Below are 61441 nucleotides of genomic sequence, written 5' to 3'. Positions count from 1 at the left end.
GCACTTAACTGAACAAGAATGCATTCTGCCTGCTGAATCCCCCATGTGTGCAGTTAACCGTGTGTGTGAGACACGCGTGTACGTCTGAGATGTGTGCACGGGGGTGTGTGTCGATGAGGCCGGAAGGATAATGTACCGAATTGCAGCTGAGCTGCTTGCAGCTCATGAATATGGAGGAACGCTCAAGTGTAAACTCCAGCAGGCTTTAATTATTACCAGTGGGGAAGTTCCTCTCTTTGGACTGCAGGAACCTCCTCCAGGAAACAGGGCGTCCCAGGGGGTGCAGGCGGGCTGGGTCGGGTCCTCTGCGGCGGTTGCTAGCAAACAGCGCCCAGGTTGCTGCCCTCCGGGCTGTGGGAAGCCGAATTCCTCCTGGCCACTCAGGGACAGATCAGTGTTTGCTCAATAACACAGAGTTGGTAAGGAAAAAAAATTTTTTTTTCCTTCTCCAGCTTACCCTGGAGGGCTTCCAAACAAGGAGAGTCCTGCATGAGAACAATCAACAGAATAAGGAATGGAAAGTCAGCTTTCAAGACAGATGGGGGGGAGGGGGGTGGAGCCAAGAAAGTGAAGCAAGGCACCTTTATGCATTAAAGGGATTTCAGATACTAGACCGAAGACTCAAAACAGCCGCATTCCCCTGCCAGGGTGGGGCACTCAGGTCACTTCATTGCACCTTCTTTCTTCCTCCAAGGTCACTAAGCCCTGAGAGCCAGTGTAGGCTGACCCCCGATGCAGAGCGGGGGTGATTGCCCCTCCTGGACCCAGCTCCCACCGCCACGGTGAGCTCCTCCCCACAGACAAAGAAGAAAAGACAAACTTCAAATACCGTTACCTTTTTTATTCTCCTTCATCATTCCAGTGTGTTCAGAACATTATAATAGGCATGAAGGGAAAAATAACCACATTCTTTTAAAACTCAATCTGTCCAAAGTCTAGGATAACAAATGAAACCATGTCATTATCTCTTAGGGCAATGAAAGCATTCAGAAATTATTTTGGTACTAAGAGTAAAGATTAAGACCAAGTTCAGGTAAGCCATGTGTGAGGTTTAAGGGCGTGTAGGTGTTTTCATTCCAGCGATTCTACAGAAATGCAGGAGTCATGTGTACACCTGGAAATATTCAAATTCTTGAAGGCTTCTGCACTAGCATTTAAATAAAAACGAACGTGTTGGCGTAGTTTCAGTGGCTTTCAATTTCCTGTTTGATCTCAGAAATGTATGGATGATCTTTGCCGTGAGCCACTTCCATGATGGCGATAGCCTAGGAGAGAAAGAGACAAGTGAAGAGTTGAGAGCCTGGAGGCAGTCCCCTTCGACCGCACCCCGGGCCAACGTAACCTCAGCCAAGACTGCTCCGCTTCAAGGCACAGGACAAATTAGAGCCCCGTTCTCCTCCAGAGCCTAGCTTTTTTTCTTTTTAAGTAGACAAGATTATCTGCTAACCAACTAGTCATCCAGTCTGTACCACTGAATAAAACATTATTCTACTCTAGCTGAAGAAATGATAGAGAAATTGATTTCATGACATCCCAGAGACTGCAGTAAGAAATGCTTTAGGGATAGAATTATTTGGCTGTGCTCAACCAAGTAAACAGGTGGTGCTGGAACAGAGAACTTCACACCAAACCTATTCTGATTTTAGTTCACACCACTAATCCGTAAGACATGATGAAACCGTCCTTCCCCCTCAAAAAGCACGTGTTTTCCTTGTAATGCATATTCTTAAAAAAAAAACTTAAAAGTAGTTGCAGGTTTCCTGTTAGAAGCTGGAGAGAAGATATTTATAATAAGGCTTCTTCACAACTGGGCAATATAAAGTGGAAGAGTTGCCACGGCTCCATCATTTCCTCACTGTGTGACCTTGGGCAACTTGCTTAACTATTCTGTGCCTCATTTTCCTCATCTGCAAAACAGGAATGAGGCCTACCTCTCAGAGTTGTTAGTACACAAAGTGTTTAGAATAGGGTCCGACATATAGGAAGCATATCCCAAATGTTACCTGCACGTTTATTTTTGCTTTTTTGTATTCAACTATATTACTTACAGATAGAAAAATTATTTCCACTCTCCAAACAGGGAAGTTTTGATGGCCTGTGACTCTGATGGACAATCCTTTCATTTATACCATTCACTTCATAGATCTCAAACCAACAGGCGGCAGGCCAAAGAACAGTGTGAGCCTTCAGGAACGTCCTGTTTCAAATGCCTCCCCTGCTCCGGCCCCTCTATGTACATCACTCCCGCTCCTTGCTCAGATCTCCTGTGTCCTTCGCTGATCACATTGTACCTCATTACCTACCAGCACCTTGCAGCTGTGACCCAACTGGTCAGTTTTCCCTCAATTCAGCAAAAGAGTAAATCTGTTGTCTGAGGAGGTAAATTCTATGGTTTAAAAACAGAAAAGTTTATACTGAGGTCACACTTGTGGCCTAGTCGGGCCCGGACCCTTCCATTTGGGATGTGGGACCTTATACCGTCTTCCCGAGTAGTCTACTAGGAAGAGACAGGGAATCTGGCCCTAACTTTCACAGACATTCTCTTATAGGACTCAAGAGACTGTCTCAAAGATTACATTTCATCAACTGCTAACTTCTACATAAAGAACAACGAGAACCAATATTCAGGATGGTGATTCTGAGCTCTGATCAGGTACCAGGTCAGGGCCCTGCGCCATCGCCCACACAGGGCAGCTGTGGACACCGAGGGAGGCCAACACTGCCCAGTGGCCTGGTCTGCCCCGGGTGTGGGCCACAGCCTGGGCAAGTGGAACGGACGCTTTCAACTCAGAAAGACCTCAGTCTGAAGGAAGGCCTCAGCCTGTAGGAATCTCAATTTTTCCATCAGGAAAATCTATCTCATTTTTGTAAGAAATTAAAAGAAAAAACACACATGAAGGTCCTGGCATGTAACTGGTACTGGATGAACAGTGAAGATGGTTGTTAAGTACATTTTAGAAACTCCAACTGCATAATTATAATCCGAAGGACAGACAAATGGAAGATTCCCTCACCACGGTCTTCTGACCCACCCCGTGGCCTCTGTCCACTTCCAGGGCTTCACGTGGGATGGGGGCGGTACCCCCTTTTCCCCAGTCATGGGCTGTGCCCAGAAGGGCAGCCAGCCCCTCTCGATGGGCGCACCCCTTCCTGTGGGAGGGCCTGGGTGCAGACAAGGCAAAGGCTCAATCACTTGCCCTACTCTGACCTGCCCAGTCTGCCCCCTCCCACCTCTCTGACCAGAGGTGGCTCAAGAGCCGGTCAAGTCTCTAGGACTTCAGTCACTCGGTGCTATCAGGTGGGAAGGCAGGGGATGAAGGAAAAAGGAGCCATGGGGCGCCGGGTCCCCCAGCCCCACACTGCAGACATACCTTCTTCAGGGCTTTCTCTCCAGCAGCTTTGTCTTCCAGGCCCATGTACAGCCTCCCCAGCTTCAGCCACATGGAGGCCACGTTGAGGGAGTACAGAGGGTAGTGCTTGCTGCAGCAAGAGAGAAGGTAACAGGCCACTTGACAAAAGCTCCCACGCAGCCTGCAGACCAGGCACAGCGAGCCCATGGCTACTGAGCCCATGGCCCACTCCCCACCGCAGCCAGACTCCTCCGAGCCCTAGCAGGTGCGGGGGGGCAAGTGTGGATGGCTCAACCCTAAGCATCCCAGAGGCTCTTCCTTTCACGCAGTTTGTGTTTCTGAAAAGCTACAGAAAAACTGCAGGGGAAATCCTACACAAAAACATCGATAAACACGACATCCAATCCCAGTCCCAGATTCTTGTTTTGGTGTACCCAGAGCAGAGCACTGGGAAAACATCTTTTAAAATGAAGCCCCTATTTATGAAAACACCAGGCTTATCCCCTCATATTAAAAAGACAGTACATCTAAACATCCACACACCCGTGTGTCTCAAGACCCCAGCTTTCTGTCACACTCTATGGTATCAGTTGGTTTAGCAAAGCTGCCAGCTCTCTGAAGTCAGGAGAACACCTTCTCCTTAGGCAAGCTTTCTGTTGTCCAGGAGAGGGCTTTATATACAGCAGGTGTTCTCTCTCCGGTTTTCACAAGGCTGATGGCTAGGGCCTGCCAGGGAAAGAGACCAGGAGACAGCTCACGGGTGAGAGCGGATGTGGGGAGAGAGAATGCGTGTGTGGGTAGGTGTTGATTTACAGACTGGTTTGTACTGCTCTACCCTCAAAAACCATCTAGAAGAGGCACATTCTAGCTGTATTCCTGGGCAGGCGGCATCATGCTGCTTAGAAGAAGCCATGGCCCCAGGGGCCCCACAGAAGGCCAGAGCTGGCCTCCAGGAGAGCTCAGCAAGCTAAGGAAGGGTCCAGGAGAGCAAGGTCCTGCTGGGAGAGGGACCACAAAGCTAAGATGATCTCATTCTTTCTGTCTCTCTCATCCCTTCCCTCCAGATCTCACAGAGGGCAGTCTGCATAAGACCAGAGGCTTTTCTCACCCACCCCAGGAAGAAGACGGGCTTTGAGAGCCTCTGATGTAGCAAATTATTTCCAAGAGCAGATTTTAGGAGTTGGCTTCCCTTGAGCGCCCCCTGATGGCTAATCCGGGCAAGGCAGGGTAAGTGGAAGGCCTGGAAATCCAGAAGGGACACAAACTTTACAGTCCCCAACCTTAGAACAGGAGGGAGTACTGAGGGCTTCTCAAATCCATGAGAGACACCTGGGGTGTTTCTGGGGGCACAGGGATCTCAGGTCTAATGCCCAGAGATTCTGGGCCACTTGGGTCTTAGGGAGACCCTGTAAATGTACAATGTGAATGTGTTTAACAAGGGCCCCACTGATAAGATCTAGGTCATCCCAGCTCTGAAATGGCTAATCAGAGCCGGAGGACACTGCCACAGCCTCCATCTGTCACACACTTTAAGGTTTAAAAACCCTCTCGACAGGAAACTTCCCCGGGGCTGATATCCATTATTACCGTAAGTTAAAATCCAACTTGCTTTATTCAGAGCTAGGGGTGGGAGGTGGGGGATAATGGATAACCAGAGCCAACACAATGGTCCTAGCATGTCCCCATTTGCAAATTGGGCTGCAATTTCCAAAAGCACAAAAAGGGGATGGTGTGACTAACGATGGAAAAGCAGGGATGTGAGACCACCACTTACCAATGAGTAAGTGTATTTAACTTGGAAGGCATGGGACAGAAAACAAACATGATGGTGGCTTCTTAATACTGATGGGAATTAACCACTTTGGCTACAGCACCCTGGACAGGTCCTGGCAGGGCTCTTGCCCCGCACCCCCTTCATAACCTCAGCCTGCCTCCACAGGTGTCTCTTCCAAACGGCAGAGGGAACAGCAGCCTGCACCTGTGCCTCCAGGTGTGGCTGCAGAATGGGAAAGCTGTTCTAGGCATGTTCCAACACAGGACAGTCAGAAAACAAAAACAGCATTCCAAATCACCAAATTCCAGTCCCTGCTAAGATCATGAGAACAGCCATTGCAATCACCTGTAGGGCTTAATGATTTTTTGTCCGTATCGGAGGGCTCCTTCCCAGTCCTGCATGTACAGGCAGACGCCCATGGCCTGGTACATCATGTGCAGCATGTACACGTTGCTGTCCTCAAACACGGAGCCCATCTTCTCCTGGCTGAGCTCGCAGATCTCCAGCAGCTCACTAGGGGGTGCTCTGGAGTCAAGGGAACCACAGGCTCTGGTGACTTGGGAGACTGCCCAGGGTTGGGTTCAAGGAATTATTCCATCCACTCTGCCCCTACCGTCACCCTCTGAAAAAGTAAATTACAGAAAGCCAAGCAAAAGTGAAAGGAAAATATTTTTTCTTCAAGAATATTTTTCTTAAAGAAACAAACTACGGGAAAAACTGAAGACCTCAACTACTGAACAATTGAAAAATTTTAGCCACAGGGAACAGACCCTCGGTTCAGCTGTAAACAATATTTAGGATCACAAATCTTCAACCTCATTCACCCAAGCTCAGCACTTCAGTTGAAGCATTTTTAAGGAAGAAGTCCCCACTATGGGAAAGTTCTTTAAATTTTAGACTGAGGGGGAAAAAAATTGTGCCTCTCTCAATTTCCTCTGCTGCTTTTAGTTCTTCCCCCAGTGTAAATGTGATGCCTTTTCAACCTAAGAAAATACTGTAATGTAGTGGTTAAGAATATGGATTATGGTAGTCAGCAGACCTGGGGCAAAAATCCTGGTGAGCTCTGTCCCTTGGGTACATTGCTTGCTATCTAAGCGTCTGTTCCCATCTGTTACACGGGGATGGCAATAATAGGCAAAGCCCTCAGTACTGTGCTTGCCTAGAGTCCAACACCCAAGCAATGCGGGCCTTCAAGGAACTCTCCTTCATGGCTTTTGACCATAAAACTCTTCTACCACATCCAGCTCCTGACCACACTAGTGAAACAAGAAGTCAGATGAAATCAACACTACACAACTTGGATGCGGCTGACACAAAGTCACGGGCAGTCAGTTACTCTGTCCACATCTGCCAGGAGACATTCCTCCTTTCACGTTCAGAATCCTAGGCCCACCCTTCTTCCACTCCCTCCTCCCAGCTCTCTGGCACTTCCTGCAGGTGAGGGGCAGTAAGCTTCTGGACAGTTGTAAAGGATATATTTGTAGTGCTTGGCCTTCCGGAACTCCTCGATGACGTTGCGTGCATATCTGACCATGTCACGGATAGTTTCTGCCTTTGGGGGATCACTGAGCTTCCGGATTTCCACCTTGGCCTTATCCTGAGGGAGATGTCCACAGGTGCAAGGTGTTACCTCCCACGGAAACTACACTGAGGGGGGAAACCTCTCAAATAGTCTACTTTCCCATGCAAAGATAGGGGCTTGCCCATTCTAAAGTTGCAAAAGAATGCAAGGAAATCAGGCACTGGATCTAAGAAATTCAGTACTCCAATACCTTTTTACAACAAACAAAGTATGAATTTTCTAGACAATCCTTATCTAGGCAGGACACTTAGAATATGTTTTCTATGGGCAGATCTGTGGGTTCACACATCTATGAATCAAGAGAACAGAATGAGAAGGGGGAGCATGGCCAAAAGAACATGGGTAATACCAGAGAAAATTTTCCATATTCTGATGAACAGGCTGGAAAGCCTGAAAATTACTTTCATGTGCTTTTCCCCTCCGCTCTTTTCTGAGCAGCCATTTCTTTCCAAGAAACAGCAATTTGGCAAATCCTTCTCTTAACTGTATGGTGTAATGCAAATGTTTTCATCAGCTGTGAGGATCTGGGTTTGAACAGAGACCTGGTGTAACTTGATTTCCCTCTAGCTGTCTTAGTAAAATGGGTTTAAAGGGTAGGAGGAGACGCCCCAGGCAGACAGGGCACTCGACTGGTACCAAGGTCCTGAGGTGCAGGGTACAGTCAGCACCTTTACCCGATCGGGGGCCTACCTTGTCTTTGGTGGTGCACTCCTGGCACTGGCAGGTAAAGAAGTAAGAATCTCTTAGCCGGTCGTTCCTGTCTTCTGTGGGGTACAGGAGGTCAATGTAGCTGGTGAATACCTAAGGGGGTCCAAAGAGTGGACAATGCTGTCTGCCTCAGGTACGTTGGCTCCTTCTCCTTCCTGGGGGGCTCTGCAAACACTCACAGGGATGGGCCCCGAGGAGGGCCACAGCTGGGGAGATGGCTCTTCCCTTTAAAACCCCGAATTCTTGGGGTGCCTGGGTGGCTCAGTCATTAAGTGTCTGCCTTGGGCTCAGGTCATGATCCCAGGGTGCTGGGATTGAGTCCCGCATTGGGCTCCCTGCTCAGCGGGAAGCCTGCTTCTCCCTCTCTCACTCCCCCTGCTTGTGTTCCCTCTCTCGCTGTCTCTCTCTCTGTCAAATAAATAAAATCTTAAAAAAAATAAAACAAAACCCCGAATTCTTTTAAGTCAGCAATCCCCTAGTTTTGTCCCCCTCCTTGTGCTGGAGAGAAAGGGTCTCTCTTCCCGCCTTCTAGAGAATCAAGGAGTCCCAAGAACAGTAAATGGGGAGGCCTGAAAGCATGCCCAGCAAGGGCATGGCCCCGTCACATGGAGATGCACAGACCCGACTCATCCTTGAGACTGGCCGGGGTCTGTGTCTGCGCAGCCCTCCTTCAGCCTCGTTTCTTTCACAGCTTGGGCCGGCTTGAACGCCTTGCTGGGTGGAGGGGAGGCAGGGACACATCTGCACTCAGCTGGCAAGGGAGCAAGAAGTTGGGCCGGGCAGGCTGGGCACGTCCGCAGAGGGAAGACACAGCCTCTAGGACACCAGCATGCTGCTGCCTTACCCAGCTGGGCCAGAGAACTTGGAAAAGTCTTGCCTTTGGGCTCGCTGGGTCCTCCCGTCCTTGGTTTTTTCTAACAGGGTCTATAACCGGGACTTAGAGCATATGGAGGAGCCCGGCATTTAACTGCCCATTATCTACTCACTGGGACGGCACTTGCTGCTCATCCCACACCATCAGGCAAATGTCTGAACGAACAGATGGATGTCACAAAGCCGTTAGCGTGCCAGTAACCTCGGGCACGGGCAGGCAGGCAGGGGGGACTTGCACAGGGCTGGGTGCTTGCAGGCGCCACCAAGCCAAGCTCCCAACCCAAAGGGCAGTAGTGTAGACCTCGCGGCTCATCTGACACCCTCTTTGAAGGGCAAGTCTCCCCCAAAGCACTGACTGGCCTGACGTGAGGTTACCGCATTTCCGATCTGTCAGCGGAGGGCAAACCAACAGGAGCAAGCTCCACACGGCCTCCCTCCTCATTTCTTTGACAGGACGGATGGACACATCACGCAACAAACACAAGGGCCCAGAAGATGGCGACAGAGGCCGCTCAGTGTTGCTGCGCAAGCCGAGGCTGAGCCTCTCTCAGTGACAGACTGCGGAGTCCCCACCCGGCCCCACGGGAGCCTGGAGCCTGGTGACTTACATTCTGACCCACTGAGACTGTGTATTTTAACAAAAGGGGCATCAGCGTAGTCGCAAGGTATCTGGAAACCAAGATGCCCCAACCGAAAACAAGGTACTCTCGTCGTGATGAATTAAGCGAAGGGCAGAAAGTCTCATCTGTGCCCCGGCCTTCGGGTTCCCATTTGGCTGTGGGTTGGTAAACAGCTTCTGAAGAAGCCAAGGCCTTGATCGTTTAGCACACCAAGCATTGCATTTAAAATTGAAGCTATCCAGACACGGACCTTAAAATAGCACTGAAGATGATTAAATTGAAATTGAATGTGTGATTATGTTCCCTACCAATTCACGTGTCCTTGCTAGGGAGTTTATTATTTAAGAACACACAGCACTCCTCTAGCGATTCGCCAAGCAGCCGTTTGGAGCCTTCTGGAGGCATCTTAGAAGATGGTCACAGAGGCAGGGCCTGGGAAAGGGGAGGGCATCGCTGCGCAGGGGACAGAACAGCTGGCTTTCTCCGCGTCCCTAAGTTAGGAGGGTGCCTCTTGGCCACAGACTGCCTCCCGTACCCTGTCGGTGTGTACGGCCAGCTACCTGAACCGCATTCCTAAAAAATGATCTCTCTAGAGATCAGATGTGGAATTGACAGCATGTGCAAGGCTGATGTGTCCATTTGGAGTTTTAACTCTTTAGCTACTGCCGGGCTGGCTTTTCTCTCTTTCAGATAACAATGGTATTGACCTTCTGGGGGGAGAAAAACAGGCCAAAATTTGCTAATTAAAAAAGAGCTCAAATTCATTGTTTGGTGGTAGAAATACAGAGATGCTCAGGAGCTTCCAAAATTTCACTGTGCCCATTTTGGCAGTGTTTTTTTCTCTGTAAATCTCTATCAATCTTTGTAAGGGACTCAGCTCAAATTTATTCTTTCCTGTTTTTTCTTGGCCACAGACGGAAATGGGGAGCATCGAATGGAAGGCAAAAGCGTGAGGCTCGAAGGCATGGGTCATGAACCTGATCACTAACCTGCAGGGCCCGAGGCCAGAAACAGTCCAGCTGCTGGGCTCAGCCCGTCTTGCCCAGTGCTGCCGCACGGAATCTTCCAGACTGCCCTGTAAAACCGCAGGCGGAAACCCACGGCCCCGGCCACCACCGGCCGCACACTCACCTCTTCTCCTGGGCTGATCTCCTGTACAGCTCTTACTTCTGCCAGGGTCCCCTTGTAGGTCACAATGACATTGGGGCAACAGCTATGATTCATCAATGCAACGCTGTCAATCAGAAGAGAAAACCCAATTTTCTCAAGAAGGCGGACAGACTGATCGGGCAATCCTGGGCTATTTACTTAGTAAGTTGCAGGAATGGGATCTTTGTAGGATGTTTAAAAAACAATCTAATAGTTGGCCATCAGAGTCTAAGAGGTTATCCTGCCTGTATCTATATCATATCTAATGTCTCTAACAATATTGAAAAGCGAAATTCACAATTCAAAATGGTGACATCTCGGCCAAAAAAAAAAAAAACCCACACAACAATAAAAATAGCAGCAACGATGAATCCCACCACCATTCCCTCCTGTGGGATGAAGGACTGAAAGCCCAGCGGCCGTGGCAAACGGCTCCTCCACTGGACACTGCGCAGGGCAGACTCGGTGCTGGTTCCAAGCGGCTTCTTCTGTTCGTGGATTATGTCTAACGTGTTTTCTTCAGCTGTCGGGGAACCACCTCCGTGGGAGAGGCCAGCCTCCTCGGGCAGGGCCTGGGGTGCCCGGAGAGGCCCCGAGGAGCCCAGCTGCCTCTCTCTCTGCACCTGGATTTCCTCATCTGGAAAATTGGGACATTACTGCTCCCGCTGTCACTGTCTGCTTTTCAGGGACAGAGGAGAGGACAGAGAGACTCGCCTATGTGAGGGGCTTGGAGCTTTCTGATTATATCAAGGTCAAAGTTCTGAGAACAGAAATTTCTAAACTACAGGGAAAAAGTGCTTGATCTCTGAAAATGCTGCCTTTGAAATCACAATGCCGATGTGATTTCTGCCCAAAGGGATTTTTTCCCCCGATTAAAACTGCCCGGAAACTGGGGCTCAGGTGGCCACGCACATCCATATGCAACATGGCTCTGGTGGCCAGGGTCATTTGCCTGAGCCCTCAGCAACCAGAATCCTGCCCCTGGTTGCCCCAGTACCAAAGAGCAGAGGGCAGCAGGGCCCGCAGAGGGCAGCAGGGCCCAACGAGGGCGAGCTGGCCCGGGTTTGCCGAGCACAACAGGGAGCGGTCCTCTTCCGCCACCCAGGTGCTACTGGCCTGAGTGAGCGAGCTATGTGGCTGGCCTCGGGACTGGGAGAACACGTAGCAAGTCCCCTGTCTTGTCCTTAGGAAGGGTCGCTCCCGCCACGCAGCACAGCCCACTTGGCTTACCGACAGGCAATCAGGCCCCGAGGAATATGATAAACAAATGCACTGAAAGTTGTCACTAAAGAAAAAGCTGCTTTCTAGAATCTTTTGTAGAACTATTAATTCATTTCAAGACAGACTCCTGGATATCCTTTCAATGAGGGTGGAAGAAATTCACCAAGGCAAAGAACCTAAAACAGTTCACGCCCTTGGTATCGTCATTCTCCTTTCTGCCATCACTGGGCTGGGTAAAACCTCAGACAATACCACTCTGACCTTTGCTCTTAGTCTGGAAAACACTGAGAGCAGACACGTTCTTTCAGGTCTGAAGTTGTCAGGAAGAGCCTTCTAAAGAGGGTCTGATGGCCTCTCTCGGTTTCTCCTTCCTTTTCCCAAGGGCTTCTCCCCAAGACACTTCTTTCCTCACCATCAGAATCCAAACGGCTGAGGACATCATTTTGGCCATGGGGACAATATCACGTGAATAAACTTTTGGTTGCACTGGCCGGAAAAGCCTACGGCAGGTGCCCAGGAGACATGGGTCTGTACAGGTGCTTCTCTATCTTTCAGACCCGGGTGACATGCAGATACAGGCGGCGACGACACACACACACACACCAGGAGCTCACACGTCATCCACGGAAAACACATGGGTGTCCCCTTTCTCCGCTTCAGCCCAAGAGGCTTGGGTGGTGTATATTAAGTAACCTCGCCAATCTACACTGTGGATTCACTCAGACAGGGGATGCAGGGAGGGTTCCTTTGCTCCATCTGTGGAGTGAGGGCTGGATTTCAGGGAACTGAAGCATTCTGAAAATACCCGTTCCATCAAACACCATGGCAAAGCCGTTTTTGGCAAATCCATGACAGTCAGAGCTATAAAGATCTCCATTTGTCAGCTGGCCAGCCTTTCTTGAATTACTTATTTCTGAAGAAAAATCCTGTCGTTCTCTGAAATTTTCCTAGTTCGCTACTTGAGCAGAGTCTTCCTCCCCAACTGTGCTGTTTCTACACTCATATTTTTCGAGAACAAACAGAGGTAGAAGCAGCTCATATTGTCTCTGCATTAGCCTATGGCCAATTCTTGGTTGGCAATTAGTGTTTCACTTCGAGTGTAAGAAACCCAAAGATTTCCAGAACCAAAGACGTGCAAAAAGCAAATTTCTCAGCAGGGTACAAACTGTTCCTTCTATGCACACGATAAAATACTCTTTTAATAACAGCTCCATACCTAGCAGGACTTAACAAGCAACAGTTCTCTTAACTACTACTACCTTTGGATCCTTACATGTATGGGAAATATTTTGAAACCTGGCAGAATTAAAAAGGTGTCTTAATTCCCTTGGAGTTTCATGTCTGCCACATGCAGTTAAGGTAGATTATTTAATAATAATAATAAAAAAATCTAATTAGTGTTAAGTAAAAAAGAAAAGAAGTAAAGTCAAACTCAGCCTACTCGGGAAATATTGCTGATCCCAAATGAGAAAGCTCTTCATCTTCAACTGTGAAGCCATTACAGTTAACCTGCAGTGAGAAAGGGTGAGAAAGAAACAGGTGAGCTGAAGCTTCTCTTTGCATAGAAATCATTCTTTAATTTTGACCTTTTACATACAAGTTAACTAGGATGACGTTCCAGTTTAGGGATGTAAAAACCTTCCTTTTGGCCAAGGTATCCTTGGCTCAAACAAAAGTGACCCACCAATCTCGTGTGTAAACCAAAGCAGAATTGTTAGGAAGGAAGCACCCTTAGTGTAGCCGACCTACCCCCCTACGCACAGTGGCCTGAGGCCACCACAGCTGTGAAGGCTCCAAGGACTGAGGTTTGGAGTTACGATACCTGGAGTCCAATCCCAATTATGCCACAGATTGGCTGTGTGATCTTGAGCCCATCACGGAGACCCTCTGTCCTTGACTTTCTCCCGTTAAAAAAGAAGCCATGACCCATGAGGATGTAATGTATGGGATGGGGAACACAGTCAAGAATATTTTATTAACTTTGTAAGGTGACATGATAACTGGATTTAAGAGCAGTGACCATTTCTCAATGTATACCAATGCTGAATCACTATGTTGTATACCTGAAGCTAACATAATATTGTATGTCAATTATACTCCAGTAAATAAAACATTAACAAAAAAGAAGTCACTTAATCCAGGACCTACCCCATGAGGTGAGGTGGTAAATGGGAAAACCCTGCCACAGCTAATCTAACTGCTGCCCATTGCCCTCGAGAGGCAGAGGGGCCAAGGGCCTGAGGCTAAGGAACAGAGACCTACCTTTCACGTCTCAGCCCATATAAACCACTGGCAACTTTCTCACCCTTAAAAAGAAATGTTACATTGAAAAATGCCAAGAGCAACTCTCACGCTTGTGGAAATCTAACCTAGAGCAAGCAGGTACAAATGAGGACTGTATATCCCCAGTTTTATGTTTTTCCTAAATTTATTCTTTCTACCGACATTCACTGAGAACCCTTACAGGCTGGGCACTGGGCACAGAAGGATGAACGGGCCAAAATCTGCCTCGAGGAACACCCGGTCTACCGGGAGACAATTCAGTGGGTATTCTTCCTTTGTATCTAAGATTTCAGAACTGGAAGGGGGCTCAGTCTTTTTACTTTTCAAATGATGAACCTGAAGTCAAAGAGGAGCAGTGAATTGCCCAAAGCCAGTGGCAAAGGCTGAGACCCCTGCTCCTGCCAAGCTGCTATGAGGCTGGGTGTGAGGCACGCAGGCTGATTGCTTTCACCCCATGGGCTGGAATCATGCTCTTCCATACTGGAGAGACTGCATAAGTACGTTTCAGGCCACCAGATGGGCTTTTTAAAACTAGCATCCACTGAGCACTTCTTCTGGGCCAGGCCCTATGCTAGGTGCTACATATTTACTCACATAAATCTGCAAAACTGCTCTGACATAACCCATTTTACAGATGTGGAAACTGAGGCTCAGGGAGTGGTCAATGATTAAGAACTTGCTCAAGGCCATATAAGTAGTGAGTGGCAGAACAGGAGTCAGAGTTCAGACTAGACATTCAGACAGCAAAGTTCTCAGAAACACAGAAGAGTTTTACCCTATACCATTTTCCTCTGAAATTGTTTGATCTAGGAATATTAATAAGGTAATTTTCCATAAAATTAAAAGGCCAATGTCAAAGGCTTAGACATCTTGGCACACAGAGAAGTAAAGGCTGTGATGGGTTTCATTTGTGGTTTTTGCAATTCAACATATTTACAATCATTATTTACAATTTTCAACGTAAAAAAAGATTGCTGCAGGTTGGAACAATGGACAGCCTTTGAAGTCCGGAGGTATTGGGCATTTCTGTGCAGAAGCCTTAATGTACTATTTTTTGTGCCATCTTCAAGTACCCCAACCTGTTGTGTCATCAGGACATTAACCAACTACCATGAACCAATGACCCACGACCAACATTAGTTAAGAGTAAATTAGGATTCTCATTCATTCAACAAAATGTACTAGAGCATGAACTATGTGCCCTGCACCATAGTAGGTCCTGAATGATCTACAGACAACCTCAGACCAGATACTAACATGCCTCAGCAGTTTCTGCAGAAGGAGAGAATGAATAAGAATCTAGCAACAATTTTCAAAACTGATCGAGGGACAGACAGCTCCTCACTAACTCTAAAGGGAAGGAGACTCCCTCTTTTGCCTCTTAGTCTCTTCCTCTGCATGGAGCTCAACTGGATCAGTGTATGACTCCAAATTCCTTCAGGCTTCAATGTTCTATGACCCTTGGTCGCTTGATTACCTCCACCCTCCACCTCTCACTGTGGAAGTGTGAGTGTGTTTCTTCAGGAGCAAAGGCTCCTATAAGACAGCGTCATCACTGTTCCTTCCTGGGAGATGGGGATGGGGTGCAAGCCAAACTGCATAGCAATTTCTCTGCCAGTTTTCCCTCCCCTCTGAAATATCCCTAGAGAAGAAAAGTGAACTTGCATGTTGTTAAGAAAGATGCATGGGTCATAGTCCTTTTTTCAAGTCAAATCAGGCATAAGTGCCTTGCTCAAGCTATTCTCATAATTAGCATTTAGACCAGATGTAGGATGCACACCAAAAATACACTTCCCAACCATGCATATGTTCCCAGTGATTAAAGTGCACCTCAGTGCTATTGGAGGAGTGCAGTCACCTTCTACGGCCAGACCCTGCTGGGCCACAAGCTAACACACAATGCCCTCCCAAGAAGTAGCAGCAGGAGAGGGCTCAGAGGCTGGAACAGAGGACGCGCAGCTTGGGGCTGGGAGGCAGGACCAGAGGGTGGCCTGGGGCTGGAACAGCACTTTTCAGCTTTGCTTTAGTTTTCTCTGGTGACACTAAATGTCCCTTTTCAAATTCATATATTAAAAAATATATGTGTGTAGGTGTGTGTGCGTATACACGTGTATACACACTCATGCACACAATCTGAGAATGGATATTACGATTTGATAAATATAAAGTCTATAAAGGAATTAACTCAGTTGTGTGTGTGTGTGAATATATATGTGTGTGTAGAGATACATATATATATATATCTCCTGGATTTTCTGAGTCAGTCCAAATGTCAAAGATTCTGAGTCATTTTCACCACAAATATACTTCTGCTTGTGAGATCAAGTGCCTTGATTTCTGGTTGTGAAAATAGGGTCCCATATCTCCTATGCCAACACTAAGAAGTCATCAGCATACATTACTGTGCCGGAGGAAAAGGGATTCTTTTCTTCACAGCTGGAAGGGAAAATACACTGTATTTATTTCATCTTTCCTGGGTTCTCATATAACCATGCCCTCTCTAGTCCAGAAAAATAGGTATCTCATTTTTTTAAAAACAAACAGCAGATTAGTCAATTCCTCAACTTCCCACTGCCACCCAAATCCACTGTCTTAGGACATTTAGGAAAGTGTGTTGTAAATCCAGGATAATGTGAAAATCAGGAAAATCTACTTTAATGTTCATAAATGGAATCCTTTTTTCTTTTACCAAGAATGGCATTTTTTTTCTGATGATGACAGTCACAAAATAGAAATATATCTATAATATTACGTCCATCAAGGAATTCATCCAACTGATTGCAGTCATGCTCATGGTGGTTAAAGTGGATTGGAAAACAGATGAAGACTCACTTCACTCTTTAGAGGTGTAATTTTTGAAGTGGAAGAATTATGGGCACTTTTTAATCTTTTTCTTCTTTTTAGTGTTTAAGATTTTATTTATCTGAGAGAGCGAGCGTGTGCATGTGCTGGTGGGGGAGGGGTAGAGGGACAAGCAGACTCCCTGCTGAGCAGGGAGTCCAAGGTGGGGTCCCAAGACCCTGGGATCATGACCTGAGCCTAAGGCAGACGCTTAACCAACTAAGCCACCCAGGCACTCCCTTTTGAGTGTTTTCTTAAGTTAGACACACTCATTGTAGAAAATTCAGAAATTTTCTACAACTCAGGAGATAATCACCTGTGAACTTCCACTGAATCTTTTTTTTAACATATGTATGTGTATTTTTATATTATATACATTTTTATCCTGCTTTTACACTTACAGCTATATCAATGTTTTGCACATCTTTAGACATTCGTTGAAACAAAATATAGAGGCCATATAACCTTCCATCATAAGGCTATGCCATAATTTATTTTCCAAACTCCTGTTGGTCATTTCTATTTCCTTTTTTGTTTTTCTTTTACTTTTTTTTTCAGTTTTAAAAAGAACCCCACAATAGAACATTGGCGTGTCAATTACTGTCCATAGTCTCTGATTACTTCTTTAGGACAGATTCCTGGAAAGAGAATTACTGGGTCAGAGGGTACACAGGCGAAGCTGATTCTGTTCTAAGACCAAGATGGGTAAGCAGCCGCCCAAGGTCTTTTGTGGAGCTAGAGACGGAAGGTTCTGGCAGGGGAACGTAGCTGTGTGCACCCATGCAACAGTCTTGCCGTATTTCTCTCTCTGGGAAGGTCACCTTCAACCACAGGTTCGGCTTGTAGGGGAAGACGTAGGCTATGTAAGGGAGAAAAATCCGACCTGGCAAGTCGGGCCAGGAAGAACCACCCTCACCGTGAGAGTAGCATCTCTGCACCCAGACTGTGCGCAGCCACAGAGTGATCGCTGCACCTTCTTCTGTTCCAGCCGTGCCTACATCATAGCCTTCCCACACGGCTGGTTTCCAGTGCCTTGATCACTTCTTAGTTGCTCTTATCGAGAAGTCCCTCCAATTTTTTAATCAGATCTGCTTTTGGTAAACCTAGACTTCTCTAAAGACGTCTTACCGTCCGTAAAGACTAGCTGTCCCGAGGCCCACTCGGGCTCCTCTCTGCGGTGACGTTCCTTCCTAGCACTGTCTGAGAGGGCCTCCCTCTTGGGCACATCTGAGTTTGCCTGTGCTTTATCAACAGTGTTGGTAGGAGTAAGAAAACACTACTGTCAGAATGGAAGGTTTAAGAGAAGAAACATAAAATTTAATGTGGGAACCTCAAATGGTCTTTCCTTTCAAAGAGCGCCTAGTAGGCCAGAGTACTGGGGCACTAACAGCCCCTCTGTTTGCATAAACTCTTTCTGTGGCAAGAGGCAGAGGTCAGGTAAATTTCGTATTTACCACCCATCAAGGAGGGCCAGCTCAAGGTCTGCTCAAGGTCACCTAGCAGGGCTATGCAAAACAGGGTCCAACAGGTCAACAGCCTTGTCATTACAGAAGCCATCAGTCTATTTCCGTTCATCTTTACCGAGTGTGTGCTGGGGAGAGGGACTTGGGCGGCGAAAGGCTAGCAGAGGGTCACCAGATGCTGGCATTCTTACCTGTGCGAAGAGGACCACCAAGCTATCACTGTCCGGGAATTCAAGGTGCTTGGAGTAAAAGTGATGAAGTGCAGCAATGTCACTTTGAATCAAGTCTTTCTTCTCATTGTCTAATTTATCCAGATCTGGGGATAAGCAAACCATTATTCACCAGGTAGAAAACTCTGGCTTTCTAGCTACATCCTTGTCTTACTGTAAATGGCATGGAGGGAGGAAAAAAAAAAAACAAAAACTCACGGAGCCCCCAGAAAACATTCTTCCCCATTACTTGCTGTAACTGATAAATTCTAGGCAAAGAAAAGCATGCTATTTCTTTCTTCTCTTCCTCTGACAGCTGGAAGTCACTCAGGACATGAAATTTCAACTGACCGTGAGCAATGAGGTCAGGAATGAGTGGCCAGCGCTGATAAGCAGCCTCGGTCTAGTCCGGCCCCCTCCCCCCACCACTAGCCCTGGAATCTGTGTCATGGTCAAGGAGCTAGACAGCCCTGATTTAATGCCTTTCAGTAAGGACATCAGCTGTTTACAGGACTGCAATTCAGTGAAGATACAAAAATATTCAGCATGCCAGGAGAGCCAGCAAGAGATAGCTCGGGATGCAGCAATTCATCTGAGAGTTCCTACTTCCCCTTAATGATTTCCTAGTCATGTCAACTCAGGGAAAAAAAAGAAAAGTTACAGTCATTTTTTCAAAACAGGCACATGAGTCAAAGTAGAAACTAGTCCTTAAAATCCCCAGCACCACGAGGAATACAAGCTTCCTGTGCCTTTCCCCAACCCTGCCTCGTCCACAGACGTGTTGCTGCAACAACTCCTCGGCCGGTCACAGAAAGACTTACGTGATTCAAACTCCTTCACAGCTAACAACTTCTCGGAAGCTGTTTGCTCTGGGTGCATCTTCTAGTAATCAGAAAGAAATCACACAGATGGAGATGTTAACCACCAGGGCAAAAAGTAGTGCTTTCACTGTTACATTGACATGAAGGGAGAGCACCGATTCTCAATGGAGCAAAGAAGACTCTCCCAGGAGTCCTGCCATCGGGCGCCGAGTGTGTCTGCCTAACGCCCAAATCGGAAAGACTCTTCCGAAAAACTTTCTAGAGCGGCTGCCACATTCCTGACACCCTGATAGCGCGACGTGCACACAGTAGGCTCAAAGATGCCCGCTACAGGAAAGAAGAGCGGCGAGAAATCAACTTTTTAGGGCCCCGACTTAAAAGGACTCTGAGTGTACAGAGGAACCATCCTATTTATTATTTCTCCTTCTAAAAAGGAACAAAATCAAACCCCCCATCCATTTTACACTTTCTTTAAGCATAGGCTAAAATGATCTCAAATTCTGTGTTTCAAAAAGAACACTTTTGGTGCTATCTGTGAGCCCAGATTCACTTTAAACGTGTTGCTGGCTTTGTTCTAGACACCCCAAGAGGAGCTAACAATAGTAAACCTGCTAGGCTTTGAGAACATGAATAAACTTGGTGTTGACAAGAGTTCAAAAGCAGAGCTCAAGAGCTGGCCTGAGGCCGTGTCTTTGTCATCTGGCTATTCAATCTGGGGATACAGGTGGTCTAGCAGGACGCTCTCACCTCCCTAGTTAACATGTTAAGCTTCCCCTTGGTAGTTGGGTAGCCTGTCTCCCCTAATCCTTTGCAAGCCACTAGAATACAAATGGTCTGGTTTTTCTAATCATCAAGTCCTACTGAGATGAAAAGATGGCCAAGTAACTTTTAATTTAATAGACTATCAGTAGTAATAGTAATTATAATACAAGTTGAATGGAACTGGCATAAACTCATCAGAGCCTTCAGACCACCCCTCCTGGTGCCAAAACATTTCCATTGTTCTTTTTTGGAGCAGAGACCTTCCGTTCACAGGATACATTTCTGTAAGATTAGTTGTCATCTTGCATGGGAAAGCTTTTCATTCAGGAAAGTACACCAGCTTCTTCTGAATTCTTAACCACAATACTATAAATGCCACCAAAGAGTGTGAGGCGGGGCAGGGGAGAACCAGCAGACTGGGCACCGCACCCTTCCCAAAACACTCACAGATCTTACTGTGATGGCCTGTTCACCCTGACACCATGCCCAGGCACACCGCCTCCTACCCTCTCCTCCTGACCAAGAACTCGGCTTATGTTTAAAAGATAATTGTTAGTAAGGACTCAAAAGTTAACATCCTCCTAGGAAAACAGTTTGGATGTTTTTGGTCTCACCCTACAGGCAACCCTTGAATCCTCTGCTTATCCCAGAGCGGATGAAGTGGCATTTCAGCAAGCACCTGACCCACGCTGCACATAATGGAACAATGACCTCAGAGTTTGGAAATGTTCTACCTCTGTTTATGTGGTCCAGAATCCTAACTTGGGCCAGGGACAGATATGTGCCAATCATTACAATCCCATATGGCTTAGATAAAAAATAGGAAGTTTTAAAGGGAGGCAGGGTGGCAAGTATAAAGAAGTGGATGAAATTTCAGCTTCAAGACATGTACAGTACTGGGGTGCCTGGGTGGCTAAGCTGGTTAAGCAGCTGCCTTCGGCTCAGGTCATGAGGTCCCAAGGTCCTGGGATCGAGTCCCACATCGGGCTCCCTGCTTCTCCCTCTGCCTGCCACTCCTCCTGCTTGTGCTTGCTCTGACAAATAAATAAATAAAATCTTAAAAAAAAAAAGACATGCACAGTACAGAGGCCCTGCCACTAACTTATTAGTAGCAAGCACCTCCTTGATATGAGCAGGCACCTCTGCAGATCTATGCCTTCTAAGCGCCATACGACCTATTACATTGTGTCACAAGGATATGTCCTATGGTGCTTCTCCGTCATCTTTTAGTTTGGTCCTTTGGAGATCCGGCACCTCATTAGCCCTCAGTCAGTAAGGACTGACCAAAAAAAGGCAGAGGATTCCAGCCCTGGCATCATCTTTGGAGGAAACTGTTCATGGCCATCATCTGTTCCCCTTGGGGGCATTTCTTTCTCTACTACTTCTTTCTTTTACCCTCTTCCTCTCTCACCTTGCCTCGATTTCTACTTTTCTCCACTCCTTCCCCTTCTCCTTCACATCTGCCATGCTGGCTGTTCCATCCCGTTCCCTGCCTGCCTAGACGAGAGCAAGTAAGCAGACGGCGATGGGGAGGAACATGACACTGCTGGGAGGAGGGACAGGGAGCACTCCAGATGTCAGAGAGAAAGGGGAAAATCGCAAAGCTTCTCAGGCCAGTCTGGTTCCCTAGGATGCTCCAGTTATTTTCACTCAGGTCTTCACGCTGTGAAAGGCCATATTTTTCTATGTAAACCTGTCTCATAAAAAAAGTTCCGAATTTAACAGCTGTGGCTGCATTCCTGACCTGGGGTAAGTGACATCCTCGTTGTACAGGGCAAACAACAAACCAGCTTCTGCCTGGAGTGTTATTCCCACGCCTGTCCATAGGGACGTGATGGAAAATAGAGTCCAAGAATGTTTAACAAGAGATGATCACCACAGGCCACTCATCTTTCTGACCTTTAAGGAAAAGAAAAAAGAAAGTACACTTGAACACCATCCCATTTTCTCACCTGTTTGGCCAGAATCCTTGCAGTTAGCCTTACAGTCTCTGAGGGATTCCAGTTTTCCCCAAAAACAACCATGGGAGAACATTCCAGCTTGTGCATGGGCCAATCTTCTTTCTGGGAAGTTTAAAAAAAAAAATGATTAAACACACACACACACAGGAATAAAGTTCAAGAAGAGAGGATGCAGTAAGTCCTTCTAGTTAAGGTCAAGTGAAATATGTTTCCTTTTGGAAAACACGGTGAAGCTCACAAAAGCTAGAGATAAAAACATCCTTTAAGATAGAGACGGTTGTATGCCCTTGACTCGGGCCTGGCCAAGGTTGTTGGGATGAGAAAATCTGCTTTGTGTTTTTTCATCAAGCCTCTCATCTTTCTGCAGCCTCTCATTATTCCAAACAACGCATACGGCTTTCCATTATCTGTGGGAGTTATCAAACTGCAGCGGTGAGTGATTTGGGGTATTAGCCATTGATCTGGCCCCACTCCCTCACAGTCCTGTTCGGCTTCTGTTCTCACATCAGGACAAATCACTGAGAGCTGCACTCAGCAACTAGTCTCCTTTTATAGGTGACAAAAACAAAACACAAATGAAGGCTTTGACAGGGGCCCCCAAAGAGTCTGGCAGAGGCGACTCCTGGGCATAGTCAGAAATACAGATTCCCTGAAGATTCGGCTGACAACACAGGAACATGGTTATTTCTTTTTGTCCCGTCTTGACGCTCTTATGCTCCAGGTTGGGGCACAAAGGGTATGTGCTCACTACTGGCAGGGCAGAGACACCGTCCGTGGGGGTGGGCGAGGCCGAGGGAGGAAGGCCACCGTGGTCCCGTGGTGGCCATGGAGGACAGGAGTCTGAGGGCTGGGGGAGGAGCTGGTGATGCCCTCGCTGGTGGCAAGGGTGGGGGGACGACTGAGAATGGCCCGGACATCATGGAGGCCACTGCTGCTTGACAAGAACCAGCGGTGCTGGCGTGATGGGGTCAGGGGCGGGTGGGGGCACGGGGGGGACTCCAGGGAGAGCCCAAGCAGAGCTGGAAACTGGGAGGAATGGGTGAAGGCTCGGGGGTGAAGGGAGGAGGGAGGATGACTTTTGAGGTGGGAAATATCACAGCACATGGTATACGGATGGGAGTCTGCAGACATGCTCTCTCTCAACGGAAGTGGGCATGTCCTGTTCTTCCCTCAGCCTCCCCCACCTCAGAAAACAGCGAGTCTATTCCTTCAGATGCTCAGGCTGGAACCCGGGGTCATTCCTGCCGCCTGTCTCCCCTCGCACACTCCCCAATCACTCCAGCACATCCATTTTCCCTGTCTTCGAACAGATCTAGAACCTGATCACCCCTCGCCACCCCACCTTCCTACCCTGCTGCAGCCCCAACACCTCCCACCACCAGTACTGCCCATGCCTCCTACCCAGATGCCTGCCTCTGCCCCTGCAGACACGGCTCAAAAGAGCGGCAGGGTAGTCGATACTGCTACACAGAACTCACATCATGCCAGTTCTCAGCTCGGAACCTTCTGATGGCTTCTCATCTCAGAGCAAAAGGCAAGGGGCTTAAAGATGACTGAGAAGCCGCTCATGATGGGAGCCCCCCCATCCTCCGACCTATCACCTCCTACCAGGCTCTCTCTCACCCCAGCCCCCGGCTGCTCCTTACACACACCGTGCATACTCCTGCCCTAAGACCTTTTGCAGCTGCTGTACTCCTGGCTAGCGCCCTCTTCCCCTTGATACCCATTTTGCTCCCTGCCTAACCCTTCCACATCTCTGGCTCAAACGTCACCTTCTCAAATGCCTGCCATGAATACTCTACTGAAAATAGCACGTGCCCATCCCTGTCCACTTCCTTGCTCTCTGCTTCTTAGGCACTTCTCACCACCTGATATACTACATATTTGTTAGTTTTTTAGTATCTGTCTCCCCCTCTTAAAATAAAGGAACTCGGTCTGGTGTGGTTTTCCCACATTTATAACCCCAGAAGCTAGAACAGGGCTTTGCATTTACGAGGTCCTCGATAAAGTTGCTGCAAGAATGAAGATGTCTCCTGGCCCCCTGCCCCCCACCCCAAGAAGGAAGGGCACAATGTCACTTCATGATTTAATGTGCTACGTGGCACAGGCCATTGGCTCAAGTTCTGTGCCAAGATGTTAAATAACGCCGTGCCAAATACAACTAAAAGTAGGGAGAGAAAGAAATGACAAGATATGCACAAGGCAGAAGGGGATGTGTTTTTAGCCAAAGCCTGAAATGAGAGCAGGGCGATGAGGCAAAGAGGGAAAGACCAAGAAGGCTTCAGGCCTTGAGGCATCTGAGGGGAACGGGAAGCCCCAGCTGGAGACAGACGGATAATTAACAACCATGAGCACGTGTTCAGGGTGAAACCAGGAATTCTAAGAGAAGGCCTTTGCAGGGCCTTTGAGATACTGGTTTCCTGAACAATAGGTCTTGTCATCGGTGTTCAACAACAATGACTGGGAGAAGGAAGTTTAATACTAACCTTTCTTACCACGATTTGTCTATTATTTAGTAATAGAATTCATTAACAGCATATAAAGTCAATGTTAATATCAATAACACACAATGCTGACATTTATTGATGTGAATGTCCTCAAAGGGAAGGGAGCCTCTGGGAGGAGAGCAGAGTGCTGTCAAGTCAGTGCACCCTGGTCTGGGGCTCAGGAAACCTGCTTTCTTACCCCGGCTCTGCAGCTATGTGACACCAGGCGGACCTCTTAATCCCTCTGCAGCTGTACCCTGGCTGTCAATAACGTAATCCCTAAGTTACTTAGCAGGTCCAGAATTCTGAGGTAATGATTTGACACCTTCCGACAGTGATAAGCAGATCGGAAGCCTGAAGAGGACCAAGACACGTAGGACCTTCATAAGGAGACAATCAGGCATCCGTGCAACCACAAAGGGTCCTCGTCAGAATCCAGTCAGCTCATCCACGAGAAGGATTTAGAACAGTGCCCGGCACATGGCGCACCCTCATACACGTGGGTACCTGTTCATTCACTCGTTCGTTCGTTCACTCATTTATTCATTCACTCAATGAGCTCCGCAACTGACCCTGGAGGCAGGGAGGGGAGAAGTCGTCTCGGACTTGAAGTAGTTTGTGACTGTGTCAGGAGACACGTATGTGACACAAATCCACACACAGTTGTGAAATGAGAGAGTGCAATATATTCACAGAAGTGTGGAATCACGGAAGTTTCATCAAGGGAAACTTCCCCAAATAAGTTGTCACCTTCTGCGGGAAGGTGGTGAGAGATGTGGACTAAGGGAGGAATGACAGAGATGCACCTCCACGGCACTGCTCAGTTTTAATTCTTTAAAAAAACAAAAAAAGGTGGGAGGGAGGCTATCATGTGGCAGGAGCGTCAGTTAGGTTCTGAGAGCATCAGGATGTGCTGTCTTCTGTCACAGGGATGGTCCACGTACTGGAGAGAACCTGACAGTGGCAACTTGCCCTGGTTTTGACTAGAAAAACTGTAAATAATCAGAATGGACAAAATTGAAAAAAAAAATTCGGCTATCCTGATGAACAGGAATGAATAGTATCAATGAATACTTTTTGTTTTGTTTTGTTGTGCTTTAGTATTGGCGGTTTCTTCATACAGAGTGGTTTTGCAAACACTTAGGCTTTTTCAAACATTTTTGTCAGTTTTTCTAAAACTTTTGAGTATTTTTCTTCAAAAGTCAAGCATTTCTCCTGCCCTAATTGCAATCTTTTTACAATTTTATGTAAACGTGGATCCTATTTGTCCAGAAAATATACAAATAAATGGACAGGAAGGACTCAGACAGATACCAAAGTGCTAATAGTGATTTTCTCGGAAGGACAAGATTGTGGATCCTCTTTCTGTTCTCATTTCAGACTACACTTTCTGATTTTTCTAAAATGAGCATAGATTATTTGTGCAATGAAATTAAATAATTAAATCTACGTAAAAGGAAGATACAGAAATTTTGAAGTCATTTTCAGCCAATGTAGTAACTGCTCTGCATGATTTTCCTGTTTGTGCACAGACAAAAATGCTTCAAGACGAATAAAGAGTTGTAAAATTGTCTCATGGTGAATGCTGGTGCACCCTGGAAGAAACGACTGACTGTTATTTCATCCAGTTTTCTGCTGAGTGAAAGATAATGGACAAGGAGATTGGGTTTTTATTGTGAAGTCCCCTTTCCGAACTCTTGCACCTGGCATTTCTCTTGCTCTAACGGAGCTTTCAAAACAAAGGTAGTCTATGTGGACAAATGCATGGGACTTCCTGAAATGTGGAACAGTAAGAAAACATCATGGGATTTCTGCTGCCACTACCATTTCATCAAGGTGAAGAGTGCAAAAGGAGTCAGGTTCACACTGACCAATTAACACGAAGGTGACTGAGGCTGCTGAGCCCCATCACAAGGACATGTGCTTTGTTTTATGTTCCCCTGCAAGAGCCATGGGATGGGCTCATTCATTCATCCACATGTTTTCCTACCCGTGATGTGAAACATTTAGAGAAAAGAGTGATCAAGTTCAAGATGCTTCCTAGGTTTGGGCTAAGGAACCAAAGTGAATTTAACCAGGACTGAACCTACGACTCTGGCCCCATTCACTAAATCACCCATAACAACAAGAAGGTCAGATGAGCATTTCTTAGGCATCTTCTACACTTCAGTTACTTTCGCGTCAATGACGAATGTCACACATTTTCTCACGTCCTTAGTCACATGCTCCTCACACATGCTTTTTTATCCCCATCAGGGCACGCCCCTTCTTACTTTCAAAACACTCACAACCCCATCACCTCCGTTTATGCATCACAAATAGTTTCTTCTCTATTTGTTAATGTTAAGAAATAATACCCTAGAAAGTTCTATTTTACAATGATTCCTCTATAAATTAACTTTGTAAAACTCTTCTCTTGAAATGTCATGGTGCAATTTAATGAAGAAGTCTAAGTGAGGGAATAATATCCTTAGCTTTCCAGGCATATTTATAAAAATAAATATAGTTCATTAAAACACACAGGTTACAAAATAAGCCTAACTAAAAAGGAACTTCTATTTCTTTTATGTTTCCTCCCATTATCCTTTCATGCATCATCAATTAAAATCTTTCCTCTGGCAGGATCACACTGAGTCAAGTGAATGAAGAGAAAAGTAAATGGGACAAGATATCACCAAATTGCATAAAATAAAGCAAAATCCTAAAGCACTACAGTTAGAGGGCTTGGGGAGAGTGCGCATAGTGGCTCGGGTCTACTGAGATGCTGTCCTCCCTGGGAAGAGGACACCCTTGGGGAGGAGCATGTGCCTTAGCACTCTTGGGGGGATTTTTGGCAAAGACGACACCAGAAGGGGCTCTCCCTTTTCACGTCCACTGAAGGCCACTTCTCTTTCTTTGACACGTTCCCATAGCGGCCCCCCTTCCAGAGGGCCCTCAGGGACCCCCAAGCACCGTGCTGGAAAGTGGTGACAGCCCTCCGCCAGCAGTCTGTACAGCCTAGTCCCCGCTTCTGCCACGGTGACCTTGGGCAGGTCACCCAACCACTTGTGGCCACTGTTTTCTTCTCTACTTACATGCTGGACCCGTTAACCTTCACTCTGGCCACCCCCCCACACCTCTGCGGTTTGATGCCCAGGCCTGCACCCCAGGTGGGCGGGGCCTAGTGGTCGTGGGGAGCAGCCAAGGGCCCTGGTCTCTTAGGTGGAGAATCACTCAGTCACCTGCCTCTTCCCACGGATGCCCTTGTTTTGTACAGCACAGCTCCCCCTTTGATCCCACCCAAGCACCCCCTTAGGAGGAACCCTGAACACATTTTTATCTGGAGCAAATGCCCCAGATTCCTCCCTAATGATTTTATGTATGAAGCTCCAGAACTACCATTTCTTACTAGGCACTTTTATTAAACTCTTAGGACCATTCTATGTCATTACAATCCACTGCCCTACTCTTACTTAGTTCTTCAGCACAAAAGCATGGCAAACCTCAATGGCCATTAACCTCTCCCTTCAACAAAAGGAGACAGATGAAACAAGAGTGAAACTTACAGATGAAATCCAGTCTGTCACCTCTAGCAACAAGTGGTATCAGGAACCAGGTATCACTTGTCATCTAGGAGGGTACTCTGGCCACTAGATACTTCACAGAAGCATAGCAAAATTGAATTGCAGAAGTACTCTCCAGGGCTGATGGGGCCCTAGCCCAAACACTGGGTAACTAGCAGGGAAGACTCTCCATCACGAGGCTGGACATAACAAGTTGCCTTGGCCAAAGGCCTTTGAACGTGACTTAGCATCACAGAGCAGTACCCTCCACTCTAGGCTTCCCTGCTACCCAAGCAAGCTCATTAAGATTTGATTGTCTGTACAATCTGTCCACAGGAGGAGAATGTACAGTCCGTCAAACGGCTTGTTGTAAAGTGATATGCAGCCATCCTGGTACATCCAGGCCAGCATATTTGTTTCATGCGAACCCCCCTAGGGAGAGCATCCCTCACTGTGTGCTCACAGATGAGCTTTCTGAGTGTGCAGCTTTGGGAAACTCGGTCCTGAAGGGCAGGGGAGCCACATGCATCACCTTGAAAACCCCAGTGGACCACAATGGTTCATCAAAATAGTGTCATCCAGGGAGGCGTAATGAAAGAGTTAGCAACATGCTCAGAAGACCCAGAGATAACTCGGCATCTCACGCAGTCTGATACTTTCTATTAATGCAGTGTTTACAGTTAATCAGAGAAGTCAAGACTCATTTTGTAACAAGCCTGACTCACACAACAGTACACCATTAGTGTTCTCAGGTCTTTAGAATCCATCCATTCTCTTGGGGTAAAAGAAACAAAAACAAAAAACCCAAGTCTGTCAAATCTAAAGTATGCTGTATACTTTATTCTTTGCACAGAGCTAAGCTTCGGTCCAGCCTAAATTACTGTCATAGTATTTCCCATATGTCCTCACAACTGTCCAGAGCATCATGTTTATAGAGAGCTTTCACAGATCTCATATCACTAGGTCCCTACCACTTGACAGGATAGGCACTATTGCCTTCATTCATGTGTGAAGAAACTGAGCTCAGAGAGGTCCTGTGGCTTGTCAAGTTCATGGAGATAGTAGACTGCAGAGTTAGGATCATCTTCTATTCCGTGTTACATTGTCTGAACTCTATGTGATATTCCTATCTTGCTTCTCTAAAGAACCAGAATGTAATGAGTTAATTTTTCTAGAAGTATTTAACTTAAATATAGAAAGAACTAACTTATCATTCCTGGAATCAAATCATGGAATTCCCAGGGCTCACTGATCTCTCCAGCACCAAAGCAATCCAACCACAGAATGTTCTATCCACAACTGGTAGGAGCAAAGAAGTCACACTCCCTGAAAACTCAGTGATAAGCCCCTTTATATTCTTGCTGTCACACAGGCTGACCATCTCTGGAAGCCTGCAGTGGGAGACATAGGGGAGTGGGCTGTGCACAGGGCCTGCAGAGCCAAGGGAGATGTCCCCAGGCCAATGGCTCAGCCTGTGCTTCATTCCAGCAAGGGGCCCGTATGACTGGAGCTCTATGGTCAGATGGGACATCAGGGCTGAGCAACCTCTCCCACTGATAAATAATAATGCTCTTTGGGGATTTTTTAGAGGCAAACTGCATAGGGAGAAGAGAAAGAAAACAATGAAGTAGTGACTAATCAGAAATAGATCAGGGAAGGCGGCGGGGAGGGGGAAGGGGGGAAGAGTGTGGGAGGTAAATGACACCAAGCCCGGCAAGAACAATCACCAAATAAAGAGGTAAAGACTATGGAGAAAATCCTGTCACTTAGAGCCACTGTTTAATAGCATCAGCATTTCCCAGGGTCTATGAATAGGTTTCCATTTAAAAAAAATAAAAATAGACTAAGGAGGGTATACAGATGTCAAAGATCATATTCTCCCCAAATTCAAATTGTTAGAACATGGAATGCGTTTTCCGTGGAATACGTATGAACATTCAGTGAAACATTCAGAATCTAGCAGACGAGTATGGAAAACAACACTCCTAGTCCCTCAAAGAGCTACCAAGAGTTCCTCCAAACTCCTCCTTGAGCTTCCCACTCCCACGTTACAGGATACCCTGGAGACTTATCCATCGAACCAGATGGCCCACAGTCTACATGCAGCCCGCCTCCCGAACCTGCCCAACCCTGGCTGCTTCCAAGGCACCAGCTCCAAGTACAGATTCGGAGCAGCCACCCCCGGGCTGTGCCAGGGGCTCACTGAAGTCTAGCTGGACTCAGACCGGGTTTGAACAGGCCAAGGGCGACATGAGGCCTACTTATGGGGATTTATAAAAATAGAGACCTGTGACAGTAAAAATTAAAATATTTTAAAGATACCACTTTAGCATTTTTCATTTGTCATCTCCACAGTGTTTCATCTGCTGCTGGTGGCCTTGGGGGCAAACTGTCAACCTTGGTAATACACCTGCCTGCACCCAACATGCCCTCCTCTGGTCTTTCCCCTTCTCCTGCACCTGCCTATGGCCCCAGAGTGTTGCTGTCTATCCCTGGCTGCTTGGCAGTCCTGGGCCAGCACCCAGGGGTATCCAGCCGCATCCAAGGCCCAAACTAAGCTTTCCAGGTCTGGCTGCAAAAGGGTGCTGGGAATGGCGTGACAAGGGAAGGAAGGACATCGGGGTCCCAATCTTCAGCAGAAACAAGGCCCTCCCTACCAGTTGGCCCAGAACCTACCTGACATTCCACATTGCAGTAAAATGCCTGCTTGCATCTTCCACATTTGGACAATCCTTCTTTCCTTAAAAACAGAAAGGGCACTGTAGTGGCGAGAGGCACAGAAACGTGAAGCCGCACATTTTATCATGCAATAATAAAAGCCATCTGGTCGGGAAGCAGAGCCAAGATTCACCTTACCTTACTCTCCCACTGATAAAGTGGCATTTTCCCAAAGGAGAATTTTGACCAGATTCAGTCCTTGAGTAGGAGTAAGTTAGTACTTGCACCAACGTTTCCCAACCCTGACAGTGGGAAGGGCACCTTCCAAACTGATGAGCGGTGTGCTCTACGACTCGTGAGCCTGGCCCGGGGCACCAGAGCTTCCACATCACCTGTGGTAGTTTTGGGCAAGTCAAAGGCTCTTAGGTCCTATTTTCTCATGTAACAAAGAGGGACAGAGATAAACAAAACCATCTTAGAGGTCTGACCTCATACAGACAGAGGATTGGAGGCCACCTGCACTGGTGAAAATGCAGTGTGAGTGACAACCTTTATTATTTAGAAATGCAAGTGAGGCAGAAGATGGAACAGCATAAGTCAGTAATTACCATGCTGCCCAGAATGCCAAGTTTAAAAATAATGCAACCCTGGGGTGCCTACGTGGCTCAGTTGGTTGAGGTCATGATCTCAGGGTTCTATGATTGAGCCCTGCATCAGGCTCTGCACTTAGCATGGAGTCTGCTTACGATTTTCTCTCTCCCTCTGCCCCTGCCCCCACTCAAAATACATATATGTGTGTGTGTGTGTGTGTGTATGTATGCATATGTGTAATGCAACCCAGCAAGCAGAGACATATTCTTGGATAAAACATTACTGGATGTCAGGGCGCCTGGGTGGCTCAGTGGTTAAATGTCTGCCTTCGGCTCTGGTCATGATCCCAGGTCCTGGGATCGAGCCCCGCATCGGGCTCCCTGCTCGGTAGGAAACCTGCTTCTCCCTCTCCCACTCCCCCTGCTTGTGTTCCCTCTCTCACTGTCTTTCTCTCTGTCAAACAAATAAAATCTTAAAAAAAAAAAAATTACTGGATGTGATCGGTATCCGCACCACCTCGTCAGTGTACTGCACTGAGTGATTCTTCTGCCTCTTTGTAATGAGGTCAATACCCCCCCTTCCTTGACATATTACCTCCCTGCTTCCCATAAAGGATAGGGACTCGGTTGTTTCCCAACTGTCAGGTGCTAGTGTGTTTGTCGTGTTTGATAAGTCAAAGCTTTTTCAAAAACTCTGAAGCCACCGAATTAAACCCCACCAGACAGAAGCCTTAAACACATTCTTTTTGAGGGGCAGAATAACCGCATGGTTCAATCAGAGCGCGGTCTTCTGCCCACTGCCCTGAAGCCGGCCTTCCAACTTAAGGCAATGCCGCCGCCTTGCCACGAGGGGCGCTGTCGCCGCTGCCAGGGTCCGTACTGCAGTGCAGGCCCCCCACCCCACCCCCCAGAGCTCACCGGAGGAGCTGCTATTCTAGAATACACAGGGAATCACGCTGCAGAGTCCTCCTCTGCTCCTTGTCAGCGAGCGGCAGTCACCACACTACTCCCACGGAATCGAGACTGCTCCCAAAACGCTCCTGCTGGAGCTAAACAGACTGCCTTGCAGTTTTCATGACAGCACTTGCATTCCAAGAAGCAGACTGGAGAATGTGTGGGAGAAAAACACATCTTGTGGTTGAGGCATAAATAAATATCCCGAGTTTGCACATCTCAATAGTTTAAAAAGGAACTCACTGATTTGGCGGAGTGGATTCTCTAAAGTACGTCCCCTCAGCCCCCTGCCCCAGCCCCGACCCAAGGTGCACCTGAAGGGGTCCTGACTCTGACTTTGCATTTTGCAATAAAAGAGAAACGAGACGAATGGTCCCTGTTCTGTTGCATTTTATAATGAGGAAAAAGGACAGAGAGACTACAGAAACAACTGTGAAGTGACGTGTAAGCAAGTGCTAAGTGGCAGAGACCTTGCAGAACGCCAAGGGGATGGAAAGTAAAGAAGGGCCAAGTCAGGGATGGAACTTTAGAATTCTTTCCAAAAAGAGGTGCATGTGGAAATGGATAATGGATGGGTAGATGCTACCTCATAAAAAATGTCCATCTGAAGCAGTCGTTCATTAATGTTTGTTTTTGCAGGGGGAGAGGTCACAGAAGCTCTTTGAGAATTTGATTGAAGCTATTAATTCTCCCAACAACCCATCTTCTCCCCAACCCTTCAAAACAACAGGAAATTTTGTGAAATTTCAAGGGCTCTGAGCCACCTAAAGCCCATCCACAGACACTGAACGGCCTCTGAAACTAGAGTTAAGACCCCCTGATATAAAAGATGCGGAAAAGATCACAAAAATATCCTTATTAGCCCTAGATCATACCAAAAAGCAAGGATTCGGTGGCCTGTCCTGCAGAGGCAAACAGTAAAAGTTAATACGAAACCAAGGCTTATTTTTAGCCTCACGGTAACATCCCACCGGAGAGAAAAGGAAAAATTGGGCTCTCGAGAGCTAGGGAAGAACTCTAGTGGGATTTCATCAAAACCACAAATTGCCCAAAGGCCAGGCTTCATTCACCTTTGCCGGCTACCAAGTCCACAAGCCACAAACAACAAGAGACAGAAGGAAATGGCTAACTTTTAAGGGTTGGCAATTTGTTGCATAATTTCTAGAGTCTGTCCCAGTGGTTCTCAAATTGTGGTCTGGAGACTTCTAGGATCCTAGGAACCCTTTCCAGAAGTCAGTGGGGTCCAAACTACTTTCAAAGTAACACTACTGTCTTGACAACTCCATTGCAGCAGGTGTAAGGTGTAAAGGAGCCTTGGTACAAATCAAAGTAAATCAAGCTGTCCACGCGTCCCTGTATTCTTGACTTCCACAGGCTGAGTTAAGGGTGTGTGGGGAGGGGAGAACGTGAATTTTACTTAAGAATGTCCCCGATGAAGCAGTAACAAAAAATAATTTTGTTTAGTCTCACGCTTGGGTATGTATCTTCTGACGTTCTGTGATAAGTTGGGAAGGACGCATCAAGTGTTTCTTCCGACCCTGAAGCGCGATGGCGGAAACCACCTGTGTGAGCACTGGAGTCCTAAAGTGAACCATGCCCCCTTCCTCTTGGAATTCCATTTTTACCTGTAAGAACCATGTTACACAAACGGTGGTTATTTAGGCTTGAGGATTTGGCAGATACATGATGGAAATGAATGTCACTTCAAGGAAAACAACTGAAAATATGTGTGGCTCATGATAAAATGTAGGCTTTCAAGCAAATATGAGAATTTTGGAAAATAAGCCTCTGCCCCTGTGAGCTTGACAATCTCTCATGTGATGAGATTGCCAGGGATATTAACAATTGTGGGTTTTTTTCCCCTATGGTTTGATGAGGGGAAAAAACTTTTTTCCCCTATGGTTTGATGAGGGGAAAAAACTTACATCAACTTTTAGAATGCCTATATAATTCAGTGAACCAATGTTTTTCAAATGACAGGTGCATGATATTTTAAAAATAATGCATGGCTAAAAAAGTCATTCAAAGTGCAAGATAGACCAAGAGATTTCAGCGTAACAGAGCACATGAAGTTCACATCATGATACGGCTTCAGATTGCATATTAAAGGGCCTACCCTTTAAGACAAATTCATTTACCAAGTTTTAGTGAATCAAAATATATTCACAATTAACTGAAAAGGCTATTAAAATATGCCTCTCTGAAAACGTATCTATTTGAGGCTGGATTTTCTCCACATATTTCAACCAAAACTACATAATACCACAGACTGAATTCAGAAGTGTATTTGAGAATCCAGCTGTCTTCTGGAAATCCAAACATTAAAGAGATTTGTAAAACTGTGGAATACCACCACTATTCTCACTAATTCTTTTGTTCTGTAAAATAGTTCTCAAAAAAAAAAAAAAACCCACATTATGCTAGCAGTAATAGCTGTTGTCATTTTAAACTAATACTTTATAATTTTCTGTTTTAATTTCAAGTATGGTAAATATTGATAAACATAACCCATATGAACAAAAGCTCTTTGGAGTGCTCAATTTTTAAGAGTATAGAGGGATCCTTAAGACCAAAAAATAAGAAAACTGATCTATCTTAGTAAGTCCATCAGCTCTGTGAGAAAGACATTATTACTATTTTTCAAATGAACATAATGAGGATCCAAAGGTGAAATATCTAACCCAACGTGGTCATTCAGCAAGTAGGTAGCAGAATCAGAATTCACAAGCCGAGGTACAAATTTTGTCTTCATCATGCAAGAATATCCTTCCTTGAGTTATTGTGAGTTATTCAGGAGGATCTACTACATGAAGCAGGAATCCTCTACATGTTTGGATAACCGAATAGTAATAAAATACAAGGCGTTCTTTACTCTGGTTGGCATAACTTCTCAGTTCCAATGAAACCCCATTCATGCCACTTTGCTTCTAAAACCCAATGGGGAGAAGCCAGGATCATTTTTCAAAATGAGATTTCTGGAGGGAACACAAAGTGGGTTTCTCAACCAACAGTGTGACACAGTAACTGGTTCACTTAAAATGCACTGGAATGAAATAAGGATTGATTGTGTGTTTGGTCTGTGCAAACAAAGTCCTTCCCTGTCATTCAGTATAATACATCAAAGTGTTCCTCAGACAGACAGGGCGAGTCCAAGCTGGAGCATGTCCACTGGGAACTGGGTGACAGAATATTATAGTTCTTACAAACTACCAAAAAGCTATGCCTGGCTCTGGGGCAGATTTGACTGTGTGTACGCTCATTTAAGCAACTGCCTGGTTATATATGAATGTTCTTAACATCTTCCTGAGCCAGACTGCCTTCAGAGCAGAGAAGGAGAAAAGCTAAACCAGTTACTGATAGTGAAGAGCATACAAATCTACTTTGATCTACTTCAGTATGAGCAACCTTAGATGAGGTGGGGTGGTGGCAGGAGAGGGAGTTCTGTTTCCACTATCTAGATACGTACCTCAGTTCCTACCATAGCTAGGGAGAGATGTAAACTTTTCAAAGTAAGTCTAATGGTTGAAACTCAAAATTTGCTGAGCTGGTGCCTACATTGTGTGCGTGCTTGTGCGTGTCTGTGTGAGGAAGGAGGACACAGATTTTGTGAGTGGTTGACTATTGCTGACCGAGACATTTAGCCAGAGAGGAACCTGGGATATCATATGAGATATCCATTTTCACCGTAGGAACCTACAAGGAAGGCGTTTGGAATAAACTCTGTTCCTACAGAAGACGCAGCCATAAATCTTTCATTTGCAATGTAACCTGACCTGAATTGTCCAGGAGGTTTGGGGGAAAGACTGCAAAACAAAGAAAACAAAGTTCCTCTCAGAGAAAGACTAATAAAGGTCACTTGAAGGAATAAACTGAAATAACCCAAAAGGAATGGAACTCAAAGACAGTGAAGAGTGAATGCTACTAACCTCTCAGGGTGTCTCAACCCATGGGGGCCTGGGGGAGGACCCAGCAACTCCTATTCGATTAGCCTGTGCTGGGATTTTTAAAAAGCTCTCCAGGAGATTCTAATCAGCTTTCAGAAGGCAGAACCACCAGCCCAGGCCTATGGTAATCCTTTCGGGCTGAGTGTTTCTTTGGGTGCAGAAGTTGCTGACTAGTGTTGAGGAAATTCTCTGCAATGCAGATTGTTTGCAAGGTAACTCATCTTAAGAATGAGCGGCACATTCTGGATGTATTAGGTTGTTGAGCGACCTTGATGAATGTTAAGGTGAGAATAAAGTGGCTGACACTGTATTTTCTAACTATGCCAAGAAAGTATTTTAGAAGCCAGGTGCAAGCTTTAAAAAAGAGAGCTGAGGCTTTTTTTCCCACCTCCTCCTGATTTGGGCTTCACAATTTAGGGTGAATATGAGGAGTTACTTCCGCATCTCTCTAGCTCAAATCCTTTCCTCCTTCCGGTGCTTGAGGTGCTATGTGATCTTGGGCAAAGCATTAATCCTCTCTGGACCCTTTCCTCCACTGTAAAGATGCAGTTCCTGCCTCATAGGTTTGTTATGAAAATTAAAAGAAAATACAAGCGAAGTGTGCTATCACGCTTCTCATTAGCCTCCACTCTCGTTTTTTTTTTTTTTAAGTGGTATCAACTACTGAACTGTTTTCAGTACGATCTCATTCAGACTCCTATTTGCAGAGTTATGTTTCTGAAGTCTCTGTTTTATGGGCAAATATCTACCCTGCTATGAACGGAAGGACTCTTTGAACTTAAGAAACAATTCCATCCACAAAGGGAGGAAAGAAATGTTACAGGAAAGTGCAACTATTTGATTATCAGTGACTGGAACAGAACGCAGAAGACACGCTCCTGTCATTTTCTACTGAAGGAGACACATGCAGTGATTAATTTTCTTGCTTTTCAAATTTGGAAGCCATGAAGATCAACAAGTTAGAGATGTAATTAACAACTCCAGCTAGTTAATGCCTTGCCGCAGGTGCTGTTGGTCTAGATAAAAAGGATTTGATCCTGTAAGCTCCCCACTTTCTGCTACTGAAATGAATGCTTAGTGGGTTTCACCATGAAAGAAAAGGAGCCTGGCATGGAGGGGGTTTGCAATAACAATTACTTTTAACTAACGGTGACAGAAGAAGTGACAAGTATGCTCTGTTGAACAGAGGCAGCCCCAGCCAAATGAAAAAGAGAAAAGGAAAAAAGCCCAGCGGCGCAATATAACTTCACCATGGGTTGAAATAAGACAATCAGAAACAAAGTTAGCCTCCCACCCAGCGAGAGTGGTTACACTAGCAAATTTTTATTTGAGAGAAATAAAAATTGGAGGAATTGTGGCGGAACCCTATTATAACCCTGGTCAGGGGACAAGGATAATACTAAGGCTATAGGTTTTTGTGTAATCGTGAAAGATGCTCCGCATATCACTTTAATCCACAATGTAACAGTGAAACGGACCCACGTGCAGCGGGGAGCTTCTTCCCAGAGCCGCGCTGAACCTTCCCCTTCGCACTGGGCTTTGTTCTGAGGCTTGTTAAAAGTTAGAGCCCGGGGCCTCTTGGGGAAGCAGGAGATATTTAGGGCAGTAAGGTAGCAACTAATAGGTCTTCCCAACTATTGGAACAGGAGCCATGATTTACAAGGAGGACGCCGGGCTTGGTGGTCAGGGCAAAAAAAGGTTGGCCTTGCTATAAAATGTCACAGGGCAAGGAGGGGTGATGTAAGTCAAAGGGCAGTAATTTTCAGCGGTAAGTTCTGGGGCTCCACAGTGACTACAGTTAGTAACACAGCACTGTACACTTGAACGTTGCTGAGAGTAGATCCAAATGACACAAAAGTAAGTGTGTGAGGTGATATGTTAATTATCCTGACCTTAGTAATCACTCCATAATGTATATCGAATGGTCATGTTGTATACTTTAAATACATAGTTATATTTGTCAATTATTCCTGAATAAAGCTAACAAAATCTTGTAAAATGATTCCACACATCACTGATTCATTAAAAGTCAGCTCAGCAATGAAAAAACAAATGAGAACACTGATTTAGGATTTGTTGTAATGCAGGCTCTGGTGGAGATGAAATCTTTGTCTTAGGAAGAAAAAACAATTCATGAAGCTATGGACAGAGGAGAGAAATATTCAGCCTAAGGTACAGTGAACATGAAATTACTCTGTAGCTCCTGGATGATGCCTACAAGCCAACCTCACCTTGTAGGCCCTGTCAAATCCCCGACAGTTAAACCTGCCCAAAGAAGGCACACATGGGCTTGCAAAACTTAGCGTTTCCATTTGGAAACATTTTCTATCTTAACTTCTGTGCCAGATCCAAATGACACTTACTTGCTACTTTTATCTTTTACCTCTCTGACGCCCATGGACTGGGAAGTCAAAAGGAAGGAAACAACTCAGGCTTTTCTTGTTCACTTGCTCTCTCATAAAGGAACTGATGATAAATAACATGCACCATTTCTGCCGGTGGCTCAATAAGTGAGAGATGTTATCGTTAGTTCTCTGTAATGAATACCAATAATATTGGATTCCCCTATGACTGCTTTTGCCCTAACTTCTCCAACACCCAGGTGAGTCAATATCAAGGAAAAGGACAAAACCAAAGGCATATAAATTTAACTATTTAAAAACTTAAGCTGTTCCTCACAATATTGCTCACGTCAACATTCTGGCTGCAGAGTAAAAAACAAAAACAAAAACATGTAAAAATACCTTCACAACGTATTGCTAAATGTGAATTCCAGAACAGAGGTCAGGCCCTCTGCAGCCAAACATGAGAATGAACACCTTGCCCAACAAACAGGTGACCTGCTCTGAATCCTATTTACAAGAAAACACACCTTTTAAAACTGCTTACGGAAGAATTTTAATAGGTGACCCTCCCTCATCCCTTTGGCTTTATTTTCCGATAGACAATAAAATACTGAAATGCCAGTTTGTTGAGGTGAGTGACTCCACTGTGGACTGACTATACCTTGAGAACTTCAACCTTACCAGCTACTGTTTGAAGAGACTTGACATTTTTCTTTCAATCCTTATTGATTCCATGTGTATTTCTGAATTAAAAAGGACATTTTTTATACCACAAAACTTTGTACATGAAGCAGGAGAGAAATAAGTTAATCTACCTTAGCCAAGTAAGTTCTATTCAAAAAGTATTATTTTCTCTGTGTAAAATATTGTACCAGGTTCTGGAGGAACGATATTTTTATAATAGTTGAGCTATTTGGGGACAAAAACCCTACCTTCCTGCAAATGGTGGTAAATATAAATATCAGGCAAAATGATTCAGCATCCAAATGGCCTAAATGACATAGAATTGAGAGCAGGAAGCTACTCCTAGGATTGAACTCTTTAAGGACACAGAAGTTTGGGTATTGCAGAGAAAGCTGTCTTACTCATCTTTGAAGCCCCAGGGTTAGAACACAATGCCTAGAATAGCAAGAGTGCTCAAAAAATGTAAAAACTACTGTAAATATAAAATAATAACGAAATAAAACGAAGAGATTTGTGGGCTGAAGTATTTAAGAGGAGCTTTATAAAAAAGATGCAATTTGAGCTGGATCTCCCTTGAGAACAAACAGACATAAGGAGGTACAACATAGGGAAGGGAATCATTCAGAGAAAATGGTTACAAATGAGCAAAAGGAAGAATGAAGAATGACAGAGCACCTTTGTGGGATACTGGAAAGACCATCCAGATTGTGTTTAGGGTGTAACAGAGCAGGGAGGGATAATGCTGGTTAGTGTGGGAAGGGCACTTAATATGGAGGAGAACAGTCAAGATTTTGTCCTGAAGAAAATAGGAATCAATGAAGGGTTCTGCGAGTACTTGTAAGCCCTAAGAATGAGCAGAGTTATATATTTAGATATGTGAAGAGGCCTGTCCAAAGAGCCACTAGTAAAATAAGTTGCAGAAATGAGACGATTCACTCAATAATTATTTACCAAGGCAACAGAGACATAGGCCTGGGGCTAAGGGCTGGGGCAACACAGATGAATGAGACCTGGTTCCGGCACTCAGGAGCAAGTGTGCCCAAGGAAGTATTTTACGAGGTGCCCTGGAAGCAAAGACAAAGGGAGCTACTCCAGCCTGCAGAAATCAGGACAGACTTCTGAGAGTTAGCCAGGCAGAGGGACAGCAGGGGAGAATCAGCATGACACGTGCATTTGCCTATGCTCCTGTGTGTGTGTGTGTGTGAGTGTGTTTCCAGGAGTGAACAGAATCCTGCTGAGCACGTGGGATTCAAACCTCACGCCTGAAGCCTAGCCCTGGGGATTCCTCAGGAGGCAACCTTAACTCTAAGGCGGAGTCCTATTAGGGCATTCTCTGAAGATAGGCAGATAGAGAAGGTGGAGGGGAGCCTCTTGCCATGCTCTGAATCTAGAAAATACTTAGTAACTGGGTGTTTGGAAGGCCTGAACATGTGTGGAAATGAATTAAAAACTGAGTGAAATAAGTAGATTATTTCTAAATTCTAAATTTGTGAACCTCCAAGTTTCTAAGGTGAAAAAAACCTGTAAGTTTCCCTTCAAGTGATCTTTAGAAATATTTACTCAGATGTTTGAGTAGACTAAATTTCACTAACTTCCGAAAAATGTCTACCCAAAGCTGCAGCTGTTTTAACACCATGTGGGGAGGTTACAATTTCATTAGACCTCAGTATTTAATCAAAGCTCGCCCTGAGTTTGCAGAAGTCATGTCTTAGGGTGTGTGGTTAAATATTTTGGTTTGCTGAATTGTCTTTATGACCTACATGGATTATCATTTTTCAACCAAATAAAAGAAAGAAGAAAATACTCAACCTCCAAACCTTACTGCCTTCAACAACAACAAAAATCTGCTGAAACCTCACAAAGTTCAAGGCATTGTGGCTAAAATAAAGATGAAAAAAAAACCTGCTAGAATATAAGCTCCGTGATGGTAGGGATTTTTGTTCCTTTTTTTCACAGTCCTTTCCTAGGGACTTAGAACCCAGTGAGTGCTCCATAGACATAAATATTTGTTGACTACATTAAAAATAGAATCCCTGATCTCAAGGAGTTTACCATCTGCTCATAATTAAATGTCTCTTACTGTTGAGGTTTGAAGGCCATGGGAGGCGATCACTGTGAACAGATTTGTGCAATTGATGGATAAGAGCTTTCTCAGGTGTCTGTACTTCTGAAACAAATAATGCAACATATGTTAAGAAAAAAGAAAAAGAAGAAGATAGCAGGAGGGGAAGAATGAAGGGGAGTAAGTTGGAGGGGGAGACGAACCACGAGAGACGATGGACTCTGAAAAACAAACTGAGGGTTCTAGAGGGGAGAGGGTGGGGGGATGGGTTAGCCTAGTGATGGGTATTAGAGAGGGCACGTTCTGCGTGGAGCACTGGGTGTTATGCACAAACAATGAATCATGGAACACTGCATCCAAAACTAATGATGTAATGTATGGTGATTAACATAACAATAAAAAAATTTAAAAAAAGCTTTCTCAGGTGGCGCAGAGGCAAGTGTTTCCTATACAAACATCACAACAGTGAGTGCCATCAACAGCGTGAGCCCAGAACGCGCAGCCCTGAAGAGCCTCTGCTGGTACTCAAAAGACTGGAGAGAAAAGCCTCCTCCTGTTCAAGGTCTTTTCATTTTGCCACAAATTGCAATATAACTCCTTTCAAGTGCCAGGCTACAAAATCCTTGAGATTTTTTATTTGGCTCTGATGAAAACCTGTGTCCTGTTGGTCAGCCAGATTTTTCTCACCACCTCCCTACCCCAGGATATGCCTCTGTCTTCAAGCCCTGTTGTGAAATTCGCTTCTCCGGCGAGTTGCCTTCATTTCACCTCTTCTGCACAGTGAGTCAGGATCCCCTGGGCACTGACACATCTCCAGTAACCAGAATGCACTTGCTGATACACACCCGGCTCTTAGCTATCATCGTAGCAAGCGGATTCTTGGGACTAGAAACTTGCCAAAGAGAAGCATTTACAAATTCGCAGAGCCCCCCTTCCTATAAAAGTGACTCAAACTTATTTTAATAATATGCATGCGATATTTCCACTTAGTCATCTGAAACCCTCCACTTAGTGTACAAGAGTCACCAGATTTTGTTAATAAATTGGCACAAGGAGCTCCGTGCTATTTTTAAACTTTTGATTGAAGAAGAATCTGAGACACAGCTGGATTCTCAGCGAATGCATGGACTAGAAAGAGAAGTTGTTTCCTGAACCCTCAAGACTTTTTGGTATTATTTTCCTGCTAAATTGCATATTTCTGTCCTTCAGAGGAGTCTTGAAGAGATCGGATTTCCTTCTGTTCTATTGTGTTGGTGTGAACGCCTTTGCAATTGAAAAGGAGGCCTCTGAGGGTGGTAGGAACAGAGTCAGCTGAAGTTACACAAAGTGAGGTGTGTGGCTTTGTGACTGGTTAGAGCACCCGTGCTAATGAGGCCAAGGTCATGGGTTCAATCCCTGAAAAGGCAGTGACTTCAGTCAATTCGCTGCCAGAGCTCTGCACCCCTAAACTACCACAGATTTGCTAGAAACCCAAAGATGTGAAGTTGGGGATGTGGGTGGGAAAGGGGAGGCTGATAGAGAGGCTGACAATATCAGTCCCTTGAGAGGGGACAGAAACCTCTAGTCCTAGCACTGGCCATTCTCTGGGAATGAGGGGCCTCGCCCAGGGAACTGCTAGAGAAAACCAAGGAGCTGCCAGGCTGACTAGAAGAGGGCTCAAAGTCTGAATCTGGTCAAGTACAAGCAGGGTGCCCTGTTGTAGGTCTAGTTCCCTGGTGATGATCAAGACACACATATTCAAAGACTTGGAGGCAAACCCAGAGAGGGGCTCTGGGAGAGGAGCAGGAAATGAGAATGGGAAATCAATAACAGAGGGGAAATTCTTCTAAATCTAATTGGCCTTAAACAGAGCAGATGAAGCATGCCTGGAACTGAGAAATATGATTACCTCACTCTACATTTGAAGTCCAAAAAAAAAGGTATAGGTGTGGGGATGGGGAGTGACTTTAGTTATTAATGAATCCAAGAATATAAAAGGACATTTATGATTACTGATTGCCTCCTTGGGAAACAAAGTGGCATAAAATTGTAAGTATTTCATATTTTCCTTGTATTGACAAGAAAAAGAAAAGGGATATTAACCTAAGGCAAAAGAGAAAGTCAAAGACACCAAAATAAAGTAGATGAGGCACATGGCTGGCTGGGTCAGTAAAGCACGTGACTCTTGATCTCAGTGTTGTGGGTTCGAGCCCCATGTTGGTGTAGAGATTACTTAAAAATAAAATCTTAAAAACACACACACACCAAAATAAAATAGAAACCTTCTTTGCCATTTAAGTTCTAAAACAGGCAACTTGGCTGCCTGGGTTCTCCCAATTCGGAGTTCGCCTGAACACCAGCTACTGCCAGACTACAGCTGTGAGCACTGGATCTTTCCAAAGACATTTAAGACATGTCTTCGTATTTCTTAAAGAACCTTCTGACTGATAGTGTGCAATCTGCTTGTCCTACAGGAATACCATCCAGGGGCCTCCTAGAGCATAGCTGCACCATGTATTTTATTTCCAAACCTAACCAAATGAACTTTGCACCAAGTTCTGAGGAAGGAATATGTTGAAGAAAAAGAAGAGGGGTTCTCCTCTGATGCTGTCCTACCAGAGGCCAGAGAAACAGACTCTTTATATGTGGGTATAAAGACTTAGGTAACAAACTCATCTTAGTTCTAGTTTAATATTTTTAAATATTCTAAGCCCACAGAAGGACCAAAGCCTTGTGTTCTTTTTACATTTTATTATGTAATAATTGATACATAAAAAATATATATGTGTGTATATATATACATAGCTCTCACGCAAATTCCAAGGCACTGTAATAAAAACATTTCTGAACCCACAGCAGCCTGAGATACAGATCGAAGACCACTCCATCAATTTATTTGCTCAACTTTTAGAAACATTAGTTTGTTGAATTACCTGCTGGAGGAAGGAGAAGCAAAAGAAAAAGGTAATAAAAATAGCATTCACTCCAGGAGAAATCAGAGTGAAGATGTCCCAGTGTCTGGGGGTGGGGGGCAACAACACAGTAGATTCAGGCCAAAAGGGGTAGGGGAAGGAAACCACACTGAGAATAGTAAGACATGGCTCAGTCCGTGAAGGGCACAGAGCCCTTTACTGAGTGAAGACACTCAATAAACATCTGACCAAAAATATGTGAAATTCAAGGAAACAACTTCAACTCTCCGACACACAGCTTTTTCCTACATGCAGTGGGGTAAGGTTCCCTCTACATAAGCCATTCTTGGGAGGATCAAAAGAAGAATGTATCTGGAAATGCTTTATGAGCTGCAAAGAGCAACATGATTTTAAGAAATGTCGTTTTATGGGATCTTCATATATTTTTGATTGAGAGATTTTGTGCAATTGCTTTTAAGAAGGAAAGGTATTAGATGGTGGTTTTTAACTCACCAGGGTTTGAATTTCACTTCAGCATATCCTGCTGCTTGTTCTGTCTCTTTCATGTCAAATCATTTCCAACCGTACAGCTTGGTCCCAGAGCCCCTATAAGCTATAAGAGGAATTATGTTCCCTGCATATGAAAAATACGTGTGTCATGGCGCTTGCCACATCTAAAGTCTTAAAGGACTGCTCTCGGCCACAACTGAATCATGCAAAAATTAAAGAGCAGAGAGGAGCTATGACAGGCTTGCTCTGCAGAAAATTCTGTTTGCCTCCATTTCTCTTCTCAAATATTAGCTTAATCTCATGGCAAAAGACTATTAGAGCATCTAAGCACTTTGGAACTAGAAAAGGGTCTTAAAAAAAAAAGGTTTACCTGTTGTAGGTTCATTATATCATTTCCATTAGGATTTGAAAAAAAGTGAAATCCATTATTTTCTGGGGGACCTGGGGGCTGAGAACTGCTGCTCTTAGCTCAGGGCGAATGTGCCATCTGAAGGATGACTCTACTGGTCAACAATTCCAGTATTTCCTTCCTGGTACCCCCTTCCCAACACCACCATGATAAAAATGTCCCTGACACTGCAATATTTTATCACCCTCTGTAACATTTAGCACAAGCGAGACCGTCAGGCGGATTGTGACAGCTTCCTCTGTGCTAGGGCTATACTAAGCGCTCGACTTCTACTGGCTCATGTAATTCTCACGTAGCTCTGGAGGTAGTCGTTCATGTGAACACGGTAAACATAAAGGAACCTAGTTGTTCAAAGACATTATGTAGTTTGCCTAAAGACAAACGTCAGGAAGGGAGGAAGCCAGAACTCAAACCAAGTTGATCTGGCACCCAAGTCTCTGCCTTGCCGTCTCTAAATAAATGAAAAACTTCAAATATTCTAATATGGAAAGTGACAACATAGTATCTCATTACCTGATGTACAGATGGCTGAATTTTGTTTAATATAACTTTTTAGAGGAAATCTGTTGTCTGTATATTTTAATCTTACTACCCATTTTTTAAAAAAATACTTGTGGAAAGGAGGGAATTCTCTATTAGAGCACATGTCTAATTTTTCATTCAGAAAGCAAGATAATTTGAAAACATTTGAAGTCAGTTCTCCCCTTAGAGACCATACAATTCTCAGAGAATGTTCTGGGAATGAACAGAATCCCAGCAGCCTTGGGGATGACTCCCCAATCTGAGGTGCTGCTTCAGGTGGTCAGTCCCAGGGTTCTTTCAGAGAACATTAAGGTTTCTTAAGAAAACCACAGCAAGAGTTCATGCCTCTTAATACTGATTAAAATCAACTAAATATTACTTTGACAGTCTGGTAAAACAATGGGCTAGACAGGATGAATAGTACTACAGAATAAATCTGTGAGACATCACATCTTTACAACTGCTGAAACAGGACATCTCGATCATACTGTTTTGCTCACGCAACCATTTTAATTTTTAAAACCACTCTGAGCGAGCCAGGCATGACATGAATTTCCTGAAACTGTGTTCTAACAGCTCTGTTGCAAGAAGGCTAAGTGGGCCTTCCTACTTTCTCCCCATACTCGGAATGAACTAACAAAAAAGGTAATGTTCTTGCCCTTAAATGATCCACGAGCCAAGAAAATAAAAGATCAAGAGAGAGACATCTTCCCACCTGAGGAACTGCACACAGAATGAATATTGAGATGTAACACTGGGGTACAGCAGATTTTTTTCCCTTTCTGAGACAAATAACAGTGTTAAAATATGCTGAATACTAAGTATGAAATTTAACATAAGGGGTGCCTGGGTGGCTCAGTCATTAAGCGTCTGCCTTCGGCTCAGGTCATGGTCCCAGAGTCCTGGGATCGAGCCCCACATTGGGCTCCCTCTCGGTGGGGAGCCTGCTTCACCCTACTTGTGTTCTCTCTCTCACTGTGTCTCTCTCTGTCAAATACATAAAACCTTAAAAAAAAAAAAAGAAATATAACATAAAAGTATCTGCCATAGAAAGGTGGCCAATGGCCAAAAGATGCGTGCGTGCGTGTGTGTGTGTGTGTGTGTGTGTGTGTACAAAATGTATCTGGCTCCCAAATGGAAAACATTTATATTTTTAGGAGCTGCCTTCTAGCAGCTTAAGCAAGATAAACATCCTCCCAAGTATCACCCACCAAACTGAGAAAATGTGTATAAATTTAAAATTCCCAGAAACAAACCTCTGTCTGAATTGTGCCAACAATAATCCCATTCCCCTGGGACCTGAGAAACTTCCCTTTATTTCTCAATTTATAGAACTTATTACTGCAGAAATCACCTATTTTCCTTCAAAATAAGTTAAACCCAGATACAATTAATATGACAAGGAAAACCTCCAGTGGCTCACTTATCTTAAGCAATATCGTTTATGCTAAACTTCTAGCACAAGAAAGGATAAGAAGTAGTTTGGGGTTTTTTCCTGTGGGCGGGTGGGGTGGGGGAGTAGCAGATTTTACCCTGTATGCTTTAATATTTGAGAATTCTGCCCCTACTCCCTTGAGGTTCCAGGACATATATGTGTCCTAGTACAGCTGGACAGATTGGTTTGTTCTGGGACATGATCAAATAGTGGACAGAGGAAATGGTGCAAAATTTATGAGAACGACCTAACCACTAATTCTAAAACACTAATTCTAAACTAATCGAATTTAATAGAAATCATAGAGTGGTGTACAAAGATATTTCCAATTTCATAGGTATCGTGGTATCACTATTTCCTGGGTGTTATCTTAGTTGATTTCAAATGACTCGTTAGGGAGAGAGAAGAAATGAACCATGGGTGTTAAGAGCGGCTCACCTAAGCCAAACAGAGAAAAGTGGGGGGCGGGGGCAGGGGCAGGTACAGTGATACTGCCCCAATGCACATAGCAGCCCAGGTGAGGGATCTAAGACAGTGGTTAATGACCCTAACAAATGTTATTCAGAAAAACGAGACACAAAGCACACTCCGTCACATAGGGCTGGGTACTTTGTGGAGCTGCATCTGACCATACATTAATGTTCTATGTAAGGTTGGGGGTGTATACAGTAGATACAGTCAGGACACTCACAGCTAAAGAGAAGCATCTCTCAGCTCCGCTTCTCCCCTCTGAACCCAGAGGGATTTGATCTCTAATTCATTGGAGGCGTGCACGGGTAACTACCATCTGAGTACCTACTATGTGCCCGGCACTGTGATCTTCTCTCACAGGATGGACTCCAGGAATCACCAGGATTCCTGATGGACGGAAGCACCTTCCGTGCTAGGTGACCCCGCTTTGCTCCTGCCACTCCAGACACCCACACTGCTTCAGACTCCGAGCCACAGCGAGGCTCAGAAGATCAAGGGACCAGTCACAGCAGCCTTTTTAACTTTGGGAAAACCCAATGCTCACTTCACTCAAACGTTGCAAAGTGGTGCCATGACCCTTTAGCTCTTGACTCACCAATTCAAAGAGCCACATCACATACAGCCCTTAAGCTGCCCACGGCATGATTCTGCGTCTAGTGCCTTTCCAGGTCCCCCCAAGCGGAAGACAGTTCTGGCAGGGAGTCTGGGCAAGATTACTATAATATTTAGCCTTTGTCCCTTCTTTTGCTATGTCTTATCATAGAATAAGGCACACAAGTCTGAGAAACTGGGTACTTTGGTATTTGTTGGACTTGAGACCTGTACTCCAAAAGTACCTGCAGGACCTCAGGTCAGTGCAATCTGACCCAAGAAGCTCCATTTCAAAGATGAAGAAACTGAGATTCAAAGAAAGTAAAGCAGGGTCCATTCTTCAGAGAGTAGGGAAGGTGGGGTGCACATGTAGTTCAACACCATGCTTCCTGTCTCTGGGATTTTACTGAGCACCTAACTAGTAGGAAATGGACAGAACTGAAGCGAACAGATTTCATTCCCTTAACTATTGGTGTGACTACAGAGACACAACCACACTTCCTATCTGAGCATTAGTTTTCTCACCTGTAAAATGGAGAGAGTGTGTTGGACTGGTGATTCCTAAAGCCTTTCGGGTCTGAAACTGTCATAAAGCTTCAGGATATAATTATGTGTGGATGTGGATGAATATATATGCATATAGATGAATACAGATGTATGTATATATAGGTATGTATATGTATACACATGATGTGCTGCAATTAAATACTATTTCCAACCACACATTTTGCCTAATTCCCTCAGAAACCATGTTTTCAAAATCCCAAACCAAGGCTAGGTACGTCCCATCATTGCAGCCCTTCGGAATCCCGGGCTGTGTGGTCCGTACTCCTCTGGCTTCTCTCCAAACACATGTGCTGAGTGAGAAGGAAGAGGAGGAGCCGCGTACTTCACATGAAATGTTAGGTGTCATTAAGTTCCCTGGAGGGAACGGCAAGTCTGCGGCAGGGCTGGGCTGGGCTGGGGGGTGGGGGGGTGGTAAGAGAACACACCGCAGGAAGCACAAGTTAAAGGTGACAGGCTGTGGCTGCTCGAACCTGGGGCCGGGCCGGCAATGCACCAAGTGAGCAGCGCGTGCTGGGGCTTGGGACAAGCCTGGCTCCGCGCCGACGTCTGAGGCCAGGACCCTGAACTCCCGGGTGAGCCCATCCCGCGTGAGCAACTCGGAAAATGGGCCGTGCGGGGGGGCCCTCGGCTGCTCGGTCCGAACGCACGTGGCACGACCCGCGCGGGGTGAAAGCGCCCCGCCCGCCCGCGCCACCGGGCGGCCGCCGCCCCAACCGCCGGCGCTAGGACCCGACGCGCCGCCCGCACTTCCTCCCGCCGCGGTCCGAGCCGCCGCCGCGGCGCCCCCGCCCGCCCGCGCCGCCGCCCGCCCGCGCCGCCGCCCTACCTGGCGAAGCAGTACTCGCAGTGGTTACCCCGCTCGTTGACCGTGAGCACGTAGGCGTAGGCCGGGCAGGAGAAGAGCAAGTCCCCCACGTGGAAGGGCTGCAGAGCCCGCAGCCCCCGGCCCTTGCCCGGGCTGCAGAAACGCTCCAGGCCGCCGTCGCCCGCGGCCCTCATGCCGGCAGCGGGGCGGGGCTGTCGGGGCCGGCGCTTGAGGGGCGCCCGGAGCGGCGGCTCCCCGCGAGCTGTTATTGGAGAAGCGTCACCCAGAGCTGCGGAGTGGGGGGGGGGCGGGGAGGGAAGCCGCCGGAGACGCCGCGGCGGCCACCGCTCCCCGGAAGGGACGCCGGCCCCGCCCGGCCCCCGCGCGCCCCCGGGGGGAGGGGGGAGGGGGAGCGGCCCGGCCGCCCCGCCCCGCCCCGCCCGTGGGATCCTCGGCGGCCCGCCCGGCACGCGCTCGGGGCGCTTCCGGTGTGGCGGCGACGGGCGCTGCAGCCACGGAGGCTCCTGGCGGCCGGGGCGCGAGGCGTCTGCGCCTCGGCGGCGTTTCCGCGAGGAGAGCGGACGCTGTCCCCGCTCCCATGGGCGGGTGGGGTCGCCGCGGGTGGTCAGGACCCTAGGCCTCCCCGGATAGGCCGCCTGGCCCTCACGGTGACCCACCTTTGGCACATCGAAAGGGACAAAGATGTTTCTCAACCTTCTGTATCTTGTCCTTGTCAGAGACCCTAGAAGGGGTCATCCGGAACACCGGAGAGAAACCGCAGTCCCAGGAGTGTGAGGTGCCGAGGGATAAAGGGCGCTTTCCTAAGGTTAAAGGCTTTTAAACCTCGTGAGGCTTTAAACCTTCCAGGGAGTCTCTGGGGTACTTGGTGTGAACGTTTGCCTCTCTAGTGGAAGTTAATTACACGGACAGGAGAGGAAAAGTCCCGTGAGCCGGGCTCACTGAGTCTCTGCTTTCAAGAGACTTCCTCTTTGCAGAGAAAGCAGGAAATAAGCTTGCCTTCAAGGAACTTAGACTCTTCTAGGGGTCCAAATGCTATATGCTCTGGCCAGAACGCTAGGCTAGAATTTGCAGTGGTTTTAATCACGTGGACCACTCACCACCATCTTAGAAAAGTCCATTTGGTTAATCACACAGAGGATTGGAAACCTGTATAGCTCATAGAACAGTACTTAGCACATATGTCCTATACGCATGCATGCTGTTGGTATTACTCATATGAGAAAGGAGGATGTAAGCTGGCTTCCAGGAAGGATTGAGTAAGAATGAAATTGATGTGCATGTAGTAAAAACTCTTAAATCAGTGAAGGGAGAATTTAGCAGAAAACGTACTAAAAACTCAACTTTGATCTCAAATTATGTTACACAGGTAAGTTCAGGACTAGTTTAGCAAAGGGAAAGACGAATACGATTTGGAGCATGTCTTAAAATCAGTAGAATTTTTGACACCTCAGTAAAATTCCTAAAATGAATAAGCCCGTAGCTTATTCCTGTAAAGAAGAATCTTGAATGCTGTTTCAGTCACCACTATGTACCAGTCACTGGGATAGAAAGATGGACAAAATGTAGGCCTGAGTCTTTGCATTTGACACATTCACAAGCCAGTGATAATTTACTGTTACTATAATGGGCCAATTGTGCAAAGCACATTAAACACATTGTCTCATTTTTTTTCTGTAATCACAACAGCCCCATGAGTTAGGCACTAAGTCCCCCTTTTCCAAAATAGGAAACTTAAGACTCAGAATCACTTCCAAGTCCACACAGTAAGTTGCAGAACTTGGTTTCAAACTCAAGTCAGTCTGAGTGGGAGACCCATGCTCTTAACCCAAATGTCCCTCTGCATATAAATACAGCGCACTGAGAAGTGTTGTTATGGTGGCTTGTGCAAAGTATTCTGAGAATACAGGCAATGAGTAACAAACTGAGTCTGAGGAATGGAGCTTTGGTCAGAGCCTGTGCCACATTCAAGGAACACTTGAGCCTAAAAGGATGGGTGAAACTTGACTAGTAAAGGAGCGCAGAACAGTTTCCTGGGCAGAGAGAATTGCACACAAAGGCAGAGGGACTTGAAAGAACCGAGTTTTGTGTATTAGGGCCCTGTGAGTGGTTCTGAGTGGAGCACAAGTTCACAAGTTCTCGAGGAGAAGGCAGGAGGTGAGATAGGAACAGGGGAAGGTTAGCTTCTCGAGAGGTGAGCTGTGTCGCAGATGTGGTATGGGAACCACTGAAAAATCTGTAAGCAGAGGAGTGCCATGATCAGTCCCACGTTTAGACTGAGTTCTACTGGCAGGTTTGCAGATAAACTGAGAGGAGAGGCCTGAACACAGGTCCACCACTTCAGGGAGCATCTGCAGTATTTTATTTATTTATTTATATTGTTTTGAAGATTTTATTTATTTGACAGAGAGCACAAGTAGGCAGAGAGGCAGGCAGAGGGAGAGGGAGAAGCAGGCTCCCCACTGAGCAGGGAACCCAACGATGCGGGGCTCCATCCCAGGAGCCTGGGATTATGACCTGAGCTGAAGGCAGCCGCTTAACCACCTGAGCCACCCAGGTGCCCCGAATCTGCAGTATTTTAAATGAAAGGCAATGAGAGCCAGAATCAAGGCAGTGGCATTAAGAAAGGGGGCAAAGATGCTGAGGGTAATTCCAGTTTCTTGCTTGGTATATGGCATATGGCAGGCAGGTAACAGAGTGTGTTGGCTTTCTAGTCTGATCAATCTTGTAGGCTCAAGATAGGAACTATAAATATCCTAGAATTGGGGGAATGAAAGAGGCATCTTCTTAACTAATGAGGAAGGTGAGGCCCTGTGAAGTTAGCTTGCCTGATAACCCAGTGGCAGAGCTAGCGTGAGATTCTACAATATATTCATTCATCATTTAAATATTTATTACATGCTTACTGTGTTCCAGAAACAGTGAGAAGGGCTGGTGACGTAATGATAACAGAAACTGACTTAATCCGCACCCTCACAGAGCTTTGCAGAATCTTGTGGAAGAAGAAGACATTAATCAGATAAACACAAACAAATACAGTCAGTGGTCTTAAGTGCTAAACCAGTGCTTGGGGGATTTGACCTAATCCAGAAAAGCTTTTCAGAGAGAGTATTGCTTGACCTACAATCCAAAGGATGAATAGAACTTAATCAAGAGGAGAGAAGGAGGAACAGACATTCAAGCAGAGTGAACAGCATATGCAAAGTTCCATTGGTAGGAGGCAATGTGACCTATAGGAAAGTCAGAGTGACTGGAGCAGAGCTAGGGAGAGAGTGTTGTTTTGAGATGATTTTACGAGGTAAATTTGTCTTATTGGCCAGGCTACCGGAATCTACTCTGATCAATAAAAGCTCTGGAAGTTTCCAGATTACTTACTATGTTAAATGAACTTTAGGCCAGTCACACGACTTAAATCAATTCTGACAATTATGTTTTATTACAGGTAGGTGTTATATGTAAATGAAAGAATTTTTTTTTTTTTTTAAACCTTAGAAGTTGCTGAATACATGCCTACCTAGGCAAAATCTTGGATACCTTTTTGGGCTCAACAGTTTTTCTTTTTTAACATTCTGATTCTTTGGCATTCTAACCAGCACAAAGATGAAAAGACTGGCATAAAAGTAAATAAACAATTATAATACAGTAAACAATTCCCTGTTTTCAGGATCAATTGTGTGAAGTAACCTACTTGTTTACTTCTTTTATTGCAAGTGATCCCCCCCACCCCGCCCCACCGAAAGATTTCCAATGGCTGAGAGAAACAATAGCCTGGCTAGTGAGCTGTCTCTCGAGGTGAGGGGTGGCAAGAACAGCCTTATTCTTGTGGGTGAAGGTGGCTCTGATTGAAGAACCTTGGAAAAGAAACAGCCTCATTTCAGAAAAATGCCTGTGATGAACTCCGGTGACTCAAGATGGGGAAATGGTCAGTTAAGCAATAGCCATGAATTTAGGAGCTTAAATTACGAAGAAAACTGTGTTTAAAATAAACACCCAAGCAATGGCAACAAACCAGGCAGGCAGACTGATGACAGCACTCTTAATGCAGCTCATACTTGTCAGTCTGCGGCTCTGCATTCTCAAATTCCGTGAGCGTCGCCTGCCAGCACGAGGGGCCCTTCACCTTTTAGCCTCCCTTCCACCCCTTAGCTGGGAAGGAATGGGATTTGAATGGAGTTTTCTGGTTACTTTGCCTCCCTGAGTCTCAGAGGGAAATGATAAAAGGATGAAGGCCCCCTTCGCTTAATTTCTCTAACCTAGAAGTTGATCCAGTTCAGGAGTAAAATACCGCTCCAGCCACAGATTAGCACATGAAAGAAATAGCTCTGGCCTGCGGGGAAATAAAGAGTGAGCAAAGAAGGAATGCCAAGGAACACGGACAACAGACATTGACCTTAAACCGCTGTACTTATACATGTTTTTCATTTATCAATTACATATTATGTGCTTACACTTTGATAGACCCTGGTCATACAAAGGTGAGAACATGGACGTTGGAATATTTATTGCAGTAGCTCCAAAGATATTATATCAATTTAACACATCTGCCAGGCCCTTTTAGCCTATGTAAGGGAAGCTTTAAATTGAGGATCTTGAGATGACAGGATCGTGCTGGATTATCCAGGGGGACCCTCAGTGCAATCACGATGACCTTACAAGAGCGAGGCAGAGGAGATTTGACACAGACAAGAGGAAGCAGAAGCGTTATCATGGAGGCAAAGATGGCAGCGATATGGCCACAATCCCAGGACGGCACATGGCCACCAGAAGAAGCAAAGGACAGCTTTCCCTTTGAGCCTCCAGAGGGAGTGTGGTCCTACTAACACCTTGACCGTTGCCCAGTGATACTGATTTCAGGATTCTAGCCTCCGGAACCATGAAAGAATAAATATCTGTTATTTTTAAGCTTGGTTTGTGGTAATTTGTCACGGCAGCCATACGGGATTAAAACAAATTATAATACAGGGGCACCTGGGTGGCTTAGTCGGTTAAGCGTCTGACTTGTAATTTCTGCTCAGGTCATGATCTCGTGGGTCATGGGATCAAGCTCCACGTTGGGCTCTGCGTTCACTGGGGAATCTGCTTGAGATTCTCTCCCTCTGCCTCCCCGCCCCCACATGCTCTTTCTCTCTCTCTCTCAAATAAATAAATCTTAAAAAAAACACAACCTATAATACAATAAAAGTTTTAATAGAGAGAGGGACAAAGTACAGAAGAAAGGCTTTACAGAAGATCTGACATTTTAGTTCCTTCTAGAAGGAAGACTAAAGACCAAAAGAAGGAAGGCCTGCAAAATGGATTTAAGAACCTGAAGGTGTAAATTTACTGGGGTAGGAGAGACTTGATAATCCAGGCAAGTATTTTTTTCTTTTCTTTCCTTTTATTTTTTAAGATTTTATTTATTTTTAGGCAGTTGGCATACATCATAGCGGCTGTATGCCTCTTCAGGGCTCCATGGACCTGGGCCAGCTGGTGGGCGTAGAAGCTCCTGGTCCCTGCCAAGCCTGGAAGACTCCTCATATAGGGTTACAATCCTGTCACACACTCCAAAAACAAATTAAATTATATATATATATAATTTTTAAAATTTTTTAAAAGTAATCTCTATATCCAACGTGGGGCTCAAACTTACAACCTGGAGATCAAGAGTCACAGGCTCTACCGACTGAGCCAGCCAGGTGCCCCAAGAATTTTTCCTTTATTTAACAAACACTCCTATAGCTCTTACTGTGTACCAGATGCACTTTTAAAATCTATTCTCAGGGCGTCTGGGTAGCTCAGTTGGTTAAGCGACTGCCTTCGGCTCAGGTCATGATCCTGGAGTCCTAGGATGGAGTCCCACATTGGGCTCCCTGCTCAGTGGGGAGTCTGCTCCCTCTGACCCTCCCCCCTCTCATGCTCTCTCTCTCTCTCTCTCATTCTCTCTCTCTCTCAAATAAGTAAATAAAATCTTTAAAAAATATATAAAATCTACTTTTAATCCTCCTAATGACATTTTATAGATGAGAACACCGAATCACTGTAGTTAAATAACTTGTCCAAGTAAACAGTGGGGCTCATGTGGTGATGAGTCCATGGCCTTGACCAGCTCAGCATGCTACCTAACTCTTTGGTCTGAGCTACAGCCCCAGGTAGGGGGTCTCAGGTAAAGCTGGGCCAGCAAGGTGAGCCTCATGCTGTACGGTGCTGTAAGGCGGTGTGCATAGGAGTTCTATGCACTGTATGGGCACTACGAGCCAGAGGAGAAATTTGGCTGGTATGATCTGATTGTTGCTTTAGAAAGGTCATCTTCATGACTGAATGTAGGATGGATTACAGGGGGCTGAGGTGAGAGAGAGAAGTAAGGAGCTGATGCAGTAGATGGTCCAGAGGAGAGAGATTGCTGGCATGAACAAGGTCAGTGACAGTGGTGATGAAGAGGAGGGATATGGATTTGAAGAACTTTTAAGTTAATTACCAGGACCTGGTGATTACAGCATGTGAAGGCAAAGGAGAAGGGGGTATATGAGCCGTGGGAAAATATGTCTGACTGGCCAAGATCACCTCCATCCAATACCTCAAGTGTGTTTCCTCCTACCTTCTGTCCTGAGCATATTCCACAAACAAGATTTTGTTATTTCTTCCTTCTCTGTATTTCTTGTTCAGTGTCCCTTTGTTTCTATTTTTATGCCACTCTGTCCTTAGGGCGTCATGCCTGGATTACTGCAACAGCAGTAATATTTTGAGATGGCCAAAGATCATGCAGCCAGCTCTGCATTTCCTTCCATACTCTCACCATTCCTCCCATTCAGTCAGTGGCCCTGACTCAGAGAAGAGATGATATTGCAGAGTAGGACCAAAAGGGCTCTTGGGCTTCTGGAGCTGAGGGTCTCAGGAGACTCAGCCTCCAATCTTAGCAAATTCATGCTGATGGAGAGTGAGGATTCACAGAGAAGATTCTCCAGGACCAGGATAGGAGGGAGAATTGGAAGGAAAGCAAGAGGAAAGTTGGGGTGCTTATTTGAGAAAAGGGCATGCACCTTAATTTCCTACCAGGCTAAACCCTGGAGGAGTAGGGTAATGTAATAAAAATCCCTTAGCTTTCAGGGGATTCAGACGAGAGGTAACCTATGTGCTAGTGCTAGTCTCGTGTAGACCCCAGAATTCCCTGTGTACTAGAAATGGGTGTGTAAGAGAAAGACTCTCTGAGGTTTCCCATGGGGAGCAGGAGAATGGGTTCCCATGTCCCTAAGAGGTGCCCTCAAGTAGACAAGTGAGCTATCCAAGGGAACCACTGTGGATGGGAGCAAGGGATTGATGACCAAGGATCATCAAGGATCATGGGCCCCCTGCTGAACTCAATGCCTTAGCATCATGGGGCCACCCAAATACAAGAGGCAGCACCAGGAAACAGAATAGGGTCTCTCCCTATTCTGTGTGGCTTAGTTACTGCCGTCAAACACATTGTCTTAATTGCTTTCATAATGAGACTTTCTGTCAAAGAACTCCCAGTTGTTCTTTATCATACATCTCATCAAGATCAAGTTCTTCTTCCTGGCTTTAAAAAACCAACCTCTCTACCTGTCTTGCTCAGCTTGAGTTCCATCTATTCTGAGAAGCCTTCTCCAAACGTTTTTGCCCATAACAATTTCTATTACCTAAGGTAAGTCTCATCTATCTATACTTTCTGGGCATGCAATCAGCAATGTTGTATATATCCCCATGTAAATTAAAAGGTCTTTAAAGGGAAACACTGTATATTTATTTGGTGGTTTTCTCTGTGGAGGCCTCCATACTTGTTATATGTTAGATTCTCAAATATTTTCCCAGTGACTGAAGAGTAGGCTGATAAAGTTGTGATGGGTGGTGATATTTTGATTTTAAGAGGATGTTATGCTGGTAATGTTTTTGACTTAACTCCTAGACTCTATTACAACCATATCCCAAGAATGAATAAACAATTCTAGGTAGTGAATCTATGAAGAGTTTCAAGATCAGAATCTTTATTCTGAAATAGTTAAAAACAATTTTAAAAGGGGATGAGAGTTTGTTGTTGTTGTTTAGATGGGGTTATACTGTTATTTTCCCAATCATGGACTCATATGGTTGGCGTGGAATGCTTAAGAATCCAGATGGCCAAAGGCTTTCATGCTGCGACAATGGTTGTGGGCAACAGGGCTCTGTTGTCTTGCTGGCAAGCTAAGGTGTGGACTCAGAAGTAAACCCCTGCTTCCAGGCTGAAGTGCAGCAAGAGCATTCCTGATACATAATTTACCGCCGTCACACCAGCATCTCAGCTACACTGCAGCATTTTTACTAGAGGCAGAATTACCCCAGAAGAAGAAACTGTATCAGTGGGAGGAGTAATCAAGTCAGAGAAAAGCACATAACTATTTCAGAGTGAGACTGACCAATTCTTAAACTACCAGCCATATTCTCTTATATATTTGGAGGAAGGAAGGGAGGGAGGGAGGGAGGGAGGAAGGGAGGGAGGGAGGGAGGGAGGGAGGGAGGGAGGGAAGGAAGGAAGGAAGGAAGGAAGGAAGGAAGGAAGGAAGGAAGGAAGGAAAAAGAACTTAAGCTGGCTTTGTCCTTATGATTCAGGAAATAGCGTAGTTTTAACTAGACACTAAAAGTTAAATAAAAAGACAGCAAGGGTCCAAGGAAAGGCCCTGGTACTGACATATTTGGTTCTCATCTAGACTCATAAGCTCTTTTCTTTACCTCTGGAAAGCCTCACCACTTTTTTTTCCCCCATTAAAAAAACGAAGAAGAAGGACTAAGTGTAAGGAAGTTTCGAAGTCTTGTGTATTTCTATTGAGACTGTTAACAACTTTCTTATTTTGGGGGAGGCACTGTCATCTAGTGGCAGGAGCAAGGGGGCTGGGTACAGAATTTGACTTTGTTACCAATGGCTGGTGACCTTGAGGCACTCACCCACAGATTTTATATGAGGACAGAGGAGTTCTACAAGAGGAAGAGATGAGCTGTGATATTTAAAGCCTTAAAGCCTTAGTCCACCTGTTTCATAAGTTTAACTTTTACACAGAATTTGAATATATTACTGTCGTTTATTTCTCTTGTAAGAGGGGAGAAAAATACAGGAGGAAGGAAAGTCAATCATGTGAATTGAAGCAGAATCCACGCAAAACCTGAAAAATGGTCAACTGTCATCAACTTTGTATGATCCCAACACTTAAAAAGGAATCTTTGGTTTAATTTTCTTTTCTAATAAGGATTAAACATTAGTAGCATTAAAGGTCTGTTATTGAGGAGATCATGAAAATTGAAGGTAAATACAATATATTTTCTTAAGCTGGAAAAAGAGGGTTTGTTACTTTGCTTGAGAACAAATGAATTTACACAACAGTATCTTTAAATACAGCTAATTTAAAGAGCCCAGTGATATATTGAACTAGTTTGGATAGTATACACAGGGCAAACAAATATTTTATCTGTATATTTTCGAACATCTACTTTTTATTTTTTTATTTTCTAATTTTTTAAGATTTTGTTTATTTATTTGACAGAGAGAGACACAGCGAGAGAGGGAACACAAGCAGGGGGAGTGGGAGAGGGAGAAGCAGGCTCCCTGCCGAGCAGGGAGCCCAATGCGGGGCTGGATCCCAGGACCCTGGGATCATGACCTGAGCCGAAGGCAGACGCTTAATGACTGAGCCACCCAGGTGCCCCAAACATCTACTTTTTAAAGAAATGGTAATATTCTGGCATTTATTTGACTGACATATTTTTGAAATATAGCACTTTGAAAGCAGCTGATGAAATTTTCATTTTTTGCTTGCATTGCTTCCTGGTTTTCCTTCATCACAAGCTACATCTTTGTCTTTTCCCATCTTTAGGCTTTTGTAGATTGAAATCAAAGTAACTGAAAATTGGGGGGAAAAATAGATGAAGTGGAATAAAGCAAAGTGATTAAATGTAGTTCTTGGCGTCAAAGGACAATCAGACTGAAGTGCTTGGGCATCCTTTCATTGTTTAATCAGTCACTGATTTATACTGCAAAGCACCCTCTTGGGTATATGGAGGAGCCAAAGTTAGATTAGACCCACTTCTTGAACTCTAGGAGTTTAGAATCTCGAAGAAGAATCATGACCTATATTTAGGAAGCTATAAAAATCTACTGGAATGGAAGCCTCATAAGGGCAAGGTGTTTTGTCTGTTTTACTCATCGCTGTAGCCTCAGGCAGTGCCTGGTACAACATAGGTACTCAATACAAACAATAAATGTTTGTCGGGTGAATGGATAATACAAGGCAGAGTGTTGAGCCATTTAAGAACCATAAAAAAAAAAAAAGTGAAACTGATAATAGGAGGTGTAGGTAACTTCCAGCATCTTTGAAGCATCTTTGAAATTGTATATGTAACTTGTAGATAATTCTTTGCCAGGCCATGAACAGAATCTCCCCTGCATTGCTATTGTTGTTCACAACCATCAGCCTCTCTGTCAAACTCTTCAAGTAAGACCATGAATACATCAAGTCATGAACATGTTACTTAACATGCTGGTTATAAAGGCATGTAAAAAATTCATTTCTGTTCTTAACCACAATTTCATCATTTTTGGAAAAGAGATTAGGCATCTTCGATTGACAGTATTTTGAATCATTTCAAGTAAGCATTTACTAATATAGTTTTATTGAATCCCATTTTTCCTTTGACCAGAAATGATTTATGTTACCTAGAGTGCTAAGGAAACAAACTGTGGAAAAAATGATAAGACCACTGATTTTATTGCTCCATAAACAATGTATACTAACCTTATAAAGCTTTGAAAACACATATAAACCCAGTGATTACCAGTGTAAAGCTTTTGTTGTCGATCCTTCTCCACCTTTCTTTATGAACATAGAAATGTTTTATAATAAAAATGGAATTCTCTTGTACATGCTGTTTTATAACCTGCTTTTTCATCTTAAAAATATGTTGTAAATCTGTTTCTGTAACATTATTTTTCTGCATTGTTTTAATGACTTAATACGGTGATATTTTATAATGTACTGTCATCTATTTAACCAGTTCCTTGTTGTTAGATACAGTTGATGTCCATTTTTTCCTATTGTTGACATGAGCATCTTTGCTAAGTTAAATATTTTTTTACATTCTTGAATAATTCATTAGTATAGATCCTAAAAGTAAAATTGCTGGGTCAAGTGTATACAAATTTATAAGACTTTTGATACATTGCATGGAACTGAGATAAAAATGTTTATTTATTTGCTTATTTATTTATTATAATGTTTACAGTCCATGGAGAAGATAGAAAAATAATCTAACTCATTGCATAACACTGCTTGCGATTCATTTAATTTCCAAAACACTCATTACAGCTAAAATGAGACACCTCAGATGAAGTCATCAGACTGACTTTGTCTAAAGGGATCCTGCATATCATCTAACTCAAAAGCTTTATTATAGAGCTGAGGGAACGGAGTATGAAGTAGTAACATATCCTGTTCACAGTTGAAGCCAACAAGGGGCGGAGCCGATCCAAGCCTGGCCTCAGGTGCTCTCTTCTCCTCCCAAGTCCCTAAGAGAAGATCACGTCGTTCTTTAGATATTCAACACAGAACTGACCTATCTCATAATCTGTAATAGCTGCACACGGTCTTTTATTGTACCATAATTTGTTTAACCAACCCTTAGTTGATGGATATTAGGATCCTCTGGAGTTACTAACTAGTTGGAAACACTGTGGCAATAAATAATCTTTTAAATAGTAGCTGTTTAAATATCTCTAATAAAGAAATTGCTTTTCTTTTGGGAAGTGTTACATGTTGTGTTATTTCCTGGAGATTCACGATGCACATTCACGTATTAAGCAAATATTTATTGAACACCTACCAACTGTGCTAGGTGCTGGAATTAACATGTTAAAAGGCTCTGAAAATTCTTACAGTTACAGAATCTTTTAAATTTTTAAAATTAAAAATTCCCCAACTTTTTTTTTTTTTTTGATCACGCATCTTCTCTCCCCACTTTAAAAAACTGAACACCTATTAGCATTGCACTAGTCTTATCTGGAGCAGAATCTGGAAAATGCTAATCTGGTATCAATCTTGTTGAAAACTACTAATTAAGTGCCTGTACCTAGTTGCTACTTTCTAGGAACTCTGAAAAATCTTGGGAATTATTTAGAGGAAAGAGATGTTTTAGGCATTTCGGAAGGATACATCTTTGATCTATGTTGCCAGATTAACTTCTGGGGTAAATAGTATTTTGATATGAATATTTTGTTTTGTTTTTGATATGAATATTTTGGTGGAACAGTTTTACTTTATTTTTAAAATGGTATTCATATCATTAGAACAAAAGGAATACTTGGGGTGCCTGGGTGACTGAGTCA

At 45.0% G+C, this 61441-nt stretch overlaps 1 protein-coding gene across 8 annotated transcripts; it reads right to left on the bottom strand.

The window, feature by feature from the left end:
• Positions 1-826: 826 nt before the first annotated feature.
• SMYD2 (SET and MYND domain containing 2) lies at positions 827-49401 on the bottom strand. 8 transcript variants are annotated; one of them, XM_028125764.2, is made up of 12 exons: positions 49105-49401; positions 30322-30385; positions 21609-21719; positions 18895-18955; positions 18056-18180; positions 12719-12786; positions 10039-10141; positions 7397-7507; positions 6601-6721; positions 5470-5644; positions 3372-3480; positions 827-1265 (listed from the first exon to the last, which is right to left on the bottom strand). In XM_028125764.2, the coding sequence occupies exons 1-12, from the start codon at positions 49275-49277 to the stop codon at positions 1185-1187; spliced, it is 1302 nt and encodes a 433-aa protein (XP_027981565.1). In that variant the 5' UTR covers positions 49278-49401; the 3' UTR covers positions 827-1184. The 8 variants fall into 8 exon arrangements, with proteins under 8 accessions (XP_027981565.1, XP_027981566.1, XP_027981564.1 ...); XM_028125765.2 differs by lacking the exon at positions 49105-49401 and adding an exon at positions 44287-44578; XM_028125763.2 differs by lacking the exon at positions 49105-49401 and adding an exon at positions 30502-30707.
• Positions 49402-61441: the final 12040 nt, after the last annotated feature.

This window comes from Eumetopias jubatus, unplaced genomic scaffold (assembly GCF_037043125.1).
Source record: "Eumetopias jubatus isolate StellerSeaLion01/CBP00866 unplaced genomic scaffold, mEumJub1_p1.0 scaffold_12, whole genome shotgun sequence".
Taxonomy (NCBI): domain Eukaryota; kingdom Metazoa; phylum Chordata; class Mammalia; order Carnivora; family Otariidae; genus Eumetopias; species Eumetopias jubatus.
Note: the sequence above shows the minus strand (reverse complement) of the source record. Positions and strands in the feature narration are given on the sequence as shown.

Bases quoted from the DNA above. Each gene is read 5' to 3' on its own strand.
- SMYD2 (XM_028125763.2), bottom strand. From the start codon at position 30,692: ATGTGGAAGCTCTGGTGCCCCGGGCCAGGCTCACGAGTCGTAGAGCAC. The intron at 30,386-30,501 runs GTAAGGTGAATC...TCTGTTTTTAAG, and splicing joins TTTATCAGTGGGAGAGTAAG to GAAAGAAGGATTGTCCAAAT. The intron at 3,481-5,469 runs GTGATTGCAATG...CTCTTGCTGCAG, and splicing joins AAAATCATTAAGCCCTACAG to CAAGCACTACCCTCTGTACT.